Source organism: Mus musculus, chromosome 2 (assembly GCF_000001635.26).
Source record: "Mus musculus strain C57BL/6J chromosome 2, GRCm38.p6 C57BL/6J".
Lineage (NCBI taxonomy): Eukaryota > Metazoa > Chordata > Mammalia > Rodentia > Muridae > Mus > Mus musculus.
In genome coordinates this window covers 128,907,032-128,967,160 of record NC_000068.7, presented here as the reverse complement: position 1 = coordinate 128,967,160, position 60,129 = coordinate 128,907,032, and the positions used below count along the sequence as shown (strand labels likewise).

Genomic DNA, 60,129 nt, shown 5'->3' with positions numbered 1-60,129 from the left:
CAGGTCACCCCGCCAGGCCTGCTGTGTCCACCAGGTCCTCTGTGCCCATTTCTCGATGTTCCTGCGAGACTCGTCGTCTAAGGCTTTGGAGTTCCGGACTCATCACACTGTCCCCCTCCACCCCGCCACCGTTAACTGCGCGACAAAGAAAGGAACCCAGGACTGGCGGTTTTCTTTGTTAAAAAGAAAGAAAGAAAGAAAAGCTTTCTTTGTTGCCGAAAGAACTCGGAATCATCCTTAAGCCCTTAAACTTGTAGCTGTTATGTCTCCGTAGTGTAAGGAAGACTGCCTGCCATGCAACTTTTTCTGATACTAAATTCACCCAGTCCTTACTTGACGATTAAAAATAGCTATTGAGGTAATTAAAACATGATCTTGTGTCTGTTAGCGGTTTAGATGTGGAATTCATTCGAGTATTTCATAAGAACAAGACTTCATTTCTTCGTATGTCCATGGCCTTCAGACGTATTTCCATATCCTTCAGAAATAGTCTTGAAATGATGAGTAATGTATACTTAGTTCTGAAGGAAAGTTAATTTTTTTTATTAAAATGATAAGCTTAAATGTCCAATATTTCTAAATACACGACGTCTTTTGTCTTTGATGTGTAAATAACGTGCATTCAAAGAGCAATTGCGATTAGATAAATGTGAAAAGAGAAAAAAAGTTATTTAGTTGAATGCAGCTATTGACAAGACTTGAACCCTGACAGATCTTCACGGCCCATTATAGGAAACTTTCAAAAGGCACATCTGTTTTAACTAGAGAAGCAATATTATTAGTTTTTGGAACTAAAATGTAAAGCCTCTTCATTTAATCGTTTTACTAGGAACAGTGAAAGGCTTTTGAGGTGTAACAGCTGCTCTTCACAACTGCATTTTCTGCTTAGACATTAAAATAATGATTTAGGATTTGAATTTGATTTTTTTTTTTAATAAAAAGAAAATCTTTGAACTGGTACACATTTGAGTATTGCTGTTTTCAAATTCGTTTGGAAGTTTAAACGCACACCAAAATAAATTCTGGGCATTAGCTTACTCAGAAAAACAACTTTTGAAATGTTGCCTCCAGACAAAATTAACATACTGACACACTTGGAAGGTCCAATTGTTGGCTATCTAGGCCAACTCAAGCCACAAGGAAAGGATTCCCTGTGGTGTACTCTATTTGTAAACTTTATATACTTTATAAACCCTCAAGGCAGGAAAGCCACAGCTCTCAGCTGGCTGAACACAAAGCAGTCAGGCCCCGCACCCAGACTTCCCTAACAGCCCTAAAGGTCATCTTCTAAGGGCTACTGCAGTCATTCATTCGCAACCTGAGCTATGAAAGTGGCCAAGAAAGTGCCCTACAAGAAAAAAAAAAAAAATCCCGCCACCCCCTGAAAAGGAAGTCTCATTAGTCCCTGGCTTGTCACAGAAACCAGTTCCTGAGCATGAAAACCAACAAATCCCTGAGCAGAAAAATTCACCAATCCCTGAAAATACCAAACTCTGGACTTGAAATCCCAACAGTCCTCAGCCTGGAAAACTGGACAGCTCCGCCCCCTAAGAAATCCTATGGAAGGCCTGCCTTCAGCTCAGTCAGGGGCTGTTTTCTCACCTGAGCAGAGGCAGCAGTCCTGCGGTTTTCTCTCCCAATAAATCCCTTGTGTGAGGTTTGTTGTACTGTGTGACTTTGTGCCTCCCAACTGCGAGGATACCTTTCCTTTCAGACCTACAACATTTCCATCATCCGCAAAGAGTATTTCCTCGCCATTTGTTACCCTCTGTTGACCTCAAAATAGAAGATAACCTGGAATCTGCTCAGCCCTTTCCTCTTTAAAAGAAATCGCTTGTAGACTTTAGAATTTAATTCACCTCTGAGATTACTAAATTCTGTGACCAGAGCTCATTGATATTTTTTAAAGCCATCCCTGTACTTAAAACTGAGAGTTGCACTCTTTTATATTTAATATTCTGAGTATATAATAGCCACTCGTTCTGTGTATGTTGGGGCAGCTGTGTGGAAGTACAAGGACAGCTTGCAGGAGGCCATTCTCTCCTCCCGCCATTTTCTCACCCAGGCAGAGGCAGCCACCCTTCTGGGTGATTGACCTCAAGACATTCAGAGCTTGGTGGCAGGCAGCACTCGGGTTCTCAGCAGCCCCGGAACTGATATCGTAATAGAACTTTATGACTTTCCCTATAGATACCTTACACCTTTGATAGACTCCTCACAATCGGATACTTCTGCTTTCATTGCTGTGTAACAAGCTATAATAATACACTGTTTTAACTTATAGTTTGGAATAGGAAACATTTCCAGAATCCTACACATATTCAACCCATGCTCTAACAAGAGCTAAACTCCCAACACAAGGGTTTGGGGTGTTTGTTTGTTTTCCCAGTCTAATCCTTGGATTCTAGGTTCTCATTCTACACTCACTGAGATTTCCAGTACTAGTGTGTGGGAACCACAGAGGTCTTTGAGCTCTCAGATAAGCACTAGGGAAAGCAGGAATGTTAAACACACAGGGTTGTCCCTTAAAAGGGAAGGGTGCATAACCTGTTATCTGCCCAAAAAGCTGGAATTAGATGAGGTTAATAGTCAGTCAGTCTGGTTACCTTTGAGCTAACTGTATGGCCAAGATCATACCAGATTCTCCTCTCCCAAGACCTTACCATAGGCTTGTCAATCTATAGAAAGTGTATTTATGGAAGATGTCACATATAGTCAATCTATAGAACCTAACTTTATGGAAGATATCATATGTACTTTACAAAGAGTTCAGTGTAGTCATGATTTAAGCTTTATTGTACACATGGGATTGAATTAATTATCACCAGTAAAGTTTTCACCAAATTCTGGTGTGCTTAAATATGCCTAAAATAAACTCCCTGGGCTTAGACTCTCAAGGCTTGGACACTGGCTACTTAGTCATGTGGAGCTGAACTACCTTCTCGCCTATCTTGGATCATCACTCTCCTGGCTATGGTGGTCCCAGAGATCCTTGAACTAGGGCACCCAGTGCGACATTAATAGACACAGTCCAGGAGGATGGTCCTGTCCTGTTTCCCAGGTTTCTACGGGATGACAAAGTTTTCTCTTTAGAGAAACATGTTTTCTTCCAGTAATTTACTATGAATTCTGTACCTAGTTTGTTCTTTCATCTCTTGAGATGCTAAGTATTTTCTCTTTTCCTTTTGTGTACTATTTAGATTGTACCCTAAAGCATATTCAAAGGTATGGTTGTGGTGAGTTTAGCTTTTGAAGCTATTGGCAACAGTGTGTTGGAATATATGAAGTGGGAGAATGGTAAAGGCACCTTTCAACGGGATGTATCTGAGCAGCCTGTAGAGACTGCAGGATGGAGTCATTAGAACCTGAAGATAGCTGAACTTACAGCAGAAAAGCGTCTGTCAAGATCTGCGATGCTGGGTAAAGACACGAAACCATAGGCTGGGCCATCTTGCTGCTGTCCTGCAGTACCAACTGTTCAGGAGGCTGAGGCAGAAAGGTCCTTGAAGCTCAGGCATTCAGGAGCATCCTGAAGAATACAAGAAGTCCTTGACTCACAAAAACATTTTTTTTATTTTTTTTCCATTTTTTATTAGGTATTTAACTCATTTACCTTTCCAATGCTATACCAAAAGTCCCCCATATCCACCCACCCCCACTCCCCTGCCCACCCACTCCCCCTTTTTGGCCCTGGTGTTCCCCTGTACTGGGGCATATAAAGTTTGCAAGTCCAATGGACCTCTCTTTCCAGTGATGGCCGACTAGGCCATCTTTTGATATATATGCAGCTAGAGTCAAGAGCTCTGGGGTACTGGTTAGTTCATAATGTTGTTCCACCTATAGGGTTGCAGATCCCTTTAGCTCCTTGGCTACTTTCTCTAGCTCCTCCATTGGGAGCCCTATGATCCATCCATTAGCTGACTGTGAGCATCCACTTCTGTGTTTGCTAGGCCCCGGCATAGTCTCACAAGAGACAGCTACATCTGGGTCCTTTCAATAAAATCTTGCTAGTGTATGCAATGGTGTCAGAGTTTGGATGCTGATTATGGGGTGGATCCCTGGATATGGCAGTCTCTACATGGTCCATCCTTTCATCTCAGCTCCAAACTTTGTCTCTGTAACTCCTTCCATGGGTGTTTTGTTCCCAAATCTAAGGAGGGGCATAGTGTCCACACTTCAGTCTTCATTCTTCTTGAGTTTCATGTGTTTAGCAAATTATATCTTATATCTTGGGTATCCTAGGTTTGGGGCTAATATCCACTTATCAGTGAATACATATTGTGTGAGTTTCTTTGTGAATGTGTTACCTCACTCAGGATGATGCCCTCCAGGTCCATCCATTTGGCTAGGAATTTCATAAATTCATTCTTTTTAATAGCTGAGTAGTACTCCATTGTGTAGATGTACCACATTTTCTGTATCCATTCCTCTGTTGAGGGGCATCTAGGTTCTTTCCAGCTTCTGGCTATTATAAATAAGGCTGCTATGAACATAGTGGAGCATGTGTCCTTCTTACCAGTTGGGGCATCTTCTGGATATATGCCCAGGAGAGGTATTGCTGGATCCTCCGGTAGTACTATGTCCAGTTTTCTGAGGAACCGCCAGACTGATTTCCAGAGTGGTTGTACAAGCCTGCACTCCCACCAACAATGGAGGAGTGTTCCTCTTTCTCCACATCCACGCCAGCATCTGCTGTCACCTGAATTTTTGATCTTAGCCATTCTGATTGGTGTGAGGTGGAATCTCAGGGTTGTTTTGATTTGCATTTCCCTGATGATTAAGGATGTTGAACATTTTTTCAGGTGCTTCTCTGCCATTCGGTATTCCTCAGGTGAGAATTCTTTGTTCAGTTCTGAGCCCCATTTTTTAATGGGGTTATTTGATTTTCTGAAGTCCACCTTCTTGAGTTCTTTATATATGTTGGATATTAGTCCCCTATCTGATTTAGGATAGGTAAAGATCCTTTCCCAATCTGTTGGTGGTCTTTTTGTCTTATTGACGGTGTCTTTTGCCTTGCAGAAACTTTGGAGTTTCATTAGGTCCCATTTGTCAATTCTCGATCTTACAGCACAAGCCATTGTTCAGGAATTTTTCCCCTGTGCCCATATCTTCAAGGCTTTTCCCCACTTTCTCCTCTATAAGTTTCAGTGTCTCTGGTTTTATGTGAAGTTCCTTGATCCACTTAGATTTGACCTTAGTACAAGGAGATAAGTATGGATCGATTCGCATTCTTCTACACGATAACAACCAGTTGTGCCAGCACCAATTGTTGAAAATGCTGTCTTTCTTCCACTGGATGGTTTTAGCTCCCTTGTCGAAGATCAAGTGACCATAGGTGTGTGGGTTCATTTCTGGGTCTTCAATTCTATTCCATTGGTCTACTTGTCTGTCTCTATACCAGTACCATGCAGTTTTTATCACAATTGCTCTGTAGTAAAGCTTTAGGTCTGGCATGGTGATTCCGCCAGAAGTTCTTTTATCCTTGAGAAGACTTTTTGCTATCCTAGGTTTTTTGTTATTCCAGACAAATTTGCAAATTGCTCCTTCCAATTCGTTGAAGAATTGAGTTGGAATTTTGATGGGGATTGCATTGAATCTGTAGATTGCTTTTGGCAAGATAGCCATTTTTACAATGTTGATCCTGCCAATCCATGAGCATGGGAGATCTTTCCATCTTCTGAGATCTTCCTTAATTTCTTTCTTCAGAGATTTGAAGTTTTTATCATACATATCTTTCACTTCCTTAGTTAGAGTCACGCCAAGATATTTTATATTATTTGTGACTATTGAGAAGGGTGTTGTTTCCCTAATTTCTTTCTCAGCCTGTTTATTCTTTGTATAGAGAAAGGCCATTGACTTGTTTGAGTTTATTTTATATCCAGCTACTTCACCGAAGCTGTTTATCAGGTTTAGGAGTTCTCTGGTAGAATTTTTAGGGTCACTTATATATACTATCATATCATCTGCAAAAAGTGATATTTTGACTTCCTCTTTTCCAATTTGTATCCCCTTGATCTCCTTTTGTTGTCGAATTGCTCTGGCTAATACTTCAAGTACTATGTTGAAAAGGTAGGGAGAAAGTGGGCAGCCTTGTCTAGTCCCTGATTTTAGTGGGATTGCTTCCAGCTTCTCTCCATTTACTTTGATGTTGGCTACTGGTTTGCTGTAGATTGCTTTTATCATGTTTAGGTATGGGCCTTGAATTCCTGATCTTTCCAAAACTTTTATCATGAATGGGTGTTGGATCTTGTCAAATGCTTTTTCTGCATCTAACGAGATGATCATGTGGTTTTTGTCTTTGAGTTTGTTTATATAATGGATTACTGTGGGAAGCCACATGTGCCGTTGCTGAGTGGCACTGACTACTGCTGGCCACCATGCATAAGATTGGACAAACAACCAATGTGTACATATGCAGTAAAGTTTTTTGCAAAGACACTGCCTGGCCCAGGCATGATAATGAGGTTCTGTAAGGTACTGAGAGTATAGCCAATCAGATGTGAGACATGCAAATGATGCATGATAATGAGGTTCTGTAAGGTACTAAGAGAGTAACCAATCGGATGTGAGACATGCAAATGAGGTATGATAATGAGGCTCTGTGAGGTACTGAGAGAGAGTAGTCAATCAGATGAGGAACATGCAAATGAGGCTTAGTGCATAACCAATCCGGGTATGAGACACGCCTCTCCTAGGCCTATAAAAGCAGCACCAGTTCTGGACTCGAAGTCTCTTCGCCTCTACAATCAAGCTCTCCCAATAAACGTGTGCAGAAGGATCCTGTTGCAGTGTCGTTACTGCTGGCCAGTCCGGCGCGCGCAAGAGATTACATTGATGGATTTTCGTATATTAAACCATCCCTGCATCCCTGGAATAAAACCTACTTGGTCAGGATGGATGATTGCTTTAATGTGTTCTTGGATTCGGTTAGCGAGAATTTTATTGAGGATTTTTGCATCGATATTCATAAGAGAAATTGGTCTGAAGTTCTCTATCTTTGTTGGATCTTTCTGTGGTTTAGGTATCAGAGTAATAGTGGCTTCATAAAATGAGTTGGGTAGAGTACCTTCTACTTCTATTTTGTCAAATAGTTTTTGCAGAATTGGAATTAGATCTTCTTTGAAGGTCTGATAGAACTCTGCACTAAACCCATCTGGTCCTGGGCTTTTTTTGGTTGGGAGACTATTAATAACTGCTTCTATTTCTTTAGGTGATATGGGACTGTTTAGATGGTCAACTTGATCCTGATTCAACTTTGGTACCTGGTATCTGTCCAGAAATTTGTCCATTTCGTCCAGGTTTTCCAGTTTTGTTGAGTATAGCCTTTTGTAGAAGGATCTGATGGTGTTTTGGATTTCTTCAGGATCTGTTGTTATGTCTCCCTTTTCATTTCTGATTTTGTTAATTAGGATTTTGTCCCTGTGCCCTTTAGTGAGTCTAGCTAAGGGTTTATCTATCTTGTTGATTTTCTCAAAGAACCAACTCCTCGTTTGGTTAATTCTTTGAATAGTTCTTGTTTCCACTTGGTTGATTTCACCCCTGAGTTTGATTATTTCCTGCCGTCTACTCCTCTTGGGTGAATTTGCTTCCTTTTTTTCTAGAGCTTTTAGATGTGTTGTCAAGCTGCTAGTATGTGCTGTCTCCCGTTTCTTCTTGGAGGCACTCAGAGCTATGAGTTTCCCTCTTAGAAATGCTTTCATTGTGTCCCATAGGTTTGGGTACGTTGTGGCTTCATTTTCATTAAACTCTAAAAAGTCTTTAATTTCTTTCTTTATTCCTTCCTTGACCAAGGTATCATTGAGAAGAGTGTTATTCAGTTTCCACGTGAATGTTGGCTTTCCATTATTTATGTTGTTATTGAAGATCAGTCTTAGGCCATGGTGGTCTGATAGGATACATGGGACAATTTCAATATTTTTGTATCTATTGAGGCCTGTTTTGTGACCAATTATATGGTCAATTTTGGAGAAGGTCCCGTGAGGTGCTGAGAAGAAGGTATATCCTTTTGTTTTAGGATAAAATGTTCTGTAGATATCTGTCAAGTCCATTTGTTTCATAACTTCTATTAGTTTCACTGTGTCCCTGTTTAGTTTCTGTTTCCACGATCTGTCCTTTGAAGAAAGTGGTGTGTTGAAGTATCCCACTATTATTGTGTGAGGTGCAATGTATGCTTTGAGCTTTACTAAAGTGTCTCTAATGAATGTGGCTGCCCTTGCATTTGGTGCGTAGATATTCAGAATTGAGAGTTCCTCTTGGAGGATTTTACCTTTGATGAGTATGAAGTGTCCCTCCTTGTCTTTTTTGATAACTTTGGGTTGGAAGTCGATTTTATCCGATATTAAAATGGCTACTCCAGCTTGTTTCTTCAGTCCATTTGCTTGGAAAATTGTTTTCCAGCCTTTCATTCTGAGGAAGTGTCTGTCTTTTTCCCTGAGATGGGTTTCCTGTAAGCAGCAAAATGTTGGGTCCTGTTTGTGTAGCCAGTCTGTTAGTCTATGTCTTTTTATTGGGGAATTGAGTCCATTGATAATAAGAGATATTAAGGAAAAGTAATTGTTGCTCCCTTTTATTTTTGTTGTTAGAGTTGGCATTCTGTTCTTGTGGCTGTCTTCTTTTTGGTTTGTTGAATGATTACTTTCTTGGTTGTTCTAGGGCGTGATTTCCGTCCTTGTATTGCTTCTTTTCTGTTATTATCCTTTGAAGGGCTGGATTCGTGGAAAGATATTGTGTGAATTTGGTTTTGTCGTGGAATACTTTGGTTTCTCCATCTATGGTAATTGAGAGTTTGGCCAGGTATAGTAGCCTGGACTGGCATTTGTGTTCTCTTAGTGTCTGTATAACATCTGTCCAGGCTCTTCTGGCTTTCATAGTCTCTGGTGAAAAGTCTGGTGTAATTCTGATAGGCCTTCCTTTATATGTTACTTGACCTTTCTCCCTTACTGCTTTTAATATTCTATCTTTATTTAGTGCATTTGTTGTTCTGATTATTATGTGTCGGGAGGAATTTCTTTTCTGGTCCAGTCTATTTGGAGTTCTGTAGGCTTCTTGTATGATCATGGGCATCTCTTTTTTTATGTTTGGGAAGTTTTCTTCTATTATTTTGTTGAAGATATTAGCTGGCCCTTTAAGTTGAAAATCTTCATTCTCATCAATTCCTATTATCCGTAGGTTTGGTCTTCTCATTGTGTCCTGGATTACCTGGATGTTTTGAGTTAGGATCCTTTTGCATTTTGTATTTTCTTTGACTGTTGTGTCGATGTTCTCTATGGAATCTTCTGCACCTGAGATTCTCTCTTCCATTTCTTGTATTCTGTTGCTGATGCTCGCATCTATGGTTCCAGATCTCTTTCCTAGGGTTTCTATCTCCAGCGTTGCCTCGCTTTGGGTTTTCTTTATTGTGTCTACTTCCCCTTTTAGTTCTAGTATGGTTTTGTTCATTTCCATCACCGGTTTGGATGTGTTTTCCTGTTTTTCTTTAATGATTTCTACCTGTTTGGCTGTGTTTTCCTGCTTTTCTTTAAGGGCCTGTAACTCTTTAGCAGTGCTCTCCTGTAATTCTTTAAGTGACTTATGAAAGTCCTTCTTGATGTCCTCTATCATCATCATGAGAAATGTTTTTAAATCTGGGTCTAGATTTTCGGTTGTGTTGGGGTGCCCAGGACTAGGTGGGGTGGGAGTGCTGCGTTCTGATGATGGTGAGTGGTCTTGATTTCTGTTAGTAGGATTCTTACGTTTGCCTTTCGCCATCTGGTAATCTCTGAAGCTAGCTGTTTTAGTTGTCACTGTTAAGAGCTTGTTCTTCAGGTGACTCTGTTAGCCTCTATAAGGAGACCTGGAGGGTAGCACTCTCCTTAGTTTCAGTGGGCAGAGTATTCTCTGCAGGCAAGCTCTCTTCTTGCAAGGCAGGTACCCAGATATCTGGTGTTTGAACCAGACTCCTGGCAGAAGTTGTGTTCCACTCACTAGAGGTCTTAGGATCACGTGTGGAATCCTGTGTGGGCCCTTGCGGGTGTCAGGCGACTCAGCTGGCAAGGTAGCCCGGGGCTCGAGTCTCGAGTCGAGCGGAAGGGACTTGTGCCCCAGATCAGGCCCGGGTAGCCTGCTTCCCTATGTACCGCAGTCTCAGGTTCCACGCGATTGGATTGGGGCAGGCGCTGTGTTCCACTCACCAGAGGTCTTAGGGTCCCGTGGGGAGTCCCGTGTGGGCCCTTGCGGGTGTTGGGCAAGACTCTGCTGGCAAGGTAGCCCGGGGCTCGAGTCGAGCAGAAGGGACTTGTGCCTCATTTTTTTTTTTAAACTAAAAAATTTTAAGTTTGGACTGGGGGATATAGGGCATAGAATAGATATCTAGTATGGATGAAGCTTTGGTTCGACTCCTTACACCAGACAATCAATCAATCAACCAATCAGTATTAAAAGATAAGCAGCCATTGCTGAAGCAAGGCTTTGCAGGAGATTGAGGCTAATGTAGAGATCTCTCCCTCTCTCTAACCTCTGTCCTCCCACCATTGACTGCATCTGGGAGTCAAGAGCAAAGGAATACAGAGCCAGTCTCCATCAAAGTGGCATAGAGAAGTAGGGGATGATCTGACAGGTGAATGGAGAGTGTCCCATTAACATTACACTTAACGGATTTATCAATACTAAGACTGTAAAAAATAGTGCTTATGTGTTTGGGGAGATAGGCCAATTAGTTAAGAGCTTGCCATTCAAGCATGAGGGCCTGAATTGGACCCCTAGAAGTCCCATGAGAAGGAGCTAGCACACACTCTTAATCCCAGCACTGGAGAGGCAGAGACAGGTGAATTCCCACTATCATACCACCTGAACTTGTCAACCTCCAGGCTAGTGACAGACCTTGTCAAAAAACAACAAAAAAAACCAACCCACCACTCAAGAACCAGCAATGTCTAAAGCATGTACACGCATGCGTGTGCACACACACACACACACACACACACACACACACCCACACACACACACACACCCACACACACACACACACACACACACACACACCCCACACACCCCAATTGTGTTTGTGAAATAATCCCAATTTGACAATACTATGTTATATATTTAGTAAATTTGCTGGATTTTTTTATTTCTTATTACTAATGCTGACCTCATAAATATAACTTGGGAGTGTTCCCTTTTCTATTTTCTGTATGTGAGTATATAGAAGTAATATTTCTTAACAATTTGCCCACAGTAAACTATCTTGACCTTGTGATTTCTCATTTCTAATGCAGAGAGCTTCTGAGGTTTTGAATTATTTGTTCCTGTGCTGAATATTTGGACCCAGACCTTCGGGAGCGTTCAGTAGTGTGCTCTACAGCTGAGCCAGGAGTCTAACCCTGCAGCATCTGAGTATCCATGAGCAAGCTCCCACTGTTTGTGGCTGAAGATTTCAAGTGCACAGAGCCATTATGCTGACTGGGCATCCTCTGTACTGTTTGTGAAGTCGATAGTAAAATCCTGTTTCAATTTTGATTGGTAATTTTTTCTCTCCTTTATCTTTTCAGTTTTGGCAGATATTTATTGCTTTTATGAACATTTCAAAGTGTTTGCGATATATTTACTTTTCTTGATTCTTGTTCTGTTAACTTTCACCAGCTTTATACTTTAATATCTCTTTCTTTCTGCTTGTTTCTCTTTCTAATTTTTTTTTTTTTTTGGAGGAGGGAGAAGCTAGCAGGGGTGCTTAAGACAAGGTTTTTCTTTGTAGCCATGGATGACCTGGAACTTACTCTATAGACCAGAATAGAATCTCTCTAACTCACACAGATTTGCGTGCCTCTGCCTCCCAAGTGCTGGAGCTAAAGATATGTGCACCATGCCTGGCCTTCTTTTCTAATTTCTTAAGGTTGCAGCTTGGGTTAGTATTTGAAATCTTCTTTCCTAATGTATTTCAGGATTGGAAGTGTTGGTGAGCACTACTTCAGCAGCGTCTCACAGATTCTATTATGTTCCATTTGCTTTTCACTTTCTTGACATGGTTTTAATACAGCTACACTGAATACACCAAAAATCTAGTCATAGTGGGTGTATTAGTCAGGGTTCTCTAGAGTCACAGAACATATGGATAGTCTCTAGATAGTAAAGGAATTTATTGATGACTTACAGTCGGCAGCCCAATTCCCAACAATTGTTCAGTCGCAGCTGTGAATGGAAGTCCAAGGATCTAGCAGTTACTCAGTCTCACACAGCAAGCAGGCGAAGGAGCAAGAGCTAGACTCCCTTCTTCCAATGTCCTTATATTGTCTCCAGCAGAAGGTGTAGCCCAGATTAAAGGTGTGTCCCACCACACCTTTAATCCCAGATGAAAGGTGTAGCCCAGATTAAAGGTGTTCCTTAAACTCGGAGATTCAATCTTCTGGAATCCATAGCCACTATGGCTCAAGATCTCCAAACCAAGATCCAGATAAGGATATCCAAGCCTCCAGATAAGGGTCACTGGTGAGCCTTCCAATTCTGGATTGTAGTTCATTCCAAATATAGTCAAGTTGACAACCAGGAATAGCCACTACAGTGGGTTAATTTTTGCTTTCAACCACACAAATACATGCACAAAATAAATAAATCTAAAAAAAATCTCATTGCTAGATTTCTTGTTTGGAGTTTCTTAAATAATAAACTTATAATGGCTAGTGACTTTTCTGTTTTTGTTTCCAAAAAAAGGTATTACAGCATTTCCTTCTTATTTATATATTCATTAACTGATTCATGGAAAGTTGGCCTGAATCCAAGGCCTTCCACATGCACACTGTCATTTGCCTGCTGGTTCACCTGGCTGATGTAGTACAATGTACAATGTCCAGGCTAGCACTGATGTAGCTACAGGAATTCTGGAAGACATGGCTCAGCTTGCCAAATGACATGTTGCAAATCACCAAGTATATACTTTCATCTAGGTATACATGTGCCCTTTATAAGGTGTATTAGTCAGGGTTCTCTAGAATCACAGAGCTTATGGGTAGTCTCTATATGGTAAGGAAATTTGTTGATGACTTACAGTCTGTAGTCCAACTCCCCAACAATGGTCAGCAGCAGCTGGAATGGAAGTCCCAGGATCTAGCAGTTGCTCAAGTCATATTTCTGCCTAAGGGGATATGTTTATCCTATGTTCAACCAAGAGCATGCTAACATTTCCCCAAATAGAATAAAAAATCCCATCCCTTTCCCATCCTTTATTATAATGGACACAATGAGATATCAACTTAACTGCTATGAAAACAACTGTTAGATATCAAGGGAATGGGGAGAAAAACAGGAAAGAGATAGGGTAATGGGAAGAAAGTTCTTTATTATTATTATTTTATCAGTAAGTATATTTTAAAAATTTCAAAATAGCAAAAGCTCTTTGATGTTAAACATTAAGAAAATGCTAATTTCTGCTTTTGAGACAGGGATCTCGGGAGATGAAGATGTAGAGAGATAGTGGAAATCCTGTTTCAGGTGGCAGATGTTGTTGGATCCGCTACCGGAGGATTTAACTTAGTATGACTTATAATTTGGATGTTAGTTGTTGCTCCCAGCAACTGAGTTACCATTGATTCTGAACTAAGTTTATGTGGTGGTTATCTTCATACAACGGCTCAACTGGGTTCCAAAGAGAAAGAAAATTGTTTGAAGCCCACGTAGGCACAGCCTGTGTGCAGTCAGTTCCTGACGACGGGGACCCAGGTAGCCAACGACCTGTGGAGCAGCATGCCCAAGTTTTATTGTGACTACTGTGATATGCATCTTACCCATGATTCTCCATCTGTGAGGAAGACACACTGCAGTGGTCTGAAACACAAAGAGAACGTGAAAGACAATTCCCAGAGATGGATGAAAGAGCAGGCCAGAGCCTGACTGACAAAACAACAGCTGAATTTCAACACGGAAAGATCCCTCCAGCTCTGTTCTCTGCTCCTTCGCCTGCAGGGGCCATGGTCCCACCTCCCCCAAGTCTCCCAGGTCCTCCTTGGCCGGGCGTGATGCCTGCATCCCACATGGGAGGCCCTCCTATGATGCCAATCATGTACCCACCTCTTCCTGGCATGATGTCTCTGGGACCACCTCTTGGGATGAGACCACCCATGGGAGGCCACATTCCCATGATGCTCGGGCCTCCAATGATGAGACCTCCTGCTCACCCTATGATGGTGTCCACACGGCCTGGCACGACGTGGCCAGACAGATAAGAGCAGAAGCGCTCTTTATCATTTTGTATTTCTTGTTCTGTTTCACCAGGACATCTTGGTGCTGAGCCTGAGAGTTTACTAGATGGATGACAAGGAAACTCCCCTTCCTAACAGAATACTTCTGGAGGGAGTGGTAATAACAACAACAACAAAAAATGTGGTTTTCACTTATATTGTGAAATGTAAAAATAAAATCATCAGCTCTTTTAGTTTAAAAGAAAAAGAAAAAAAAAGAAAATGCTAATTTCAAGCACAGTGAGAAAAATTATCAATAATATTTCCATGATATTTGTAGAACATGATTTTAATATTTTCAACTGTTAGTATTCAACAAACAGAATAATTATTTTAAGATATATTTCATTGCTATGTCTCCCTTTTCATTTCTGATTTTATTAATTTGGATACTGTCTCTGTGCCTTCTGGTTAGTCTGGCTAAGGACTTATCAATCTTGTTGATTTTCTCAAAGAACCAGCTCCTGGTTTTGTTGATTCTTTGTATAGTTCTTTTTGTTTCTATTTGGTTGATTTCAGTCCTGAGTTTGATTGCTTCTTTTTGTTCTAAAGCTTTCAGGTGTGCTGTCAAGCTGCTAGTGTAAGCTCTCTCCAGTTTCTTTTTGGAGGCACTTAGAGCTGTGAGTTTTCCTCTGACCGCTGTTTTATTGTGTCCCATTAAGGTTTGGTATGATGTGTCTTCAGTTTCATTAAATTCTAAAGAGCCTTTAATTTTTTTCTTTATTTCTTCCTTGACCAAGTTATCCATTGAGTAGAGTGTTGTTCAGCTTCCATGTGTATGTGTGCTTTCCATTGTTTTTGTTGGTATTTAAGACCAGCCTTAGTCTGTGGTGATCTTATAGGGTGCATGGAATTATTTCAATCTTCTTGTATCTGTTGAGACCTGTTTTGTGACCTATTATATGGTCAATTTTCAAGAAGGTACCATGAGGTGCTAAAAAGAAGGTATATTCTTTTGCTTTAGGATGAAATGTTCTATAAATATCTGTTAGATCCATTTGGTTCATAACTTCTGTTAGTTTCACTGTGTCTCTGTTTAGTTTGTGTTTCCATGATCTGTCCATTGCTGAGAGTGGGGTGTTGAAGTCTCCCACTATTATTGTATGGGGCTTAATGTGTGCTTTGAGTTTTAGTGAAGTTTCTTTTATGTATGTGGGTACCCTTTCATTTGGAGCATAGATGTTCAGAATTGAGAGTTCATCTTGGTAGATTTTTCCTTTGACCAGTATGAAGTGTCCTTCCTTATCTTTTTTGATAACTTTTGGTTGAAAGTTGGTTTTATTCGGTATTAGAATAGCTACTCCAGCTTGTTTCTTGGGACCATTTGCTTGGAAAATTGTTTTCCAACCTTTTACTCTGAAGTAGTGTCTGTCTTTGTCACTGAGGTGCATTTCCTGTATGCAGCAAAATGCTGCATCCTTTTTTTGTATCCAGTCTGTTATTCTATGTCTTTTTATTGGGGAATTAAGTCCATCGATATTAAGAGATAGTAAGGAAAAGTGATTGTTACTTCCTGGTTTTTTTTTTTGTTTTTGTTTTTTTTTTTGTTAAAAGTGGAATTACGTTTGTGTGGCTATCTTCTTTTGGGTTTGTTGAAAGATTACTTTCTTGCTTTTTTCTAGGGCATAGTTTCCCTCCTTGTGTTGGCGTTTTTCATCTACTATCCTTTGTAGAGCTGGATTTATGGAAAGATATTATGTAAATTTGGTTTTGTCATGGAATATCTTGTTTTCTCTGTCTATGTTAATTGGGAGTTTTGCTGGGTACAGTAGCCTGGGCTGGCATTTATGTTCTCTTAGGGTCTGTATGACATCTGCCCTGGATCTTCTAGCTTTCATAGTCTCTGGTGAGAAGTCTGATGCAATTCTGATAGGTCTGCCTTTATATGTTACTTGGCCTTTTTCCCTTGCTGCTTTTAATATTCTTTCTTTGTTTAGTGCATTTGGTGTTTTGATTATTATGTGACAGGAGGAATTTCTTTTCTGGTCCAGTCTATTTGGAATTCTGTAGGCTTCTTGTATGTTCATGGGCATCTCTTTCCTTAGGTTAGGGAGGTTTTCTTCTATAATTTTGTTGAAGATATTTACTGGCCCTTCCTACCTAGGATAATCTACCCATTATCCTTAAATTTCATCTTCTCATTGTGTCCTGGATTTCCTAGATGTTTTTGGTTAGGAGCCTTTTGCTTTTTGCATTTTCTTTGACTGTTGTGTCAATGTTTTCTATGGAATCTTCTGCCTCTGAGATTCTCTCTTCTATCTCTTGTATTCTGTTGGTAATGCTTGCATCTATGACTCCTGATCTCTTTCCTAGGTTTTCTATCTCCAGGGTTGTCTCCTTTTGTGATTTCTTTATTGTTTCTATTTCCATTTTTAGATCTTGGATAGTTTTGTTCATTTCCTTTGCCTGTTTGATTGTGTTTTCCTGTAATTCTTTAAGGTAATTCTTTAAGGGAATTTTGTGTTTCCTGTTTAAGGGCTTCTAGCTGTTTACCTGTGTTCCTGTATTTTTTTTTAATATTTATTTATTATATGTAAATACACTGTAGCTGTCTTCAGACAGTCCAGAAGAGGGCATCAGATTTCGTTATGGATGGTTGTGAGTCACCATGTGGTTGCTGGGATTTGAACTCAGGACCTTAGGAAGAGCAGTCAGCGCTCTTAACCACTGAGCCATCTCACCAGCCGCCTGTATTTCTTTAAGGGAGTTATTTATGTCCTTCTTAAAGTCCTCTATCACCATCATGAGAAGTGGTTTTAGATCCGAATCTTGCCATCTGATTATCTCTAGTGCTACCTGCTCTCACTATATCTGACTGGAGCCTATCCTTCCTGTGATCTTGGTTGAGTCAGAACTCCTCAGAGTCCAGCTGTCTCTGTGATCCTGTGATTCTGGGATCCTGTGATCCTGAGATCCTGGGTGTGTCAGAGTTCCTGGGAGTCAAGCTGCCTCTGGAACCCCGAGATCCTGGTGTGACCAAGGTTCTGGGATCCTGTGATCATGTGATTCTATAATCCTGGGTGTGTTAGAGCTCCTTTGAGTGGAGCTTCTTCTGGGTGTTGTGGGACTGGCTGAGGAGTTTGCGCCTAAGGTCTGCTCAGGGCACCATCCCAGACTGGAAGGAATTGTGCCATTGGCGGGGTGGAGTTCACATAGATCCTCTGGGTGTTGTGGGACCGGCTGCAGTGTTAGCACCCAAGGTCTGGAAAGTTCTTGCTTGGTGACAGAGGTATCTGGTGACATGAGGCAGTTTCCTTGCCAAGTAAAAATTATCATCCAAGTGTTGCAGAAACCGCAAGGTTTGGGGCCAGTCAAGGTGACCCTCAGTGCAGTCCAGAGACTCAAAGTGAGGTATATGAAGCTGCTGCCAGTCTAGCATGACACACTGCTTTAGGTTTAACTTTTCAAATAGAAGTAAGTATATATGGATTCAGAGTATAGCACACCCATAAAGCAACAGTGCTGTCTTCTTTTTGGGAAGTGCCATGTTGCACACATGCCGTGCTTTCGTACAATTAGCAGCACAGTCACTGATTTTCCACGTCGCCATCATCACCCAGAAATAATGTGTCTACGCTGATGCTGCCACAGCTGCAATGTCACGAACGTAATAGGAGTTTTCATCTTCACTGTAAGCCTGTGGGACCAGTCAATTGTGCAGCCTGTCACCGACTAAAGCATCATTACACAATACACAATTGTACTAACACAAACACACATGTTCCTCGTCCAATAATTTTTTTATTGATGGCCTGTGCTTATGGTTGGTATTGTTATACCTTTTTTCTCCGCCCTTTGTCACATTCCCATTGTCCCAAGTTGATCTTGACTCCTTGGCTAGTGTAGTGGGTAGCCCTTGGGGCACAAGCATTGTTGCTTGTGGTAGTGGTTTTTCTGTTTAATCTTAGAACACTGGATTGTTTAGCCCCCACCCTGCCTAAGAAATTGTCCTTCTTTCTAGATACCTTTTTACTAGACCTCATTGTGTGGCTGGGATAACTCAATATTGGGGCTCCACCAGTCACCAGCGTTCCCTTTTGAAACTGTATTTATGAAACACTGTCATGGCTTTTAATAGAAGCCTTCCTGCTTTGGGAATTGATTACTCTAGATTCAATGCCTTTGGATTAGGAATGGTTATCCTCCAACCCCTCTCCCTCCAGATTTGTCACAGGGAAATTTTCGCTTCTCACAGCTGACATATTGTATTTGATTAATGTATAATGTTGTAAATTGACATGCTTCACTGATTCTGGCAAAGTTTTAGACTTTTTGGAAAGATATTTGTCTTTTATTTTTGAAATTCCCAATCTTTCTCTTCTCAGCCTATGATTTTCTTGTTTGTTTGTTTTAGATTTATTTTGTTTGTTTTATGTAAGTACGCTGTTGCTCTCTTCAGACACACCAGAAGTGGGAATCGGATCCCATTACAGATGGTTGTGAGCCATCATGTGGTTGCTAGTAATTGAACTCTGGACTTTTAGAAGATCAGTCATTGCTCTTAACCTCTGAGCCATCTCTCCAGCCCCTCAGCTTGTGATTTTCGATGTCTGGAGCAAGTACTACTGCCATCTAGTGGTAGAAACAGCTTAATGTCTGTTAATTGTAATGCAGAACTGTCCTCCACAGCAAATAGTCCAATCCCAATGACAGTTGTGCTGAAGTTGAAAAGACCACTCTAAAATCTGTAGATGGGAGAAGGAAAATCAATTGTTTTCTGGGGCATCACAAGGGCCCATGAAAAGCGTCAACTCCTATTTATACCCCAGACTCCCACAACAGTGAGAAATGCGGCAAGATTTGTTGGCAATTGCAGGGAACCTCACGACAGAACCTGGCAAACCCTGGGACAAAGTCTTCAAGAGGTTGTCAACCCTCTCATCATGCCAGGCACTTCCTTTTCTCTCATTTTGTAAAATGTCATAAAACTTGACATTTGAACCACACAAGTCAGTGTCATTAGTCACACTCAGACTATTGTGTGCCAGTCACTAGTACTGGTTTCCAGACTTTTCCATCACCCAGACAGAAACTGTCCCACTCTTCAGCATCTGGTATGCCCATTTTACTATCTCTAAAGATCAGAAATTATAGACATCTGCCCTTTTGAGTATGTTTACTTCATTTATTGTACTGGTTAATTTGAGTATGTGTGTGATGGTTTGAGACAGGGTTTCATGTAGCTCAGGTTGATTGTTCTCTCTCTCTCTCTCTGATTTATTTTATGTGTACAGATGTTTTGATTGAATGTGTATTTGTGCACCACATTTACACCCAGTGCCCTCAGAAGTCAGAAGTCAGAAAGGGCATCGGATACCCCAGAATCCAGAGTACAGAAGCTTGTGAGCCACCATGTGGATGCTGGGAATCCAACCTAAGTCCTCTGGAAGAGCAGCCAGCTCTTTGGGATAAATCTACTACATATATATGTGCCCTTTTATAATTATTTGAGAATACTAATATCTTATGCATTTGCATGTCATCTTTTTTGCCCTGCCCAATCTGATTTCCGGTGTCTGCATATCTTTCACTCTATTATGAGCATTTATTTTTATTTTTTATTTTTACTTTTTTGAGAGGTCTCTCTACATAGCCCTGGAACTCACTAAGTGTAAACTCCTGAGACACACGAGTGGCCAGGCCCCTCTTCTAAGCACCTCCAACTACCAGGTTCCACCCACACAACACTTCAACTGCTCTAACTGCTGGACCCAACGCCCGCCTGCCCTGCAGACTAAAAAGCCCAAGCGCTGGACTGGAAACCCCACCAATCTTCACCCTGGAAATCTCCATCCTGGGAAGCTCCTGCTCCCTCAATCCATAGAAACCCAATCTTCTGCTTAGATCTCTGCTGCTTCTCACCCATGCAGAGGCAGCAGCCTTCCCTGGGGTTTTCCCTCTCAAAAAAAAAAAAATCTCTTGTCTAAGGTTTGTTGTGCAGTGTGACTTTGTGGTGTTCCTTGGTTCTGGACTGCCAGGATATCTTTCCCCTCAGAGCTGCAACACTTTGGGAAAGCTTTCCCCCTCAAAGATGTAATATCTTCATCTGAAAGCTGCTAGAAGACTGGCTTCCATGCAGCTAGGACTAGGGTATTAAAGTTCACGCCCACAGAGACACATTTACTTCAATGAGGCCACACCTCCTAAGAGTGCCACTCCCTAGCCCAAGCATATATAAACCATCACATTCCACTTCCCCCATAGGTTTGTTCAAATATATGAGTCTATGGGGGCCATATCCATACATAGTATAATGTAAAATACATTTAGTTCAACTTCCAAGTCCCCATAGTCTATAGCAGTCTCAACAATGTTAAAAGTCCAAAGTTCAAGGTCTCTTCTGAGATTCATTCAATCACTTAACTATAATCCCCAAAGTAAGACAGGAAACTAGCTGGGCAAACTCCAAACTCTGCATCTCCATGTCTGATGCCAAAGCGGTCTTCAGATCTCCAACTCCTTTTTCATCTTTGTTGACAGCAATAAACTTCTTCTCCTGGGCTGCTTCCACTCCCTGTTAGCAGCTTTCCTCAGCAGAAAACCCATGGCTCTGGCATCTCCAACATCTTGAAGTCTCCAAGGCAACTTCAATGTTACAGCTTCTTGTTCCAATGTCTGGGATCCACACACGATCTTTTGGGCTCCTCCAAAGTGTTGGCCTCACTTCTCTAGCTCTGCCCTCTGTAGCACTCTCCAGCTTGATCCACTCCACTGTTGTTGCTGTTCTTGGTGATCATCCCATGGTACTGGCATCTCTAATACATTGAGGTCTCCTGCTGCAATGAGGCTTCATCAAGAGCCTCTCATAGGCTCTTCATGGTGCCAAACCTCAACTCCTTTGCATGACCCCTTCAGTCCTGGGCCATCAACTGCAACGGAAGCTGCACTATCACCAATGGCCTTCCACGGCCTCACAGTGCCAAGACTCAACTGTTTTTTCATGACACCTTCATGCCTTCAAAACCAGTACTACCTTGGTGACTCTTACACATTACCAAGTACAGCTGCAGCATGAGGTACAACCTTGGCTATCTCTGGAACACAGCTTCTTTGTGCTCTCAGAAAACACTACCTGGAAGATTTCACCTCAGTGATGCTGGTCTCTTCTTAATCAGCACTAATTTTTTAGTTCCAGCTAACTAGCATCAATTGTCCCAGTAATCCCTTCTATTCTGGACTCTAAAGCCAGAGCCACATGGCTGAAACTGCAGAGTTATGCTGCTTGCAGGAGCTGAAACATGACCCTCTTGTTCTATGACATTATCACCAGCTTTCTGTTTTCCAACTCCTTCACTGCCTAAGCTTGGCTGTCCTGGATCTTGCTCTGTAGACTGATCTTGAACTCAGAGATCTGTATGGTTCTGTCTCCTTTAATGCTGGGATTGAAGATATGTATCACCATGCCTGGACTTAAAACTTTTCTTCACCTAGAACCTGCTCTGTTCAAGGCTGGACATAAAGTCAGAGATCTGCTTGTCTTTGCCTCCTGGAATTAAAGACCTGTACTTTGCTGTGTGGATCTTGGCCTAAGGTCAACACTTCCTTAATTCAATTTAACCTCCTTGAACATAAGATTCAGTTCCATTTCACTTCCTGGTGCCCCTTTAATGTCAACCACATATTTTGTATTTTTCCTTTCAAAGCCTGCTACACTTATTCAAAAAAAAAAAAAAACCTCTTCATGAGATTTAACCAGAGAACAAAGTCTATGTTGGGCTTTTTTGAGACTTCCTTTGTCAATGCAATTAATATATATATTTACCTTAGCCCCACATAGACTCTCAGACAAGGGCAAAAAGCAGCCACATTCTTCACCAAAATACCACAAAAACAGTCTCTATGCCACAAACTGAAAATTCTTCTCTGAAACCTCTTGGGCCTGGTCTGCACAGTTATTCTCAGCAAGTCTTCCATATTCCTACTAGGATGGTCCATTAAGCCCCATTTAAAACATTCCACCGCTTTCCAAATCCAAAGTCCTGAAATCAACATTCTTCCAAACAAAAGCATGGTCAGACCTATCCCTGGTACCAGCTTCCATTTTTTTTTTTCTTGGTTTTTCGAGACAGGGTTTCTCTGTATAGCTCTGGCTGTCCTGGAACTCACTTTGTAGACCAGGCTGGCCTGGAACTCAGAAATCCACCTGCCTCTGCCTCCCAAGTGCTGGGATTAAAGGCGTGCGCCACCACGCCCGGCTACCAGCTTCCATTTTATTTAGGGTTTTACTGCTGTGAACAGACATCATGACCAAGGCAACTCTTATAAGGACAACATTTCATTGGGGCCGGCTTACAGATTCAAAGGTTCAGTCCATTATCATGAAGGAATGAGCATGGCATCATCCAGGTAGGCATGGTGCAGCAGGAACTGAGAGTTTTGCATCTTCATCTGCAGGTCTCTAAGACTGCACCCCCCCACCCCCCCACCCCCAAATAGTCTTAATACTTAGTACTTTCTATTGAATTTGCCTGCTTTAAATATATTTATGTGTTTACTCAGAAGAGATCGTCTAGGTTCCTTTTTGTGCAATTAATTTTGCTTGGTCACCTGTCAATTTTAAAGGGGCTGGAAGAGATATATGGCTCAATAGTTAAAACATAAAGGTCTTGCGTTCTGTTCCCAACACTCATGTCAGGTGGGTTACAATAACTGGCCTCCGCGGGCATCTGCACTCATTCTCTCTGTCTCTCTCTCGTACATATAAAAATAGCACAGCTTTCTAAAGAAGAATCCTAAAGATTATTTTAATTTTTTAACGACATTGTAGTGCTGCACTAAGGAACGAATCGGACATAAGTACAGAGAGTTGCGCGTGCGCAGCTCAGGCACCGAAAGCCTCCCCACCAACGGTGAGAACTGCGCATGCGTGGTAGGGCTGGCCAGGTCGCGCGGAGTCGCGCCCAAGCAACATGAGCGCGAGCGCGTGCGCGTGCGCTGGGCGGAGCGTGTGGCCCTTGGCGCGACTGTAGCCTCCGCTTCGCTGGTTGTTCAGTACCTGCTCGGCGTGGAGAGGAACGGTCCCTGTCTGAGTTATGGATTTTGAAAATCTCTTTTCAAAGCCCCCCAATCCGGCCCTCGGCAAAAAACCGGCCGCCGACCCTGAGGAAAGGTGATCCCCACGTTCTGGTCCTTTGCAGGGCACCGCTTGGGCTCCGCCCCCTCGCTCCTGGAAACCGGCGAGCCCTGGCTGGCGCGTGGGCCGGGACCGGAGCGGGGAGGTCGGAAGGGGAAGTGGGGTGGAAGTCAGAGTAGGGACTGCGGGCGAGGGCAGTGGCCGGGCGGCGGGAGGAGGCCCCAGCCTCTGAATCTGCCCCCAGGGGCCGGCTGCTCCCCTTGCACGTGCGCTTAACGTGTTTGCTGTCAGTCACCTCCGAGGTGGCTTTGCCGGCACCTCGAGAGTTGAAGGATACATAGACTGCTCTGCCAGTGATCCTGAACCAGAACTCCCAGAATAAAGCAGCAAGCATCATTTCGGCTTAGTTTTTCTGTTAATTTGGAAAAGCGTGTTGTTAATCTCGTACTTAGTCAGAGTGCGGGATTTCTGTGCAGATACCCACTCACTTTTTAGGTTTTTTTGGTTTTTGGTTTTTTTTTTTGGTTTTTTTTTTTTGGTTTTAATTTTTCGAGACAGGGTTTCTCTGTGTAGTCCTGGCTGTCCTGGAACTCACTCAGAAACCCGACTGACCCTGCCTCCCAAGTATGGGATTAAAGACATGTGCCACCACTGCCCGGCCCACTTTTTAGTTTTTTGAGTTGATAATGCCCTCAAACTCCATCTCTCCTAAATCCTTGTCTTCTATGTTCTCTCTTTCCTCAGTGGAACCCTTGACACATCCTTCACGAGTTTTTTTCCACCCTCATTAAGATAACATTACAGTGTTGGGCTGGGCCTATTAATCTCAGCATTTGAAAGGCAGGCAGATCTTGGGAGACTGGGACCAGCCTGGTCTAAATAGCAGGTTCCAAGCCAACCTCAGCTACATAGGGGAAACACTGTTTCAAGGGGAAAGGATATATGTATATGTTCACTGCTCAGTCTCAAATACCTTAGTGGAAACTGTTAGCCTAATTGGGCTACCATAGCTTTGCTGTGTAATTAATGTGAAACTTTTTTTAAAAAAGATTTATTTGTTTTATGTATGTGAGTACACTATAGCTGTACAGATGGTTGAGAGCCTTCATGTGGTTGTTGGGAATTGAATTTTTTTTAAGGACCTCTGCTCGCTCTGGTCAACCCCTCTCAATCCAGTTGGCCCTGCTCCATCAGTCCCTGCTTGCTCCGGTCCAAAGATTTATTTATTATTATACATAAGTACACTGTAGCTGACTTTAGACGTACCAGAAGAGGGCGTCAGATCTCTTTACGGGTGGTTATGAGCCACTATGTGGTTGCTGGGATTTGAACTCAGGACCTTTGGAAGAGCAGTCAGCGCTCTTACCTGCTGAGCCATCTCGCCAACCCTAATGTGAAACTAAAAGTTTCACATCAACCTTAAGAAGAAAGTGATGGTCTCACATTACAGATGAGAAAATTGAGGCATAGAGGATTAAGGTGCTCAAGTTACTTCATTACATATGAGTTCATCACCCAGCTTCTAAAGCAGAATCATTCATGGAAATTAAGTCCTGTTGATACTGTGAAGAAATGGACACATTACTTGCAGGTGATAACATGTAAGAACAACAAGAGAAATGAATTATAATTTTTAACATGTATGAGAACTGAGTAAGGTTAAAAAAATAGTTAACACTTCAAACATGTATAAAACAATATACCCACTTACTAAAGTTTGGCTGAAATATGTAAGGGATACTTGGATTGGCCAAAAGATAGGTGAAAACGGGTCTGAAAGTAAGGTGTGTGTTTGTATGCCTGCTTTTCACTTTGCCTTTAGGTCTTTTTCAAGGTTTTAGATTTCTGTATTTTTCTCTTAGTTTGTCTTTTGATTTTGCCTGTAAACTTTTTTTCAGTGCACTAAAACATGTTTTGGTTTTTTTTTGTTGTTGTTGTTTAATTTATTTTATATGTATGAATGTTTTGTCTGCACCAGGTGTGTCCATTGTCCTTGGAGGCCAGAAGAGGAAAGTAATCTTACCTGTGGTTGTTAGTCACCAAATAGGTGATGGAAATCAAGCTAGGTCCTCTGGAAGAGCAGCCAGTGCCCTTAACTACTAAGCCATGTCTCCAGCTTGAAGCAGGGGTGACTTTGTTCCTGATAGGAATATTCATTTATTTAAAACAACCTCTACTGGCAGAAGACACGTCATTCAGGGCCATGGTGATAGAAAAGTAAATGAATAAAATACAGAGAAATGCAGGTGGTCATGAATTGTGTATTATTGAGGTGGACCACAGATACGAAGTTTAGATGATAATGAAAGCCATGGAGGAAATGAAAACGTGGGTGAGGAGTTAGGAGGTATTTGTGGAATAATAAGGATTGTGTGGTAAAGAAGATAGTTAAGGAAGAGTCTTACTGAAAGGTGGTTTTCATGGTGGGTATCCAGGTAAATCAGTTGAATGGGAAGTTGGCTGTTTGGTTGTTAAGGGCTTGGATTTGGAGACAAGGATATTGGAATTAGCTGTATAAGATGATATTAGAAGCTGGAGGATTGAAGGATATCACAGAGGATGAAAGCTTAGAAAAAGGAAAGGCGAGGACTGGCTCTGTTGAGAGTTGCAAAGTGAAGAGCCAGCCGAGGAGATTAAGAAGTAGCAACAGGGCATAGTGGTTGACTTTAATCTCAGTACTGAGGAGGCAGAGCTGGTACATCTCTGAGTTTGAGACCAATGTGGTCTGCATTTCAAGACCCTCTTTTTTTTTTTTTTTTTTTTTTTTGCCGCAATAGGAGAAATAAAAACCCAGGATGGCTCAATGTTGCTAGAGTTGGCTTGCTGGCTTATGAGTGGGTCAAGGGCTGAGGATCATGGTTCCTGATGGAAGCAGAGGGAGCAGTAGAATGACAGCCTGTGGTTTAAGGCACAATTCTCCCAACTGTTATTTCCTATCCCTTCATCTTGGGTTCATTTTGAGTTCTGCTACAACAGTGGTTCTCAGCCTTCCTAATGCTGGGACCCTTTAATGTAGTTCCTCATGGTGTGGTGACCCCCAACCACAAAATGATTTTTGTTGCTCCTTTATAACTGTAATTTTGCTGCTGTTATGAGTTATAATGTAAATTTCTGATATGTGACCCCTATGAAAGGGTTGTTCAACACCCCTCCTGCAAAGGGGTGTAGACTCACAGGTTGAGAACTGCTGTGCTAGAATATGCTCAGGAATTACCTCACATACTAGCTATGCTTGGTCAACCTCTCATGCCTGAGTTTTTCATCTTCTTGTTTGGGTGTTTGTCTCCTAACTCTGAAGGCATCCTGCATTGTATCTAACACACCTTCTCTTTTACACTCCTCTTCCATATCTTTTCTGTTTAGAAAACCCCAAGTCTAACTTAAGTGTTCCTTATATGTGTACCTGTATTAATTTTCTCCCAGAAGATAGGAAGCTCTCAGAAGGCAAGGGCACAGCTTGTCATTTTCCTTTTTGTACCTTTAGACATGAGGCCACAGCCTGACGTGTGGTGACTATTTGGTATGTATTGAGTGACTGGATTGAGGAATGACTGGTGATTTATGACACGCTACTTCTTATGCATTCAGATAATATAATACAAAGCTTCTGTTTTACAGGTTATTCACATACATATTAACATTTATTGGTCAACGTCATCGTTGTTATTTTGAGACAGCGTGTAGTCCTGGCTGGCTTAGAACTTGCTATGTTATACTATACTGCCCTGAAAGTCACAGAGATCACCGGCCTCTGCCTCCTGAGTGTTGGGATTACAGGACTGCATCATCATCATACCTGGCCTACGTTGCTGTTTTTATTAATGTTGTTGTTATTGTTATAGAGAATTTAGAATAGACTTCAAATTTCAGATTTAAGACAAACCCGAGTGATGAATTTTAATGCTATGCAATAAACCCTTTTGTGTTATTTGCTATTTTTGCTGCAGAATTGATGAAATAGATGGTACTGAAGTTGAAGAAACACAGACAGAGAAAGTCAAATGGAAAGTAAAACGGGACCGTGAACAAATTCCCAAGAAAGTAAGATTCAGCTGGCTGGGTGCACAGACAGCTCTGGGTGGATGTGAGAGCATGAGGGACCCTGTTTGTCTCACTGTATTCGCAGTCAGGGCCAGTTACTTAGGTCAGGAAACTCAGTCATCTTCCAGTAACTTTCTTGCCCTTACCATCAGATGGAGAATGTGCCAGTATTGTAACAAGATCAGTTTCCCTGTTCCTGAAATGGATTATAAACTCTTTCCAAAAAGCTTCTTTCCTGTCAACTTAGATGTAAAATTTAAGGTCTGATTCACTAATTCAACCTGCCTTAGTAATTACTGGTTGAAAACCCAGATTAGTGTGTTGGGGCTGCCGTACCAGGACACAACATGGCAGTAAGAGCAACACAAATGCAGTAACCTGTAGTTCTTGGGCTGGAGTCAAGTCTGAGAGCAAGGTGTTGGCAAGGTGGCTCTTTCTTGGATGTGTGAGGAAAGATCTGTTCCAGACCCCTCTGGTGCTCTTTGGTTTTCCATGACTAGGAAACATCCTGACCTCATCTGCCATGACCTGATTTCCAAACAGGCCATACTCCAAAATGCTAAGCATTAAGATGCATGCATAAGAACTTGGAATTGGGGGGAGACTCGAGTTCAGTCCATCACAAAGTCAGTATCTGCTCCTCTTTCTTTGTAAAATTTTTGGGGGATGCTGTAAATGTTGACATATTTCATAAGAATGTGTTCATATTGGCAATAAAGCTTAAAGTAAGGCACAGATTGGCTGTATAAAAAGATCCAGGAGAGATGATAGAGTTGGCACAGCTTCCTCTCTCGGGGAAGCCTCTGAGCTACCACATAAATACCGTCTTTGCATGTATAGCTGTCATGACAACCAAGGCTCACATCCAGCAACTGCCCTTTATTACCCCTCACGGGTAGTCCCACAGGCCTCACTCCTTCATGCCTACAGTTCATAATCTCTGTACTGTTCCCCAGCAGTTAGGCAGGTAGCATCTTAAATTAAGTCTTAAAAGTAATTTCCAAGAAGATTATATGAGAAGATGGACAACCAGGTTCTCCCCAAGCAGAGTTGCTTGAACCCAGGCACTTCAGTCACTAATGCAAATATATGTTGGGTTAGGACTAACTTCAGGTACTCAGGTAAGCACTGCAGCTCAAGACAAAGCAGAGCTGTTCCTTCCTCTGAGTTAGCCCCTGACATGAGCAGTTCTGACTCGGATACTGATCGCTTCCTTGTTGTTTATAGTCTTGCTGCTTGTGTGGTTATCCCTAAGGATACAGTTTAAAAATTTTAAATCTAGTGTGTGCTCCTTCATCTCTGTTGCAGCACACATCATTTGAACACAGGACATCCTATTGTAGGTAGGCCCTCGGGTCGCTTTCGTTAGCAGTGCTCTCACGTCTTCCACTTGTATCCTGCACATGCACTGTGTCTCGCCCTAGGAGAGGAGCAACTGGGTCCTCATGCGAGCAGTGCTGCCCTTGTGTTGACTCTTAATGTCTTAGGAAGGGCTCGTGCCAGTTTTTATTCCCGCCATGATGACAGAGACACTGTTGTTCCGCTTGAGGAGGATGCCATGACATCCCAGTTGTGTCCCATTTGCAGCTGTGTTTTCAGAATCTTACTGTTACTTAACTGTTCAAATTTTCCCATCTGCCTTACCTTCATTGAGGTTATTTATGGGGTTTTTATCGTTGGTGGTGATGGTGATTTGTTTGTTTGTTTTCTTAATTTATAGTTCTTTAGGAGTAGTTTTTGGTCATCATAGAATGTGTTATGTGTTGCAGACACCTGCTTACTTGAGCTTTCCATCAAGTGATATAAATGGCACGGTTTTAAAGTAGTTGGCTTTGAGAATATGTTCTCATATATTTAGTCCTTTGTATATTGAATCTATTGTCTTACATTACTTTCTAAAGCTTTATTTTACCTTCTCACATTGGAATTTATAATCTCTATGGTGTGCAGGCAACCCATCTTCCCATTCATTTGGTTATTATCATGCCTAATTGTTCCAGGACCATTAGTTTATCAGTAAGGGGCTGTCTTGTCCCTGTGGTTTTACATTGTCACTCTTGTTAAAATCAAGTGTTAATGTTTAGTCTTCTCAACTCTCTGTCTTGTCCTCTGAATTATTTTATCCTTCCTCAGCAAGACCTGGCACCTTTGTTTATTTCTTCTTTAAAGTATCTTGGTTATCTCTCTCTTTTTTTTTTTTTCAAGACAGGTTTCTCTGTGTAACCCTAAATATTCTGGAACTTTTCTCTGTAGACCAGGCTAGCCTCAAATTTAGGAACCTACCTGTCTCTGCCTCTCAAGTGCTGTGATTGAAGATGTGTACCACCACACTACCCAGCTTCTCTTGGCTATTCTTATATATAGGTCCATCTATATAAATTTAAAATTAATTTGTCAGGTAGTCCTGGTAGGCTTTTCATTGGAAATATATAAAATTTATAGATTATTTAGAGGGGAATTAGAATCTTTAGAATATTGTATAGTTTTTGTCTTAAATCTTTCTAAGCATTTTATGTGTGTGATTGTTGGCAGAAGCTCATGTGTGTGGAAGTGTGTGTCTATATCTGTCTGCATTACTGAAAGCACCAGAGGACAACTTTGGGTGTTGTTCCTCAGGCATTATTCACTTGTGGTGTGTGTGTGTGTGTGTGTGTGTGTGTGTGTGTGTGTGTGTGTGTTTATGTAAGTAATATATTTATTGAGACAGGGTCTCTCACCAGAACTCACCAAGTGAGCTAGTCTTGCTATCAGGTGAGCCCCATGGATTCTCTTATTTCTTATGTTCTGCTTTTTTCTTAAGGTAGGTCCTGTGGCTTAAACTCAGGCCCTGTGTTTGTAAAGCAAGCTCTTTGCTTACAGAACCCTCAAGTGTCCCATAGTTTTTCTTTGTGAAGTCTTACATCTTAGCATACCTCTTTGCCCACTAAATAAATTAGAGACTAAAACCATTGTCTGTTGCTAGGAGTAGGCTAACTTCTTTGTAAAGCATGTTAGCGAATCTTGGTGACTCTGTGGGTTATAGTCTTGTCACAGCTAAAAACAGCAGAAACAGCTTCTAAACAAATGGGCATGACGGTTTCCAGTGGAACTTAACTTTATAAGTTTATAAAGCCAGGTGGCTAAAGGAAAAAGGCTGCAGTGGCTCACTCCTACACTTGAGAGGTTGGGGTGGGAGGAGTGCTGGGGGTTTTAAGCCAGGGTGGGCTATATAGCAAGGGCCTGACTTGGTTAAATGAAAAAACAAAAGAACTTTATGTCTAAAATGCATTATATGTACCCATGTTGCTAAGTACAGACATCTTAATAACCAGAGCTGATACACATATTTTTTTAAGACAAGATTTTGTGTAATTCAGGCTGGCCTTGAGTTACGTAATTGAGCCTCTCGTTGAACTTTTGCTCTTCCTGCCTTCCCTCATGTTGGGATTACAGACAAGTAAATACGTTTGTGCAAATTCACAATCTTTCTCCAAATTATCATTAAAGGCAAATGTCATTGTAGTTTATTTGTTGTAAGTTTTGTTTTCTGTGTGTGTGTACACATTCATGTACATGTATGTGCATATATGTGGAGGCCAGAGGTTGGTGCTAGGTAGCTTCCTTGATTGTTCTCTACTTTGAAACAGATTTTCTTTCTCTCTCTCTCTCTCTCTCTCTCTCTCTCTCTCTCTCCCTCCCTCCCTCCCTCCCTCCCTCCCTCCCTCCCTCCCTCCCTTGAGCTTACTGGTGCACTTGATGCACTGTCCAGTGAACTCCTGGATCTGTCTGTCTCCATTCACCTACTTCTGTCTCCTAGGGACAGCTATGAGGTCACCATACCCAGCTTTTACATGGGTGCTAGGGGTCTGAACTTGTGTTCTCATGCCTGCGTAAGAGAGACACTTGATGACTGAGCCATCTTCCTTGGCTTCCTTGTGGTTGGCTGGTTGGTTTTTGTGTATGTGTTTTAAAATTTATACTATTTTTTTTATTGTGTGTATGTGTGTACACTTGAGTGCTGGTTTGCCTTTCAAGGCCAGAAGCATCAGATTCTTTCGAGCTATACCTGCAGGTGTGAGCTGTTGGACGTGGTACTGGGAACCAACTTGGGTCCTCTGGAAGAGTAGTACTATGTGCTCCTAACACTGAGTCATTTCTCCAGCCCATTTTCAATTTTGCAAAAACATAAGGTGTTTAAAAAAGAGTGTAGAGAATGCTATATGAAACCCATGCATGCAAATGCAATAATGGTCAATTAATGACCATTATTCCTTATATATCTTAAGTTTTGAAATTTCAATTTTCATCTTTACTTAGTTTAAGCACCTTGGAAACGCTGCAACATCACCAAAGAGTTTGCTACGTAAAAAATCAAGAAGTAAGGACTATGACCCATATAGTGATGGTGAGACATGCAGCCAGGGGTCAGAAGATAACTTTGACAAAGAGCTTCAACAGTACATACAAGCCAAAGAAATGGCAAACGCAGCTCAACCCTCATTACTTCCTGAAGAGTCTGTGAAGAAAGCAGGAGCAGAAGGTACCCAGCAGAGTAAGCGCTAAACTGTTTACCACTTAAAGTTCATTTGTAGAAGTTGGGGTGGTTGTCTGTATTTGGATGAGTGTTTTATCACCTGCTCTTTCTCTTATGATGAAAAGGTGACTTTTGTTGTTCTTTATTTATGTCAGATACGAGATTGCTTGATGTGAGACATAATCCAAGACTTGGTTGCTTGACATATAAATGCGTATTTTGTAGGAGACACTAGGCAGCTGCTACTGAGTTATCAAAGGCTGTGTCTCTATCAGAAGAAATTTGAATCCTCAGCTTCTGCATGTATGAAAGATGAGGCTGTGCCTGTTCGTATGACTCTCATTTAAAGAATTGACTGACTGGATAATCGTGCTTGTCTGTGTCCATATATTTTTAATTGCTGGGGATTGATCACCCAGTCCTCATATGTATTAAGGAAATATGCCACCACAGAACCATATCCCTAGCATGGAAATGTATTTCTTTTTCATTTTTTTTAATTTTTATTTTTTAAATTGAAATTATTATTTTATTTTATTTTTTTATTTTTTTGGTTTTTTTGAGACAGGGTTTCTCTTTATAGCCCTGACTGTCCTGGAACTCACTCTGTAGACCAGGCTGACCTCAAACTCAGAAATCCACCTGCCTCTGCCTCCTGAGTGCTGGGATTAAAGGCGTGTGCCATCACCGCCCGGCTAGAAATTATTATTTTAAATTGCTAAAATGGGATTTGGCCATAGACATTCATTTCTTTCATTTCTTTCACTCTCTCTTTTTTTTTTTCTTTTCTTTTTTTTTTTTTTTTTCTTTTTTGAGACAGGGTTTCTCTGTGTAGCCCTGCCTGTCGTGGAACTCACTTTGTAGACCAGGCTGGCCTTGAATTCAGAGATCCTCCTGACTCTGCCTCTCAAGTTCTGTGTGCCACAAGCACCCAATTTAAATGAAATGCTTAATGTTTTTCATTTACTGTGTTTCCTCCAAGTGTTTCTTCTATTCAAAGTACATCTCTAGGTAAACTTAGTGTATATGGAACATTTTCTTTTTTTTTTTTCTTTCTTTTTTCTTTGTTGCAGGTCTTGTGATATGTTGAGACGGGGTCTCATCTAGCCCAGGTAGTCTAAATCTTGCTGTGTACCTAAAGTTCGCTGTGAACTCCTGATCCTCCAACCTCAGTGTCCTCAGTGCTGGGCTTACAGTTGTCCTAGTTTGCTCTCTATTGCTGTGATAAACCACCATGCAGCCCTTGAGGAGGAACGGGATGGAGTCATGTTACATATTTCTGAGTGATAAACAGTCCATCACTGAAAGAAGCCACGCATGGCAAGAAGTGAAGTAGAGACCATAGAGGAGCAAGCCAGTAAGCAGCGCTTTCTCAGCCTGCTTTCTTAAACCATCCAGGTCCACCTGTCCAGAGTGGTATCACCCACAGTGAGCTGGACCCTCCACATCAGTCATTAACCAACAACATGCCCTACAAACTTGTCTGCAGGCAGTTTGATGGAGTTATACTGACTTCCCAGATAATTAAAGTTTGTGTCAAGTTGACAAAAAAAAACCAGCCAGCAGCAAGTATTTACCACCATCCTCAGATTTATGACATATCTTCAAGAGAAAAAAAAAATCTAATATGTGAGGTCCTAAACCTCTGTAGTTTTTTTTTTTTGTAAAACTGTAGTCATTCTAATTATCTCAGTCAGTTGCTTATATCTTCAAAATATTCTGGTCTGTGGCTGGCAAGATTGCTTAATTGTTTTGATTTTGTCTCTCATTAAACTCTTCTTTTCAAAAACAATGTATTTGAAATTGGGATGTTAGAATTCTCTTTTTTTCTTTGCCTCATATAGCAAAGCTCCTAGACAGTCAGGGCGCTGCTGTCACACCAGTTTTCCTTTGCTGAGCTCCAGAGTTCCCCTGCGTTATTATAAGGCATATTTCTGAAGGTTAAGCTGATGTCGTACCTTTATGCTGTTTTAAAAAATGAACTTGCTTGTTTTTAGCTGCTAAACAAAAAAATAAAAAATCTAAAGCTGGTCACAAGAAAGTTAAACAGAAGAAAATGAAGCGAAAGTGGCCTGGCACTGGAGACAAAGGGTCAAGGGCCTTGCTGAAGAACAGTGGCTCCCGGGAACAGGTACAGGAATTGACTTTAGGAGGATGTCCTCAGGGTGCTTTTCTTTCACTCCAGCTTCTGGAAGTGCTCAGTGATGTGGGGAGGCAGGAGCATCCCACATACAGGGTTCTGTGGAGACTTGTACCTGTGAAGACTTGACCAGAAGTTGACTCTGGCCGTCCTTCTACCTCTGCCTCCTCCCTCTTAGCACTGGCTGCCAGCACCCACTTTCAGCCTCTGTGATTTCCCTGTTGGCCTAAAACATGAGTGCATCAGCCCTTTGGTCTCTGAGTGTTAGACCATCACTATCTATAGAAAACTGGGAGGCAAAAGGAAACAGCTTTAGAGACAGTTGAAAGGCCATAGAGTCCTGCACAGTTTATATACTTCAGTCCTTCAACCTCTGGACTGATTACTTCTGGAAGTTAAAACAGCTATTTCTGAGCTTTGACCTTACTAAGTCTCACAGTCCTGTTCCTGGTACTTGGATTTTGCTTTGTAACTATCCTTCCTTAATATGCATATGTACTTCAGCATAGGACAGCAAATGACTTCTCTAGACTCTGATTTTCTGAAGACTTTTAAACTGAATGGCAAGCTTCTTATTCAGCTTAGACACAGGGTCAGTAGTTTGGGGAGGTTAAAATATTAGAAATATCAAGTGTTAGCTGAGCATGGCTGTGAGTGCCTTGTAGTCCCAGCTGCTTAGGAGTGGAAGTAGGAGTTCAAGACTATCCTGGGTAACAGTGAGATCTCATAGCAAAAGGGGTGGGGGATGGGAGATACCAAATATTAAAGATTGAAATAAACTTATATAATATAAAAGCAGTCCTTTTTCTCATATTTTACAAGTAGGGAATCTGAACTCAGAGTTTAGATGGCTGACTGTCCCACACAAGAGCCAAGCCAGGGCTGGACTTGGTTTCCTAACCTCTCTTCTATGACTTGAGTGACTCAAATGATTCTTCACGCAGAACTGACAGCCCTTCTATATGAAAAGCAAGTTCTAAACCTGTGTTAGATTTTCATGGCAGAATCATTTAAAACCAAAGATTTGAACTGAGATACGTGTATGATTTTTATGGTCTTAATAAATTAATAACGATATTCTTGCAAAGCAGGTGATTAGGACACGCACTAGCTCCTTAATTGCATGTACCATGTTGCTAAAACCATATTTACTACTTAGGCATGCAGAAGTTCTAAGCTGTCACAAGTTAACACATTAAAAATAGTTTTTATTTCTAAAGTGCTAAAATAGATTTTATCATTCTTACTTCTTTTTTAAATATTAAACTGTGAACATATTATCACTGGAGCTAGAGATTTCCCACTGCTTCTTGTTAGTTGTTATTCCAGCCTCGTTTCCATAATTCTGAAGCTCTTTCTAGTTTAAATTTCTTTTTATCACAAGAAATATATTTTCATTTTTTTTAGTTTTCTTGAATTCGTTTTTACAGAATGTGGTTTTGTAGAAGTACAATAAGATAATCAAGTTTTATCAGTACTAGTGTTCAGTGGCTGAATGCTATTGAAAGTGATGAGCATTCATTTTATAAACTGATATACCAAAGTTCAGCTCTTGAAGGCCCTTTTAGAAGAGGCGCTTTTTTGAGCCAGAGACTTGTTGTATGTATAGCCCAGGCTGGCCTTGAACTTGAACCCTGCTTCAGCCTTGGTATGCTGAGACGGTGCATTGGTCACCATGTGCAGCTATCAGAGAGACATTCTAATGTAGTAAAAGTAGTTTAAAACAGTTTTGTAGAACAAAGTGAGATTCTTAATTTTCTTTTTCTCTTTTTTTTTTTTTTTATTATAGACTGATGAACCTGAAGAGAAGCAGCCACGTGTGAGGATGAGTCAAGGCTTTATCAACCAGCACACGGTGGAACGCAAAGGGAAGCAAGTTTGCAAATATTTCCTTGAAAGGAAATGTATTAAGGTATGAAAGTGTGTAAGGAAACAGACACACTACACTACAGCGTCGTCACGGCAGGAGTGTTCTAGAACTGTTGTCTTTGTGTGACAGTCTTAAAACATACCTGGGAGTTCTAAAACCTCTTTGCTCTTGGAAAAAGTTTAGTTTGAAAATTAGTGAAGTGCTTTATGTTTTTAAAGGTTATTTATTAAGGATGCTTTACATTGAAAATGTTTTAGGAAGTTTTAGAAGTGCAGCAGGCTGAGTCATGTGCTCAGATGCTAGCTACTCTAGATTCTTACTGCACTTGCTTGTCCATTTGAAGTTCAGGAGGAGTTAAGTTTGTTAAGGTGCAAAGGTCTAGTTGTGAGACATAACTTGTCCTTATGTTTACACAGGGAGACCAGTGTAAGTTTGATCATGATGCAGAGATAGAGAAGAAAAAGGAAATGTGTAAGTATTATGTACAAGGATATTGTACCAAAGGAGAGAACTGCCTGTATTTACATAATATCCTTTATCACAAGATTCCCTGCACTCTTCATAGAACAGGAAAGATACAGACTCTGATGAACTACAATTGCTGCTGTAACAAAGGTGTTCTGTTTAAGCCCAACTCACTGTCAGAGTGATTATATTGCATATGCTTTTGAATGGACCTTAAAGAAAAATCTCTTAACGTACAGGTCTGTTCTGCTGTTGAGGGGTGGTGGAAGGTTTAAGAGACCTAGTCAGACCCAGGAGAATAATGTCATTTCTGCTGTGATAGTGTTTAATTGAGTCCGTATTCATATAGAAAAGTAGAGATATTTTATGGAGGTTCCTTTAACCTGCTGGCAGCCTTAGTTCTAATGGCCAAACTTGTTATGAAGTCATGAAATACAAGCATTTACAGTAATGACACCATCAGTCACACAGAAGTTGTTTCTTTTTGTCACACACTATAGAAGTCTTAGATTTAACTTGACATTTCCTAAATAATAATGTTGTATGAATTGGTTCTACTTTAACAAACCTAATACATAAAGGATCCAAATTTGTAAAACTTGCTGCTGTCGTTGAGTTTACTTCACCTCATTCTCAAAAACATTTTACAATAACCACATCTCAAAGTAACTAAAATACATTTCTTTCATCTGTAAGTGAAACTTACCTGGGGTCCATTGAGACTTTATGTGACAGAGAAAAGATTGTCTTTCTGAAATGAGACTTTTTATTGTCTCATATTTTAAATAGAAAATTAAGTGAATATACTGGTAGGAAAGATTTCAAGGAAATAGTTATTAAATTAATAATGAATCATTTCAATTGGATAAAATTATTATTTTCTTTAACACTGTGCTACGTGAATACCCTTGCAAGTTTTATCACACAGGAACCAAATGTTATCAGGGCGATCACTGTAATTTTTCTCACGCCCCGCTGACTGCGGAAACACAAGAACTATTGGCTAAAGTAAGTACAGTGGGAATCTTGCTTTTCTTTTTAAAAAGAGTATATTTGGATGGCGGTGACATTTGAAAAGACACTTTTCTTTAGCAGAGAGCCTTGGAGGCTACTGTACGATAATTCGAGTTTTCTTAGGTTTAGAAGTTACCTGATTCTTTTATTGTCACTGAAAGAAAGAGTAATATTCATTGACAGTATGACTTAGGATGGTCTTAGACCCTTCAGTATAGTCAGCAGTTTAAATTTTTATTCACTCATTGTGTGTGTGTGCAGGCTGTGGCAGTCAGAAGAGACACTGTCAGTTGCTTCTCTCCTCATGCGGGCCCTGGGATCAAGCTCAGGTTGTTAGGCCGGGCAGCAACTGCTTTACTCCCTGAGCCGGCTCTTCACTCTAGTTAGCAACTTTTCATGCCTATTTTAATCAAGAAAAGGAAATAGAGAGTACACGAGTGCAGAAGGGAAGTCAAGAGTCATGACTGACACACATTTTAGTTATGTTGAAGACTGGCTAGATATCTTCTTCAGAAGTTCTTAGTCTATGAGAAAGGTTATGTGAAGGTCTAGTTATTGACAGTCGATTTCCTTAGATTAGTTGGGAGTAGTCTCTCCAAATTTAGATTTAAGTAAATGTGAAAATAAGCTACCTGTGACCAAAGCTGCTTGAGCATCAACAAATATGAGAAAGTCAGAGGTGTGTCTGCAGGTGCCTCACCTCTAAAGAGGGAGGGTCCATGGAACCACAAATCATACCAGATTCTTATTTATGAAAAATTTGGTTTTTATTTCTTTTTGTAATACCAAATACTGTTAGGTTGGATGTTATTAGGACCATTTGAGAAGTATAAGCTAGGACAGTGTACCCAGTAGATATTAGTGAATGAAAAATCACATAGGGTTTTATATTGTTTCCTTTTTCTGTATTAGGTTTTGGATACTGACAAGAAGTCATGTAAATAGACTAAAAAGGTAAAAGTGATGCTACTAATTTTTTTTATTCTTTGAACCATCTCTTGAAATTTGGATAAAAGCCTTAATGGAACTTTTTCTGTCTTCAAGTTAAAGTATTTTTTTCCCTTCTTTCCTCAATAAAAATAATGTGCATATGTTGCTCCTCTATCTGGGCTTGCCTGCCATATGGTTTTCTTTTTTTGTGGGTTTTTTTTTTCCGGCGTGGGGGGGCTGACACGGGTGTGTGTGTGTGTGTGTGTGTGTGTGTGTGTGTGTGTGTGTGTTTAATTCTCTTTCTTTAGTTCTGTCTGTTTGACTTGAGATAGGATCTCTCTTTGTAGTGCTGGCATGTAGTGCATGGAACTTGGTGGCATTGAATGCACAGAGATCTACCTGTTTCTGCCTTTTGAGTGCAAGGATTAAAGATGTGCAGTATCACATCTACCCTTATGTAGCACTTTATTCTGTGACTGTGTTATAATTAAGTGTCAGTAATAGGGATTTAGATAAGTTTCACCTTTTTGAATGTACATTGCTACTGTAATTCTTTATAAATGTTTCTTCCTATAAATTTGCAGCAGTTACTCAGGGTCTGTACCAGGGAGTAAAAGTGTTTTGTAACACTTTATATTCCTGTAAGCTATAGAATTTCTGTTCTAACCTTGTTAATACTTTGGTGTCTTGTGGCTTATTTGAAGGAAATTCAGTATCTTGGGCCTACAGGCCCTTCAGTTTCCTTGTTAGTGTAATACCTGGTTGTCTGTTTGCATTGCTTTTATATATTCCTCATATTCCTTTGTGTCTTCCCAGTTTGTAGGCTCCCACCAACCCCTGCCATGCATTAATCTTCTCCAGCGTTGCTTTGAGTACTTAGGGTCTATTAGATTCTATATATGAATTTTTAGGAAACTGATTTCATTGAACATGTTGATTACTTTGGGTAGTAGTAACAGCTTAACAATATTGTCTTCATATCTGTGAGGTTTGTGTTATAATGTTATAAGTGTTTTCCTTAAATCTGTGTCTGTACCACAGTCACGCCTGATGCCCGCAGAGGGCAAAGGAGGATGTTGCATCCTCTAGAACTGGAGTTACGTGTGGTTGTGAGCTGCAGTGTTGGTGGTAGGAAGCAAGCCTGGGTCCTCAGTCAAGAACAAGGATTTTTCATTGCTGAGCCAACTCACTAGCCTCCATACCTGTGAACTTTTCATGAGAAGTGATTTTAGGTCCGAATCTTGCTTTTCCACTGTGATGGTGTATCCAGGACTTGCTATGGTTTCTGTTGCTTATGTTCTTATGCTTGCCTCCCACCATCTGGTCATCTCTAGTGCTACCTGCCCTCACTATGTCTGACTGGAGCCTGTTCTTCCTGTGATCCTAGTTGTGTCAGAACTCCTCAGAGTTCAGCTCTCTATGTGATCCCGTGATCCTGAGATCCTGAGTGTGTCAGAACTCCTGGGAGTCAAGCTGCCTCTGGGACCCTGAGATCCTTGTGTGAGCAAGATCCTGGGATCCTCTGATCCTCTGATCCTGGGCGTGTTAGAGTGCCTGGGAGTGGAGCTTCCTCTGGGTGTTGTGGGATTGGATGCAGGGTTCATGCCCAAGGCCTGCCTCTGTGAACTTTTCGATGTACTCATAAAGGAGTTGTTATATTTCCATCCAACTCTATTGTTATTAATATAGTCTTTTTTATTTTTATTGTTTTTACTTTTTTGGTTGAGATGGGGTCTTTCTATGTAGTCCTAGCTCTCCTGGCACTTGCTGTGTAGACTAGGCTGGCCTAGAACTCACACAAAACCCCTTGCTTCCCTCCCCCCCCCTCCCCCCACAAGTGCAGGGATTAAAGGATCAATATAGTTTTGGGGTTTGTTTGTTCTTTACATCATTTTAGCTTTGTGTTTTCTGGATTTGTGTTTAGTGCTTTCTAGCATTAGATTTTGTGTTTCAATTCAAGGTGTTCCTTCCATTTTCCCCAAGAGGAATATTTAACTCATTTTGGATTTTGTTTTTGTTTGCTGCATGGATGTGTCTGAGGGGTGGTGGTGATTAAGTTGGTAATTTTCACAAGCTGATGTGTTTCTTTTCTTCTGCAGCATGTAGAGGACAAAGCTATTCCCGCTCGGGACTTTTGAAGGCTGGTGGTTTGGAATAGTTCATAAGGTTCCTCAGTTAAGGCGCCTTCCTGTGTCGTCGTGATCGTGTGCAGCTCCCGTTCGACACGCAGAGTGGTGGATCAAGTGCTCAATCGAAGGCTGGTTCTGCACTGGGCCAGGAGAGGAGCACATGTGTGCTGGCTAGAGCTCAGTGCTGTGCTGGGCTAGGTTGCAGAAGTCTCCTCCAGTCGAGAGCTATGATGGAGCAAGCACAAAATAGGCCAAGAGCAGTTGAGGATGGGAGGACCATCAGGAAGGGTGATGACAGAGCTGCTAGGGGGTTATTTATTGGGGTAACAAATAAGTCACACCTCTACGTGTCAGTAAATACTTTGCACAATGTTTTTAACAGTAATTCAGAGTTCCACTTTATGGTTTAGCACAGAATGTGGTTCTATGGTCTCTTGAAAAAAACATATTTCCTGTTGGATATTTATTTCTAATTATTACTGTTATAAATAAAGTGAGATGATATTTCTTGCTATGGTGTTTTCATACTTGATTCTCTTAACCCTTGTGTTGATAAAATATAAGAGTATTTACCTTGGACCAGTGAGAGATGTGTTCAGTGGGTAAAAGTGATTGTTGTGCAAGTTTGACAACCAGTGTGATCCCCAGGGGCCATGGCAGGAGGAGGGAACTAGCTTCAGAAAGTTGTCCTCTGACCTCCACGCGCATGTCATCGCACATGTATGCCTGTGCTCACATGTATGGTGTTTGTGTGCAACACATACACAAATAATTGTATGTGAGCACTCTATCTACATGTATAACTAACTGCAAGCCAGAAGAGGGCATCAGATCCCAGTATAAATGGTTGTAAGACACAATGTGGTTGCTGGGAATTGAACTCAAGAGCAACAATATTAAAATATTGTTTAAAGAATGTCTTTCTCATTGGCTCAAGCAATGATCAAATTATATACTTGTATAAAATATAAATGTGGAGGCTGGAGAGATGACTCAGGGCTTAGGAGCATTATCTCCCTTCCAGAGGTCTAGAGTTCAGTTCCCACAACCATCGTTAATGGGATCTGATGCCTCTTCTGTTGTGTCTGAAGACAGCTACAGTGTACTCATATATGTGTGTGTGTGTGTGTGTGTGTGTGTGTGTGTGTGTGTGTGTGTGTATGTATATACACACACATAGATACACACATACATATATGTACACATATATATATGTGTGTATGTATATATATATATATATATGGGGCTAGAAAAATGGCTCAATGGTTAAGAGCACTGTCTGTTCTTCCAGTGGTCTCGAGTTCAATTCCCAGCAACCACATTGTGGCTCACAACCATTTATACTGGGATCTGATGCCCTCTTCTGGCTTGCAGTTAGTTATACATGTAAATAGAGCGCTCACATACATGAATAAATCTTAAAAATAAAAACACAAATGTGTGTTTCAGGATGTCTTGAGCACAACATACAACAATACTTTCCAAATATAGACAAGATTCTAAATATACCATGACACTTGTATTTTTTTTTAAGGGAAAATAATAGCACCCTTCTGATATACAGAGTTCATCATTCTAGAGACTACTTAGCAGAATCTTGCTGGAAATACGAGCCAAGATGATTTTGTAATTGGAGCCTACCAAGTCAAAGGTAAAGTGCTCATGCTCTGACTCTCAGGTGACAAGAAAGGATCCCGGACTAGATCCCTGGGAGCGCAGGAGGCTCTCTGAGGGTTAACCTCTGCTCAGTGGCCTGTAGCTGCTTGCTGGGTTGACTGCTCTCCTCCCCAGCTGTGGCTAAAGAACATGACCAGTCATGCCCTGGAAGCTACTCAAGAAAATTCCAGAGGAAACCTGGCACTTTCAGGGGAGCTGTTAGAGAACCCTTAGGTAGAAAATTGTGCAAAGGAGTGTTGCTACTACTACATACATTTTATCTTCTCTGAAGATCATTTTCAATTTAAGGAGCGAAAGTAATGACCCACCCAGTGGTTTATTTAAGACCAAGAAGAGTGTATAGGAGCTCTGAAGTCAAATAGAAGTTTGTCACCATGTCACTTTTCAGTGAGGTGTTTTGAAGCAGTAAGCGTGTCAGTGAGATCTGTTGGCTTGGTTTCAGTCGGTTTGACGCTTTCTTAGATACGCCCTGCACATCCGCACTAGGCTTTGTGCCTCTGACCTGGGTTACTGCAGCTCCTTCAAAGTTACTGTCTTCTCCTCTTCTTGCCTATGGTTAACTGTGGTTCCCGAGGGAATCGTTTCCTAACGTATTCTCTCAGCCAAACCTTCACCATGGCGCATCCACCCTAGGTCAAGATGCACCCGTCTGCCTGGTTTTAGAGTATTCTGTGAGTAGTTTGACCATTAATAGAAGAACTGAATCATAATCATAGAAGAACTGGTTCATTAAAAATTGTAGTCTAAGGCAACAGAGAAGCCCAGCAGTTCAGATTTTCACCTACACGGTGACCCACAACCATCTACGACTCCAGTTTCAAGGTACCCAATGGCTTCTCTGGGTGCACATATGGCAGACACACAGATAAACATGCAGACAAAACACCCATACACATAAAACATAATAAAATTGTTGGATAATGTTTTAAATTGCTGTCTAAGATGTATATCCCTTCACTGATCTGTTTGCTGCAATAAAGCCTGAGGCAGCGCACTTTATCAGCTCAGAGTTGGTGGCTGTCATAATTGAATGAAAATGGCCCCCATGACTCGTAAGGAGCAGCATTATTGGGAGTGTGGCCTTGTTGGAGGAGGTGTGTCACTGGGCGTGGGCTTTGAGGTTTCAGAAGATCCAGCTAGGCCTAGTGTCTCGCTGTCTCTTCCTGGTGCTTACTGATCCTGGTGTAGAACTCTTAGCTACCTCTCTAGCACCAAAAGAGTTGCTGTGGTCATAGTGTATCTCTTTACAGCAATAGAAACCCTAGTTAAGACTGGCTGAAAGCCTATTTTTTTGGCCCTTGGTGAGGGTGTTAGCATCACGTCTCTCCCATCCCCCACCCTCCCAGCTGTGTCTCAATGTAGCAGAAAGGCAGAAAGGGAATAGTCTATAGGAAAAAATGTATAGGCCTGGCCAGTGTGTAAGGAGGCCTTGCTTATTTTACATGTGTGTGCTGAGTGAATGTATGTATTTTGTATGTATGTGCGAGTCCATGGAGGTCAGCAGAGGTATATGGAATTGGAGTTACAGATGGTTGTGAGCCATGTGCGTGCTGGGAATTAAACCTAGGACCTCTGCAAGAGCAAGTCCTCTTAACTCCTAAGCCACTGCTCCAATCCCCAAAACCTACTTTTGTAGACGCTAACTACTTAAGAATAGCAGTATATCAAACTCCTTCAATCAAAGCACTCAGGGAGCACAGGCAAGCAGGTCCCTGTGAGTACCAGGCCAGCCAGGGCTATGTAGTATGAGCAGTGAAACTGTCTCAATATTATCCCGGCCCCCTCCAAACTCAGGGGGTATGGCTACCTGCTGCTTTTAGCCAGATATGAGAAATGCAGTTTCTTTTAAGCAAAGTGGAAGACAGTAAGAAATCTGCTATTTGGTGGAAAAAAAAGGTTCAAAACTCATTTAAGGTTTTGGACAAGCAGCTGTAATTGTTATGGCAAAGTTGTGCATTTTGTGTTGAGTCAACAGAAAAAGTGCCTTATGGGGAAGACTCCTCCCATTGAAGACTCCAACATGTAAGCTTGTAGATGCATTCGAAATATCTTCAATTTAAAAAGCTGAGAGCGTAGGCCCTGAAGGACTGCTGTAGTCATGGTCCAAGAGGGCCCGACTGTAGCTCCACGTTGGACTTGGCATCATCTTTATGATGCTGACTTTGTAAATGGGCAGAGGATAAGAGTTCTGGGGCTGTGGAGGCTTTGCACCGCCATAGGTAAGTGGAGTGTGTAGCAGGCTCAGATTCCCTGCAAAGAGTCTTGGTCTGGGTAATGCACCAAGCTGTAAATGTGAGTCAGAGTGGAGAAGGTCAGGTGGTGGAAATCCTAGAGGCATGCTGAGGAAAGAAAGCTGCAAGCTCTAAATGGAGCTGGCCACAAAGAGGCTACATTTGCTGCAAATGTTAAAAGGATATGGAGTGGAGCTGCCGAAGCGTGCTGGTGCCCAGGTGTTATGTGTTTTAGGTGCAGGCATGGAACTGTGAGTTTCAGCACTTTACCCTGTGTTGTGGCTTTGTTTTATCTTACTCTTTCCTTGTTGTATATTGGAAGTCTGTAACTTATTTCTTTGGCCTTGTGGTGCTTAGGGCTAAGTGGTTCCCTTGCGTCCCAGTAAAGACTTTGGACACTTGAAGAGCGTTGTGACTCTTGAGACTGTGAACTTCAATCTGGAATGAGTGCATGCAGTTTTTGTGTTATCAGCCGGCCATGTGCCTTTGGATGGCAGAGGCCGAATGTTATGGTTTGGATCTGGAATGTTCCCCGAGGGCTCAGAGTGCTCAGTTCCCAGCTTGTGGTGTTTGTTTTTGTTTTGGAGGCTGTGGAACCTGACAGAAGTAGATCAGTGGTTCAGGCCTGTGAGTGTTCTATTGGTCTCTGGTTTCTACCCAAGTTCTCTTCTTCCTGTCTGCTGCCTTGTGACTGAGTTTCTGCCACATACTCCTATCACTGGACGGAACTGACTTCCTCACCATAACAGAGCCTCTGAAGTTGTGAGCCAAGAAAGGCTTTCCTCCTTTAAATTGCTTCAGTAGGGTATCTTGTTGCACCCATTAGAAAAGTAATTAATATATTCTCCAATTCCTGTAAACCCACTGAGTATAATACATAAAGAAATGTGGTAGTTAATGCCTTTGAGGTCAAGAGGCTGAGGCAGAGGGACAACAAGTTCAAGACCAACCTAGCCTACATTTAAGTGTTGTTTCAGAAATGGGGGTGTGCAGGGAGGGAAGGAAGAGGAAGAAAGAACAGGGAGGAGTGTGGAGTGGGCGTGTCCACCCCTCAGTGGTGAAGCACTTGCCTGGTATTCACAAAGGCCTTCGCGCATTAGTTCTCGTAACTACTAAAGTTATTAGATTTGTATTTAAAGATTCCATAGATGTCTCTGTGTCCACGTTTTGTCACAAAATGTTAGGGAGCAACACCAGTGCTATGATCTCAACCCTGGAGTTCTTGCTTTACTCCGGGTTGATCTGGACTTAACCTACTCCTATAGAATTCCCAGTAGAACTCTTTGTGGATGGAGACAAGCGTATTCTAAAATGCACATGAAAGGACAGTGGGAACAGGGTAACCAAAGCAACCTTAAAAATAATACAGTTGGGATCGAGGGTCTGGCACAGTGGTAGAGGGCCTGGCTAGCATGCACGAGGCCCTGGGTTTCACCTCAATTATCAACCTGATGTCGACTAGAGTCATCAGAGGAGATCCTCAACTGAGGAATTACCTGAATCAGACTGGGGAGAGGACACGTATGAGGGGCAACCAAGTGCCTTAATTGTTAATAATGCAGAAAAACTCAGCCAACTGTGGTTGGCACCATCTCTGGGCAGGTAACTCTGGTCTCTATAAGAAAACTAGCCAGATATGAGCCTGTGGACAAGCCAGCAAGCGATCTTCCTTCATGTTTTCTGCTTCAAGTTCCTGTCTGACTTTCTACCCGACTCTCCTCAATTGTGGACTGTGACCAAATAAACCCTTTCCTCTCCAAGTTGCTTTTGGCCCGTGTTTAGCACAACAACAGAAATGGAACTAGAACACTGGAGTCTTTATTTCTTCTTTGGGGTTTAGTACACTAGCTAGTCCTTTTGTGTCTGCCCGAGGGGTACCTTTAATATCTCTTATAGGGTGGTTGTTGCTGAGTTGTTTGTACATCGAATGCCTCTATTTCTTCTTCCTTGAAGAACAGTCTTGCTTAGTTGGCAGATTTCTTTTTTCTTTGATTTCTGAATATGTCAGTCAACCGGCCTTAGGCCTTCATGGCCTCTGATATGATCTGTCAATTTCACTGAGGCTCCCTTCACCTTGAAGACCTTTCCCAGTTTGAAACTTGTTTGGTTCTGTCTGCATCTGTGTCTAGGTGAGAGTCTCTGAGTTTAGCTTCTTGGATGTACAGGTTCCGGTGTGTTACCAGATTTGGAAACTTTCCAGTCATTTCTTCAAATATCTTTTCTCCCCTTTCTCTTTCTTCTCTTTCTAGAACCTTCAGTGTTAGCAGTCAGATGCCTAGGATCTTCTGGCTCTACTGGGATAGGCAAGGAGTTCTCCAAGTGCCAGCACACTGGGGTTGCTAAGTGCAAGATGCTAGCGTTGGATCTGTAGACCCAGAAGCTCACAGCTCCAAACCCTGAGAGCTAGCTCCTATTGCTTCTGCCTTAGAAGCTGATATTTAAAGCTTTGCACGCTCACGTTGGAGAGGCTGGGCTTTCATCAGCAATGGCCTTCTTCCCGTGTCAGTTATTGTCTGTGCTTCTCAACTTTGAGCAGCATGGGTGACAGCAGTTACAGTATGAAGCTATCATACAGATGTAGGTGCTGATACCGTTAGGCCCGTGGCAGAGTGTTACAGCTCTTAGACATAGGAAGGCAAGATCCCGTGTGACAGGCATTTCAGGCATGGCAGCTCTCTTGCGGCAAGCAGGACCCCCAGTTTCCCTTGTCTTTGTTACTTCTGCCTCCCAGTTATGATCTCAGAAACTCTAGCTGTCCCCTCAGTGCTCTGCCACTTGGCTGCTGCTCTGCGACCGCTTCTCCTTAGGAAAGAAAGGTTTGTTTGGTTCACAGTTCAAGGGCACGGTGTTTCATTTCTCCCTAGAATAAAGGATTCTGAGGTTCTGGAGAGGGCAGCTCAGGGGAGAAATTTTAGGCAGGTGAGATTGGTTGGCACTCATAAAACCTGGTGAATCCAAGCCTGTATGGATGAAAAGGAGTGGGGGACATGAGCATCCCTAGACTCAGCAGGTAGAGGAAAGGGAGCCGACTCAAGTCAGGGCAAATGCCTGACCTAGGCAGAGAGAGCAGCAGTAAGGGTGGAGGCACGGGAGCCTCCCATGGGGCAATTCTTCTCAATAACACTTCTCTCCCAGGTTTCAGCACCAGATACAAGGGTTTAGAGATGAAGAAGAGAGAAGACTTGAGTAGGAAAGGCGCCGAGTCAGATGTCCTCCAAGGAGACTTTATTAATGTCAATGGCACATCAGGGGTCTGAGGTAAAAAGCTCTAGCTTGCAAAGACAGAACAAAGTGTCTACTTTTAATCCCCTCTCCCCCCATAGGGAGGCTGGGGAGATGGCTCAAGGGTTAAGAGCACTGACTATTCTTGCAGAGAGCCTAGAGTTCATTCCAAATTCCCACATTGGTGGCTAACAATTGCCTGTATCTCTAGTCCCAAGGAATTCAACATCTTCTAGCCTCCACAGGCACTAGGCATACACATGAAATACAGACACATGCAGACAAAAATGCCCCTACAAGCAGAGGTAACCAGTCACATGGCAGAACTTAGATCAGAATAAGTGGAATATTAATTGATGAGATGGTTGGGGAACATCCAAAGCTTATGGTCAAGGTATTTGTAATATGTAATTTGAGTCTCAAGGTTGTTATTCAGGGAGCCTGGGACCAAAAAAAAAAAGCCCCTACATACAAAAAATAATTAATTAAAAATATATTTAGGGCTGGAGAGATGGCTCAGCCCTTAAAGGCTAGCTCACAACCAAAAAGTATATGTGTGTATGTTTATGTGTATATGCATATATAATGTTTCCCCAGGAAAGAGATCTTGCAATGCAAAGGAGACTTAATTAATAAGTACCTTATGTAACTGATCACACTTCCTCTGAGGAGGTATGTGAGCCCAGGTCATATGTCAACCATGAGACATGACAGAGATAGGCGAGCAGGGCATATGTGACTTAAGCTATGTGACCAGTCATTCTTTTTCTGGATAGGGGTGTGGACCTTGCTCAGTGTGAGACAGGGAGACCTGATGTCATCAGGCTGCCTTCTACTCCTGGAATGGGTTATTCTTGTTGGCCGTCTCCACGTAGGCCTCTCATGTTGGCCTGGCTATCTGGATGGCCTGATTCCTACCTGTGTGACACAGACATCAATGTGACCAAATAGGCAGCTACAGCTCTGTTTTACTTTGGTGCTTAAGCCGAGTCTCCAAGATGGCCGCAGGTGAGAGGTCACGGTCTTCATGGGCCAGTCCTCTCGATTCGCAAGAATGCAGCACCGTTTTTCAAAACATGTCTAAATGAGTATCTCATTGTCTGAGTTTTCATTTTAATTTATACATTTTTTTAAAAGGTTTATTTATTTTATATGTATGGATGTTCTGCTTGCATTTATATATGTGCATTTGTGCCAGGCGCTCATGGGGGCCAGAAGAATGCACCAGTCCCCTGGAACTGGAGTTCAGATGGCTGTTAGCTGCCATGTTGGTACTGGGAATTGAACCTGGTATTCTGGAAGAACAGCTAGTGCTGTTGACCACTGAGCCATCTCTTCAGCCTTTATGATTATGTCTTAAAACAGCCTGACCTCGATTCCCACTGATAACATCAGCACCAGGAGTTAAGATTGTTAAACAGTTGCTGTTGGTTGTTTTGACCAAATAACCCTACCAGTGAATGCATTTGTACAACCTTGTTTTGTTTTTCAGTGTTGGGTTCCAACCCAGGAACATGTGTCTGTTAGATGTCAGGCCAGTTTACACCTGCGGCCTCCAGGACTGGTCACACAGAGTGAGACTGCTGAGATGAAGTCAATCCCTACATGTGCAGCTTTTTCAGTAAGTCAAACAGACCAAGTAGTGGCACTCTGAGAGTGGTGGGATGCTCCAAGTGTGGGCTAGCCACTCCAGCCCCTGCTACTAGGTGTTTTCACAGCCATGAAGGGCTGAACTGGGGGATTAGAGAAAGGAGAGTAAGAGAAAGTTTCACCAACTTTCATCTGTTTTGCTTGAATACATTCTCTCCAAATTCTTCTTTTTTAAAAGAGATTTATTTCCTTTATTTATGTGAATACACTGTTGCTTTCTTCAGACACACCAGAAAAGGGCATCAGATCCCATTATAGATGGTTGTGAGCCACCATGTAGTTGCTGGGAATTGAACTCAGGACCTCTGGAAGAGCCGTCAGTGCTCTTAACCACTGAGCCATCTCTCCAGCCCATTCTCTTCAAAGTTTTATAAGCTATTAGTTCATTTTCAGAATTCTGGAAAACATTATTTTGATCACTTTACCAGTTCTCAAGCCTTTCGCTGACTGTCAGAGCTTTACATCTCCCCCCTTTTTGCCATTCCAGAAATAGAAAGCCTCATTCATTTTTTCAGTATTATCTGACTTTACCAGAAAATTCAGATGTCTGTGATGACATCTGATTTTTTAACATATTTATAAATATATTTTGTATAAACAAATATGTATAAAATACATAGAAAAGAAGTGTGTGTGTGTGTGTGTGTGTGTGTGTGTGTGTGTGTGTGTTTCTGGATAAAAACTGATTGTATGCTGTACTCCAGCACTTTAATCTCAGAAGCCTCCTTCCCTTCCTGGCATGGCCAGGCTCATCTCATGGGTATTGCAATCCTACACAGAAGCATGAGACAGTAAACAGTCACCAGCCCGCATGTGACTGTTGGCAGGAAGCTCTTCTCTCCTGTGTCTTTCAGATCTTTATACTTTTCTTGGATCCAAGATTTTAAAACTATCTTTTAAAGAGACTCCATAAATAAGAAATGGTTTTATAATCCCCATGATTCTTAAATAAACATATACTCTACATCCCAGATATATCCTATGCAAAATATCCTACATGTAGTCCTTGGGATGTGTTGCTTGGCAGGCAGATTTTACATATATTAATATACACTAGACTTTAATCTTGGACTTTTTGAATGAATCTCTGATTCCTGACCTGTGTCTGCTGACACACCAGCTCATTCCAGTCTCCCATATGTCTCCAGATTGCAAGCCAATTTAAACTTCCTCATGTAGCTGAACTCAGTTAGGTAAACCTAGAATCAACAGAAATGATCCTAATTTTAGCCAAATGTACATTGAAGCAGGCACTGCAGTTCACGGAGGAGGAAAGCCTGGTCGCTGTGAATTCCTCATTGTCTGAGACTGAATGCCTGTCCTTATGCAGCTGTGAAGGCTGCTGTGTTCTTGAACACTGGAGAGATGATGTGAACAGGCCCCTCAGGAAACAAGCTTGCCCGGTCTCTCTGGCTCCCACCAATTCTTGCTTCCAGGAGTTCTAGAGAGCTGTGCTCCTTGGAATGCATCCCTCAGCTAAATCTGAACCAGGAAAAAGAACCAGGAGGGGGAAGCACCCCTTTCAAGTATGATGTGCAGATATTTTCACCAGAGGCCAAGGCAATGGCCAGTTCCCTGGAAGAAACGGAGAGACCTGGGAGATACTCAGCTGGAAAGATGGAGCCACGGCCTTGTTAAATCTTGGGAAGAATGCCATAACTGTGGGGACCGGGAAGATGGTTCCGTGATTAAGAATATCACTGGCTGTCATTCCAAAGGTCCCAGGTTAGATTCCTAGCACCTACACGGCAGCTAACAACTGTCTGTAACTTTAGTTCCATGGGGTCCAATGGTACAGTCATACATGCAGGCAAAACACCTGTATACATAAAAGAATTATAAAAAAGAATTCCATAGCTGTGGTGAATTGCCGTGTGGACGCTGCATGAAAGCTAGATAAACAAGGCCTCTTGTGCCCAGCCATGAGTTAACAAGGTTTGGTGTTCACCAATCTTGTTACTGAGCCACACCCCTGTCTCTGAGCCCCCACCCACATTTGCTAGGTTATTGAGTTCCTCGTTTGTCTGTAGAGCTGCTCCTAACCCTCCACCCTCCTGGGACCCTTGTGTTAAATTGTCCTGTTTGATATTCTGGAATATGAAGGACAACAAAGCTGTTGTATTCCTGCAAGAGGTCCAGAGAAGGTATGTGTTCAGTATTCACTGAATCAATAAGATGTAAAGTATTTTTAAGGGGTTTTCTTTCCACTGAAAGAAAAATTATTTTTTTAAATATGAATGAATAAAAAGTTTTTTTTGTAGCCGGGCATGGTGGCACACTCCTTTAATCCCAGCACTTGGGAGGCAGAGGCAGGCAGATTTCTGAGTTCGAGGCCAGCCTGGTCTACAAAGTGAGTTCCAGAACAGCCAGGGCTACAGAGAAACCCTGTCTCGAAAAACCAAAAAAAAAAAAGTTTTTTGTACTGTTCAAACCTTGCTGTGGTGAGGTCAATTCATGAATGATCACATATAGGAATAATGTATTCTTATACCCAGGCAATTCAAGAATTCTCCAGAGGCAGAAATGAAGAAGAGGACATAAGAATGCAGTCCAGTCGTTCCCTATGCATGGACCAGGCACATATGACAGTCACAAGTACACGTAAGGTGTCTCCCACCGCATTGCACAATTAGTTCCTGTGTGAACCATGTTCTTTTCTCATCTCCAAACTTGAGGCTCTTTATTTATACTAGACACCAACGACCCTGGCACTTCACTTTAAGGCTTATCACTACGTACTGGTGAATCTAGGGACAGCTGCAGAGACTATTGGCTGCTCAAATTGGGAGTTGATACCCATCAGTCAGAGACCAGAATCCCCAACTGTCAATGTCATGAGGTTATAGGGTGACGTTGGGGACATCTCAACAGGAGAAAGTTAAAGACAGTAACAGGGTGTTTGAGACCTTAGGATGGTCCTGAAGAAAAAGGCCAGCGTTCATAGCCAGAAAGTTGCTAGAGGAGTCAGTGATGTTTGGTTGGCTGTGGGTCAGCAGGGTTAGGCAAGTGTTTGTGGTGCTCTTGCTCTGAACAGGCCCTGTCTATGTGCATTGGGAGCACTAGACAGCGTGCTTTGAGGAGCCGTGGCTTCTAAGTCAATTCTTAGTTTTCCCCAGCAGCCTCACATCTGGTGATCTCTTCTTCTCTCTACTGTGAGGAGAGTGTAGCAAGTGAGAGAGAGGAAGAGGCTGAGTAATGGCCTTTCTACCTCACATCGTCTCCCACCAGCATGGTGTGTGTAGGGGACAGTCACAGGCAGGAATGCCAGAGGGCACTGAGGTGCCTTCTCAGGTGTGAGGGAGACCACCCTGGGAAGAATTCCTGTGCAATTCTCTCCCATGTGTCATTTGATTCTTAGAGCCTCACTGTATAGCCCTGGCTGGCCTGGAACTATGTAGAGCAAGCTGGCCTCAAATTCACAAAGATGCATTTGCCTCTGCTTCCCCAGTGTTGGGATGGAAAGAATGCAGTCCCGTGGCCTGGTGTGATTCGCGCACAGTCCTTCACTTGTTCTGAACTGTCATCTGAAGTTAAGAGATGAGGTCTTGGTAGGAAAATTAGGCTGATTCTTTCCCTGGGTAGCTGTTGCCCTTTCTCAAGGGGATGCCCAACTAGCTTAGACTGGATAAATAATAACAACAGAAATACAATTCTCACCATTTTGAGGACTGAGAAGTGCAAGATAAAAGTACCAGAAGGTTCAGGGTGTGGTGGGGGCCCTCTTCCTGGTTCACGAATGCTGCATCTTGCAATGGTGAGAGAGCACATTCTCTGGGTTTCTTTTGTTAAGGACACTCACCCACATGCACAGATGGAGCACTCCTGACCTGATCACTCCCTGTATCAGTCAGCGTTTCTTCACTACGACGAGAAACCTCAGAAAGACCGACATAAAGGAGGAAGGGTGTATTTTGCCTCACGGTTTCAGAGTTTTTGAATGGTGTTACGAGTTTGGAAAGGCAGAAAGGAAGTCCGTGGTGCAGGAAAGCTGTTCACCCCATGTCGTCCAGAAAGTTGTGAGGGGAGGAGCCTCAAAAAGGAGGCCTCTTCAGTTACTTCCTGGTTTTCATCACCTCGGAAGATCTCAGTATAAACCTGCCATGTGGTGTGCTGTTTATGGTTGTAAACTGGACAGGATCTAAAATGATCTAGGAGATGGACCTCAGAACTTTACCTGTGACAGAGTTTCTAGACTGGGTGGGAAGTTTCTAACTGAAGTGGGAAGCCCTCTCCTAAATGTGGGCGTCATCATTCCATGGCCTCTGGTGCCAGGTTTTCAAATACAAAAGAGAACATGAGCTTGGCACCAGCTTCCATCTCTCCCTCTCCTTCCTGACGTTTGAACACAGTATGACTAGAGACTTCACAGGTCTGCTGCAAGCCCTTACCTGCCAAGATGAATTGTACCTTACCTTTGTAAGGTACCTTTTTACTTATGTTGAAACAGTTATTTGGCAGACCTGGCTCAGTGGATCCAATTTCCAATCCCAGCACTCATAGCAGGTGGCTCACAACTGTTACACCAGTTCCAATGGATCTGGCCACCTCTTCTGACCTCCGTGGGTACTGTGCTCACAAGCACCTTCCCTCCCCCACAGACACACATATAACTAAAATTTAAAAAAAGAAAGAAAGAAAAACCAACAAATCTTAGAATTTCCTTAGCATATGTGTACATATATAATTTATTAAAGATGAAAGCAATTTTACATGCTATAAAATGAATGTATATATTTTTACATAAAGAACTAGATATTGGGTCTGGAGAAGGCTCAGTCAGGAAAGTGCTTCCAAGGCAAGCCTGAGGGCCCGAGTTTACCTCTAGCACCCGTGTATAAACCAGGTGTAGTGGAATACACGGGTGTAATCCCAGTGCTGTGGGGAGCATAGAGTGTCCTGGGCTTGTTGACCATCTAGCTGCACTGGTGAACCCCAAGTCCATGAAAGACCCTGTCTCAATAGAGAAGGTGGAGAGTAATTAAGGAAGATACTCAGTGTTAATCTTTGGCTTCCACACACTCTTGCACACATGTACATACACATGAACATGTACATGCACATATATGACAAGATTAGGTGTCAGTTGTCTACTTGACAGAGTAGGACATGTCATCTTTCACGGTTTTCAGTGTTGATTAATGTTTTGATTCAATCGCCACCTCAGTTCACATAAATATGTAATATGGTGATGCAATGTGATAAAAAAAAAAACCTTACATTTTAAGAGGAGAACTTTTGCTGGACCTCACAGCCACAGTTAATAATATACCTTGAAGTCATGTAAGACTTGAGGCTGCTATCCTACTGTGCACTCACCCTGTTTAACTTGATTTTAAGAGAACAATGTAACAACCTAACTCGCCTTGGATTTTCCATTTAATCAACGTTTGCAGCCTAAGCTAATGCATAGCTGTAATCTTACATTGCACACTCTTCCACACCCTGGCCCAGAGTAATGCAGCTGTGCTCTAACACCCGTCTGCAATGCAGCTGTGCTCTAACACTCATCTGTAATGCACCTGTGCTCTAACACCCGTCTGCAATGCACCTGTGCTCTAACACTCATCTGCAATGCAGCTGTGCTCTAACACCCGTCTGCAATGCAGCTGTGCTCTAACACTCGTCTGCAATGCAGCTGTGCTCTAACACCCGTCTGTAATGCACCTGTGCTCTAACACCCGTCTGCAATGCAGCTGTGCTCTGACACCCGTCTGCAATGCAGCTGTGCTCTGACACCCGTCTGTAATGCAGCTGTGCTCTGACACCCATCTGTAATGCAGCTGTGCTCTGACACCCATCTGTAATGCAGCTGTGCTCTGACACCCATCTGCAATGCAGCTGTGCTCTGACACCCATCTGTAATGCACCTGTGCTCTGACACCCATCTGTAATGCACCTGTGCTCTAACACCCGTCTGCAATGCACCTGTGCTCTAACACTCATCTGTAATGCAGCTGTGCTCTAACACCCATCTGTAATGCAGCTGTGCTCTAACACCCGTCTGCAATGCAGCTGTGCTCTAACACTCGTCTGCAATGCAGCTGTGCTCTAACACTCGTCTGTAATGCAGCTGTGCTCTAACACTCATCTGTAATGCAGCTGTGCTCTAACACCCATCTGCAATGCACCTGTGTTCTATCTAATACCCATCTGCAATGCACCTGTGCTCTAACACCCATCTGTAGAAAGTGGCAACAATAGAGGTTGAAAGCAACTTAATAAACTGAATATTCACCCTAATGTTGAGCACAACATTTGCATGTGGCATGGTAAACAATGATGTTTGTAATACTATTTGTTGTCTGGGTCAGTTGGGGGTCAGTGACTTAATCCCTTATAAAACTCTGTTTAAGTTTTTGGTAAAGTATCTCATTTTTTCCCCATGAGATGTTTTCTGTGCTGTTCAATAAATATAAAGTCCTTTAATGGGAAACACATATTCATACAAACATACACAACACACACACACGCGCCATAGAAACTGATACAGGCACATAGGCAGGTTCAGATCCAGACAACAGACAGACAGAGGGTAGAAGGCACAGGGAGCATGAAGTAGAGAATTCCATTCCCAGCTTTCGTTCCTTTTTGTAAAACCAAATAAAACTTTGTATTGATTCTTTGTGAGTTTTACATCACACACTCCAGTCCTGCTCATCTCCCCATCTCCTCATATCCACCCTTTACCCTTGCAACCTCCTCCCAAAATACACACACACACACACACACACACACACACACGAGAGAGAGAGAGAGAGAGAGAGAGAGAGACAGAGAGAGAGAGACAGAGACAGAGACAGAGAGACAGAGACAGAGACAGAGACAGAGAGAGACAGAGAGAGAGAGAGAACATCTCATCATGGAAGCTGTAATATGTCCCACAGTATATCCCTCTGTCCACACATCTTCATCTGCAAATGTTCATTGCAATGAGTCATTGGTCCGGTTCGAGATCTTTGGCTTCTATGACACCATCAATATTGGGTCCTCATAGGAACCTCCTCCAGGTTGTCCTGTTGTTGCCCTGTGTCATGGAGATCCTGCAGCTTTGAAACAGCAGGACTGGCCCTTTCACACATTCCAGCCATTCACAGATGATATAGATTTTGGGGTGGGCCAACTCAGAGCCCTAGATCTGGGGCTGGGTGGTAGTTGAGCTGTCACCCTGCCAGTTCCTGTATCTGCACCACCAGGGCGAGCCCTCCATTACTGCTTCTGCTAGGCCATCTAAAGCCAGTGCCACCATCAGCAGTGGCAGAGTCAGCTCTACTACTCTCATACCCTTGGAGCCAGCTCACTTGTACCCACACCTCCAGAGTCAGCTCCACTGTGCTTCCCAGTCAAGGTTCGGATCCCACTCTCCCAAGTGCTGCAGCCTGTGAGGGGCTGGGCCAGCTCTCCTGCTCTCACACCCTCAGGGCTGGCTCACCGAGCCTTTGCCATCTGAGCCAGCTCCACTGTGTGGCCCAGGTGCAGGGCCCACTCTTCTCAGTGCTGCAGTCGGTGAGAGGGCAGGGTTAGCTCTCCTGCTCTCATGACCTCAGGGTCAGCTCTCCTGGCTTCTGCAGTGGAGGGATAGGGCATCATCCCTGCATCCACTCCCCCTCCTGCCTGGCAAGGCCAACTCTCCCTCAGTCTGTCCTTGGGAACTGGCTTTCCTGTGCTGCTTTGACCAGGGTAGCCCTACTGTGCAGCCCAGGCAAGGTTCAGGCCTGCTCTCTCAAGTGCTGCAGCTGGTGAGGGGCAGGGGCAGGGCCAGGGCCAGCTCACTTGCTCTCATGACTCCAGGGTTAGCTCCCTGATTGCCTCAGGTGTCTAGAGAATACCACCACCACCAAGGTATGTTTTTGCCCATTTAGGGGGGTGGAGTGAGTGTGGGAGAGTGAAGTGAGGGGTGGAGGGGTGGAAGGTAAGGGGGTAGTAATTTCTATTCTTGATACAAATATACTGTTGGTGACTCAGAGTTCATCACTAATGTGTTTAATCCATGCAACATAATACAAAAGAGCAGAAATATGCCTACGGCCATTTCAGAAATAGTTGAAATTTCTTTTTACTAATCCCAAGCCATAATTCACTGATTATTTGTCTCATGAGACTCAAGGGAGAGACTCAAGCAATAATTTTTAAAGTCAAACATTCCAGTGCAATACAATCTAAAGATACAGTAATTTAATAGTTGTAATCAGAGAAGTGATAATAGGAAAACATTGCATCTTAAAAATGTTTTGTGTTGTGTTTCCATGATGTTTCTAGAGGAGCAGAAAACTTGGTGTGTACGGCAGAAACACTAGTTTAGAAAATAAACTGGCCTTGTCTTAGCCTGGGTAATTCAGGCATTGTTTGGGGGTTCAGTGTAGTGTGACAACCTGCACAGTGCCAAGTGCATGATCGTGTGTCACAACCAAAGCTGCGCTGAAGCTTCGGGCACACCTGCAGTAGGAGGTACCTCGGACTCATGGCACAGTAGAATTTGAATTAAGTTTTGGTCATTGCACTTTCAGAAACCTTACAATGTTGCCCTCCCTCCCTCAGTACCATTCATCCTGTGGCTGCAGCCTACAGTCCTATGGTTTGAGAAGCTGGGCTCTAGGCTAATCCAGGGTTGGGATTAAGAGTCCAGATTCCTTCCTATTCCTGAACTCAATGAATCTCTTTATGAAATCTGCTGATGGAGTCCCTAGTTTCAACTTTTACTGTTGAAGTAAGTAGGATTATGTCATTAGTAATACAAAATTAGTCAATGTCTCTTTCAGAAAAAGAAAAAAGACCACAATGTTTGAAACTGGTCTGCTGAATGTCCTACTCCCTGAAAATGGCTTGCCTCTCTGACTAACAAAATTTAACAAAAATTACACTAATAAAGTCACCATCTTGTTCCACATTCTTGGCAAAGAAAAGGTTGGAAGGGGCACTGTAAAGAGATGCTGCATGTAGTTAGCAGTTGGTGGTACCCAGTGCTTCCCAGGATAGGGTGACCCTCCCAGATCAGCTGGTGTTTGCGGGAGATCTGGGGCTAGTGTTGTAGCATCACAAAGCAGCAACGAGTAGGCAGCTCAACATAACAGACTCTGTTCTCTCATAGGCCTGAAGGCTGTGATCCTTAAAGGCATCAGCAGGGCGGTGCTCCCTTGAAGACTCCGGGGAAGAATGCTCTCTTGCTCCTTCCTGCCTTCTGGATGTTTCCAGCAGTCCTCAGTCTTGCATAACTATCACAGCACAATTCCAATCTGCACACCACCTCTCCTGCTGGGTTATGTCTGTTTTCTGTTAAACACCAGTCACTGAATTAAGGGTCTGCCACCATCTGGGATGGCTTCACTTTAACTGGTTGCAACTGCAGCCCTGCTTCCAAGTGAGGTCCACTAGAGTGGTGTCAGGCATCTGGACTAAACACAGCACAAGTTAGGATACTTTGGCTTTCAGCACAGGCCTATCATAGCCTCCAGGCAAGCTTGGGATAAAGTTAGGGGTCGATCTTAAGAATCTTCTCCAATTCAGTCCAGTTCCAGTTTTAAACTTTAAAGGAAAAAAACAAAACCCTATAAAGCAGGTGGAAGGAATTGGGTACTTTCTGCATCTCATGGTGTGATCCTTCAGTCAGTGGTGGAAGGCACCTTGGTTCATTTCCCCCGTTTTTGTGTGGATAGCAATACTCAAGTCCCTACAGTCGACTTAATAAACATGCCCATCCCTGTATGTGTCTGCAGCAGCGGCCCCACTGCCATAACTCTAGCAGTTGGCCTGGTGGGGGCCAGTTGCCATATGAAAGAGGAGAGCAAGCACTCTGGGGATTGCAGCATCTTCAAGCCATGTACCACTTCTTCACCCACTGCATCCAACCACAAAGGGGCAGAAAGGCCAGCCCACCATTAGGCACACAGGTGGCCAAATTCCCCACTGCCAGTTACAATTGCAAACTTTTCTTTTGTGGCCTATCTGTCATCTTGTTTGCTTCAAACCGCCTATTCTGATGGAGTAAGTATTCCAGTGGGTTCAATCTATAAGGATGCTTTTGGCTTTGATGAGGACGTCATCTGAAACAATATCAATCCCATGTCATCTCACATTGTTGGGAGTCCAGATGAGAAACATTTCTACTCTACTCACTAGGATATTTTGTCCTTTCTTGGCTTCCTTTGCTGCCAAAAAAGATGGCTTCCAGCTGCAGCCGTGATGAGATATTTCCTCTCAAAGGTAGGAAAGAAAAAGACCATTCAGAAAGGAAACTCCTTTAGAAACTGGAGAGATGGCCGCCTTTCCAGAGGACCGGAGTTCGTGTGAACCCACGTGGCAGCTCACAACTGTCTGTAACTCCAGTTCCAAGGAATCTGACACCTTCTAGCTGCTATGGGCACTTATGTGGTGTACAGACGTACATGAAGGCAGAGCATCCATTTACATATAAGAACAGTTCTTCAGTCTGCCTAAGACGATCCCTATAGAGACGTAGCAGTTGTCTAGGAGGAATACCCCTCATTCCCAGCTGCTCCAGCCCGAGTTTCTACTGCTAATGACTCATTGTATTTCCCCTTGGTGTCTGGACAGTGGGAGATGAGTTTTCTTCTTCCCTTGAGATACAGGCTAAAATGGTAAGCATGTGTTAGCTTCCTTCACAAAGCACCATTGACCAATGAGCTAAACGATAGAGAAGTCAGGGCTGAAGAGAGAACACTTTTTGTTTTGTTTTGTTTTTTAAGAACTATTAGCTGGGCAGTGGTAACACACACCTTTGATCCCAGCACTTGGGAGGCAGAGGCAAGTGGATTTCTGAGTTCGAGGCCAGCCTGGTCTACAGAGTGAGTTCCAGGACAGCCAGGGCTACACAGAGAAACCCTGTCTCAAACAAACAAACAAGCAAACAAACAAGAATCATCTATTTATTTTATGTATATGAGTATACTGTTGCTGTCTTCAGAGATACCAGAAGAGGGCATCGGATCCCCCATTACAGATGGTTGTGAGCCATC

The 60,129-nt window shown here is 42.5% G+C and overlaps 1 protein-coding gene and 1 pseudogene across 2 annotated transcripts; both read left to right on the top strand.

Annotated features, from left to right (window-relative positions):
- Positions 1-13,430: 13,430 nt before the first annotated feature.
- Gm14028 lies at positions 13,431-14,282 on the top strand (annotated as a pseudogene).
- Positions 14,283-23,076: 8,794 nt separating this feature from the next.
- On the top strand, positions 23,077-40,893 carry Zc3h8 (zinc finger CCCH type containing 8). 2 transcript variants are annotated; one of them, XM_006499947.2, is made up of 9 exons: positions 23,077-23,313; positions 27,225-27,318; positions 31,615-31,837; positions 33,829-33,962; positions 35,761-35,883; positions 36,258-36,369; positions 37,205-37,314; positions 38,233-38,274; positions 40,350-40,893. In XM_006499947.2, exons 1-8 carry the CDS (start codon positions 23,237-23,239, stop codon positions 38,263-38,265), a joined length of 906 nt encoding a protein of 301 aa, XP_006500010.1. In that variant the 5' UTR covers positions 23,077-23,236; the 3' UTR covers positions 38,266-38,274; positions 40,350-40,893. The 2 variants fall into 2 exon arrangements, with proteins under 2 accessions (XP_006500010.1, NP_065619.2); NM_020594.2 differs by having other exon boundaries at positions 23,141-23,313; positions 31,615-31,849.
- Positions 40,894-60,129: the final 19,236 nt, after the last annotated feature.

Bases quoted from the DNA above. Each gene is read 5' to 3' on its own strand.
- Zc3h8 (NM_020594.2), top strand. From the start codon at position 23,237: ATGGATTTTGAAAATCTCTTTTCAAAGCCCCCCAATCCGGCCCTCGGC. The intron at 23,314-27,224 runs GTGATCCCCACG...TTTTTGCTGCAG, and splicing joins GCCGCCGACCCTGAGGAAAG to AATTGATGAAATAGATGGTA. The intron at 31,850-33,828 runs GTAAGCGCTAAA...GCTTGTTTTTAG, and splicing joins AGCAGAAGGTACCCAGCAGA to CTGCTAAACAAAAAAATAAA.